This window comes from Camelus bactrianus, chromosome 21 (assembly GCF_048773025.1).
Source record: "Camelus bactrianus isolate YW-2024 breed Bactrian camel chromosome 21, ASM4877302v1, whole genome shotgun sequence".
Classification (NCBI taxonomy): Eukaryota; Metazoa; Chordata; class Mammalia; order Artiodactyla; family Camelidae; genus Camelus; species Camelus bactrianus.
In genome coordinates this window covers 18,740,911-18,812,999 of record NC_133559.1, presented here as the reverse complement: position 1 = coordinate 18,812,999, position 72,089 = coordinate 18,740,911, and the positions used below count along the sequence as shown (strand labels likewise).

Genomic DNA, 72,089 nt, shown 5'->3' with positions numbered 1-72,089 from the left:
TGGAATGTACCAGATGTTTGAAATGTATCACATCCACACCTTGCTCCACAGAGTCTCAGAGAACAATAAAAGCACACGCGTATTTATCTTCTGCTCTATGCTGTTTTAGTGCTCTGAGTACAAGGTGCTTTTCGAATGCTAAGAGAGATCATTTATCTTTTGACATGTGACTAGTGCTAAGGTGAATATCCTTTAATCATCCTTGTTTCAGGCTGATGAGAACTATTTCTTTATTTACACCAGAAATATTGCTCTTTGTTTTATAGGGGAATACATGGCCTTAGTCCTTAAAAACCATGGAGTTAGGTTTGGAAAACTTTGGGAATTTGTCCTCCATTCTGCTGGGTGTGGGTAGATGGGTATGGAGGGAAGGTGTGGAGCAGAGAACAGATGGACAGCTCTTCTCACAGACTCCATGATGGACATAAAGGCCTTTCCAAATCCTGAGTCCTCCATTAAACACAACAGAATGTTTTCCAGTGTAACCAACCATGCTGAAGACCTGCGTTGGCTATGATAACAGTTCCCCGGGAAATCAAATGGTATTTCGTATTTCCAATCGCCCCACCTAGAAATGGTTTGTTCAGGTCACAGAGAGGAGTCTACAGCTGATTTCCATCTTGGAGGAAGGAACTGTTCCCGTCCGCCTGCCTGCCTCCCTCCCGCCCGTATGCCTGCCTGGGGTTGCAGCTGAGCCATATTTAGCCTCTAAAGCTAGATGTTTTAGTGCCTGGCTCTTTTTAACTGGCATATGTTAAGAGCTTTGAATTAACAGGTGCATAAAAACTGTCAAAAAACACTTAAATCTCAAGACAGACTGTCAGTTGTATTAAAAAATATGGTGTTACATAACCATGCACTCTCAACACGTCCAGCGTGTAACAGCTTGGAAAGTCCTTTCTCCCTCTGAGCAACCCAGCAATCTTAATCCATCCCATGAAACAAAAGGCCATGGTCCTTTAACCTCTGGATGGAAGATGGGTGTGTGTGTGTGTGTGTGTGTGTGTGTGTGTGCAGCGCGCGCGCACGCACACACTCCCATGTGCGCATACTGGGGGAAGTGCAGAATCATGAAAGGGAAAATTTTCCCTTCTGCAACTGCATCTTCTTTCAGTTTCCATCATCCCCATTTATAAACTAAGCTAATTGAAGGGAAAAGAGAACTCCCAGGGCTCTGGAAGGCGCACTTGAAGTTGTTCCTTTTAAGGAGAATAAACAATTTATCATGTAATATGCTGAAATTTAAAATTAGCACAGGATGGCAGAGAGAGAGAGACTGCATAGCTTAAAGCTGTGTGAATTATGTCTAAGAGACACTACTTGGTTAAAATAGAATCAAGTAAGATCCATTTAAAGCAGGGGTTACTGTTTGCTTCCATGGGATTGAGTTGCTTTATTACATTTTTAAAGACGATTGTTGTGTATCACTAACTCTAAAATTGGGATGAAAGAGCCTAGCATTCCTAAGTTAAGTATTTCTTGCACCTAATATGTAAAATAAAAGCATTTTAATTAATCAAATTAAAGTTAAATATGATGTTGGCTCTGTGTTTCATAGTGATGTCTTAGATTCAACACAAGGTCCTGATCTACCAAATAGCTGGGGTGATTTTTTCAAAGCCTCATTTATTTTTTAAATTATAATATGAAGATGGATGGAAATAAGATGAGAGAGATAGACTCCTTAACATTCACTTGGGTTCTAAAGAGAGTAAAATCCTCTGATTTATGAAATTCCTCCTGGAACAAGAACATTACTTCTACATACCCCTTCACGAACACTAAGGCCACTGTATTGACATGATGAGGTGGGGTTTTATTTGTTTGTTTATCTTTTTGTTTTTTCCTGTGTCCTGGCATTTAAATGGCTTTTGGTTTTGTTTTTTTCACTTTAATGTGCATTCCAGAAGGCTGTCATAGGTCAGACTCTGGGATGGAGATGTGTGTGGAAAAGTTTATTGGAGAATATGTTTGAGGACAAGAACTGCACGTGGTCCAGGAAGCAGGACTGGGCAGACCGAGGGGTTAGGTTGTGATCCAAACACAACAGAGGCCTCGGTCAACCCTGTAGGGAGTTGAGGGCCAGTTTTTTGTCCCCCACAACTCTTGGTCTTTGGTTGTAGGCTGCCTCCCAGGAAGGGGGTACAACCTTTGGCAAAGCCACTCCCTTTAGCCTCGGGCAACTCCTGGAGAGAGAATCTCCAGTAAGCCATTAGCAGCCGTCACTTTCCACAGCTGGAGGAAGGGGTTCCTCAGTCCTGACCGGTCATCCGGGCAGTGCACCACAGCGTCCATTACAGAGACATATCTAGGGTTTGTTCTCATGGTTCTTATTATAGTTTCTCTCTTACCTGAGACAAGATGCTTAATTTTTGTGCTTCTTAATCCATACTTTGCTCATTTCCAAATTGTGGATAATAACAGAACCGGACAAAGTTATCACAAAGACTAAAGGAAAGAAAATTTGAAAGCATCTTGCTGAGTCCCTGACACATAATGGGTTCTCTTTAAAAGTGGGGTCCACCTTCCTCTCTTATCAAATGATAATCCTTCTTCATCTCTAAGGATAGTTCCTTCTAAGAAGGAAGATGTAACAAATATCAGCTCATTCTGGAGGTGGGGCCACAGGTGAAAATGTCCCGCTGTAAACTGACTTGTTCCATGAGAAGTGCTGACATTTGGGATCAGGGTTTTGCTTTCTGTCCCTGGAGGATGTCACTCTTGTCAGAAAACAACGTAATCCAATGACATGACCTCCCTACCCCTCATGGCCTCATCCCATCTCAACACCACCCCTGGTATTAGCGTTACTCAGCCCTAACTCTAGATGCATTAGGTGTTGAGCTAGAACGTATCTTCCAGAAGGGCTACTTTTGCCCTGCTTATACATTAACTTGAGAGGCTATCACTTGGTATCCTGCCACATTCCTCTGATATCAGTTTATTTTGCTCCGTAGGGTTTGGCTAGGGTGGAAGGGAAGTAGACAGAAGCATTTAGTTATCTTGCCAGATCCCTCTTTAGATACGAAACCAAGCCAGACCCAGATTGTATGCACATTCCCAACGCTGTTTTCCCACTGGAAGGTGTTAACATCATTGTCACTGTTACTGTTTCATCCTTACTGATTGGCAACAGCAAATTCATCTCTGTGATGGACACGGAGGGGAAATGGTTTTTGCCAAAAAGATCTACACTCTAAGAAAGATCAAAGTGTGGGCGTTTCATCTGATACACGTCTCCTCTCTGTTTGCATACTGAGTCTTGTGGCCTGTTTTGAAATTCCGGGATGCATGGCAAACAGTCATGGCTTGTTCCACTTTCTTGCTCACTCCCTCCTTCCCTCCTTCTTACCCACAGAAGTTTCCTTCTGGCTCCCCCCCACCCCCTCACCATCAGCCGGTCTGATGTAACAGATCCCAGCAGGCCAAAGGAAAGGATGCGATGTCACAAAACCAAACCCTGTTGGTAAATATTTTCATTTCAGAAAAGCTGAAAAACAACTGTTATTTTGGATGTTGAAGGGCCAAGTCCAGGAAGGAAATTCTTGAAAAGGGACCTGGCCCTGGCACCGACGATCTCCTTAGCTGGGAGGTATTTTTATCTTCGAATATGGAACAGGAAGATGATTTTTCCCTAAACATTAGAATGAAACCAAATCTTTACCAGGCTGCCAGCAACTTATAATAGAAAAGAAGAAAATTACTTGAGCCCCAACCATGGAGAAGTTAAAACCATAACAATACAACAAACTAAAAAGACCCAAGCAAACGAAAAAGCACTTTTCATTCCACCGGGTGAGCTAAGCAATCCCGTCTCTCAGGGCGAATTGGTTTTTACTTTAGTTTATTTACATTTGGGCATCCATTTTACTTCTCTTTAGAGGCGGCTGCAGTGTCTTCAGGATAAAAATTTGTTTTTCTAGGTTATTAGTATCCGCAGTTTTCGTTGTGCCATCTTGATTATAGAAGATGTCAGGTACCTTTTTTTTTTCCATCTTTCAAGACAGTATGTAACAAGTCCCTGAGAGATATTATTCAGTTAAAACTCTTCATATTAGCCCTTCAGTTCTGCTGAAAAGAGATGATCAGTGGCCTCATAATTGCTTTATACCTGACACCTTGTCAAAAGTTAATGGACCGTGTTTATATGGCACTAACCTCAAAGCAAAACAAGTCTTGTGCTGAATTATGGAATTCGAGGTGGGGGTGGGGTGAATGCGCACAAGACTGTGGAGAAAGCGGGTAACCTGACTCATTCTAAGCAAATCTCTAGGTTACCTCGGAGCCTCCCAGCCTCTGGATCCTCACCCCGCCCCCTCCTCCCGTGGCTCACCTGCTGCAGTGAGCCGTGAGTTGCTTTGTGATGCCAAGTTCTCCCCCTCAGCTGCCAGTCATGTGTCCACGTTTCTGCCTCGTCCCACCACTTTCAGACTTGGATAAAACAGGACACCACACCGCAGGCAGACTACACATCCCATGGCGGCACGTGACAGGCCAGCAGCCTCCGGAGGTGAAGCAAGCCAGGAAGGTGGGGAGCCCCATCCCACGGGGCAGACTTAAGCCAGCGAGAAAGGGCACTCGGTGGAAGCTGGCCAGATCAACTTCCTCTTCTTCCTCACACCCTTGGACTGCTCCGGAGCTTTATTTCTTAATATGGTCTGTCTGCGGACGTGCCTGCCGGAACACCTGCAGGGCGACCGGCTGTGTCTCTTCACCACTGCGGCAAAGCACTGGCCAGTGCGTTATTGCTTCCTACCCCTTTCCTCCCTCCCTCCCTTCTTCCTCACTCGATCTGACTTCTCAAGCAAAGCATCATCAGTGCACCCTTGCCTCAGGATCTGTTTTCTAGGAGTCCTGAGTGAAGAGTGGAGGGCAGGAGGAAGTCTTCTGAGACCACTAGTCTTTTCAACAACCGCCATGGACTTCTGTCCGAATCTTAGGGGGAAAAAAGGTGTATGAGTAAGAAATCCCTCTGAGCAGTTGGGGATGCTAGACAGCTCCTCTTTCAGATCCTGGTAGCAGACGGAGGCACAAATATCCATCTATGAGGGCAGGGGGAGGAGAGGTCTCCACATACTCAGATGGGCAGTCCTGCTGGACAGTGTGGGTACGGGGTGGTCCCTCAGCAGCAGGAAGCAGCCAGCCTGAGTGGTTGTGAGGAAGCACCTTTGCAGGGAAGTCACTAAAGATAAATAGAGGAGGAGCGTGTATGGTGGGTGGAACATGGGGGCTGGAGAGACCTTGTTCAGAAGACTTTGTGAGGCTTCTCTTCAAAGCTTTAGAACTATTTGGAAATTTGGGAAAGGGGAGGACTGAGGGAAGGGATAAATGTTCTGGAATACAAGTTGGACCGAAGCCAACTTTTATAACACAGTCGTTGAGTTAGAACGACTAATTGCATTATACACGAGCTCGCCACAGTGTGTTTGCTATTTGCTGTGCATGCCGGCCATGTGCATGCCGTGCACTGGAGGGCACAGTGTGACAGCTGTGAGGCCCGTTTGCTAATGGGAGGTACTGTCAGCTCTGCTCTACTTTATCATTTATTTTCCTATATCCTAAGCCCAGTAATCAATCCATGAGATATTCCATTTCCCTTAGAAATGATCATATGGGGGGAAGGTATAGCTCAGTGGTAGGGTGTGTGCTTAGCATGCACGAAGTCCTGGGTTCAATCCCCAGTGCCTCTGTAAATAAATAAATAAATACATACATACATACATACATACATACCTGGTTACCTTCCCACCCCCCAAAAAGACAATGTGAAATAAATAAATACTAAAAAATAAATAAAACATGATAAACAAATGATGAAAAACTATGTAAGAAATCCCCCCCCCCTCAAAAAAAGGAAAGGAAGTGACCATAAAACAGCATGACATCAAGCTTTCTTAACTAGGCCTTTGAAGCTCAAACCTAAATGTTTCTCAGATGACAGCTCTGGATAAAATGAGATCGAGAACTTGACACACGAAAAGATGTTCTAAGGGTAGAGCTCCTTATTATAAGCCCTCTACTTAGTGAAAGGCAGCTTCCAGATACTCTTCAAGTTATGCTTGAGAAATTATTAGTGATTATTAAGCTTGAGAAGAAAGTGACTATAGGAAAGAGCAAACAACGTAACAGCTAAGTAAGACTGAGGGCAGAACCACTGACTGCTTCCTTGAAGCTTGAATTACCTGCGTCATAATTTCTAGGTCCTGGAACACCTGAAGGGCCTGCCCAGGTGATTGGTGTGAGTGTCTGTACACCAAAGAGACTGATACAGTCCAACTGCAGTCATACACATGGTCCTCACAACTTAGCCACAAGAGTGCAAAAGTCCACCCCAGCTCTGCTTGTCAACTTTGTTTTATCATAAAAATTCCTATCATAATCTTATGATTTTCTTTTCTTCCTAGTCCTTGCTTTGAGTAGTTAGAAGAATGATGATTATTTTAAGATAAAAATAATGAATAATAGCAATAAAATCTCAGAATTCACACAGGACACAAGATTCGAGGTTCAACATGTATCTTATTGTCAGTATGTCTATTACTACTGCTTTATTCTAGTTCATAGACACAAATTTGAACATACTTTCTTACGGATACACAAAAGTAAAAAATGGACATTATACACTGCTGTTCATTTATTTCCCCTTCTCTCACCCACCCTCCTTCCCACCTATCAATATACCTTTTTTCAATCAACCCAAGGATCGATTTTTGTTGATTTTCATTGATGTATCTCCAGCATCAAAGCATCTGACATATGGTAGATATTCAAGAAATGTATGTTCAATGAAATTCATCAAAGGAGATCAGTCTGGTGGATTAAATCCCTTGAAACCATCTCTTATTCTGAGAAATCTAAACAGCTTTACTCTTAGGCTCACACTAAGGTAGGTGAAGTGCATAATTTCAAGACCTAATATTTATTCATTTATGTTCATTTACCCTAAAGAGTATATCTGTTAATCAGGTGGGGGAGGAAAAAAAAAGGAGGCCATATGTATAATTATAAGGTGGGAGCAATGATATCTTTTCATAGAAAAACCATGCACAGCTTCAATGTGTGTGTAATAGGGCATGAGTGTGATTATTTCCATCTCCATCATCCACTGTGGGCTCACAAGCACTACAGGGAGAAGGAGGGGAGGAGGCAAAGGTGATGCCCCGAAGGAAGCCTCAGGATGCAGTAAGATGTACAAAAAAAAAAGCCCTGGAGCAGGAATCAGGAGCCTGGGGTCTTCGATAAATCACATGCCCTCTTGAGCCTCCATTTCCTCAGCTATAAAATAGAAGTCACAAAAAAACTTTGTCAGTCTTAACTGATTGTCAGGAATATCCAAGGAAATCAGTACCTAAGAGCTCTGAGGTTCAGTTTGGCTAGAAGGTGCTATAATTATTCATGTAACAATCTATTTAGGAGATAGCAGGGCATTAGGAGCAGACAGACACGAGTTTAAACCTGGTTCCTTTACACTAGAGCTATTGGATCTTGGATGCGTCACTTAATTTTTCTGAACCTCATTTCATTTTTATATGTGACTAATCGCACCTGTTAGCGTGGACGTAACAATGAACGTCTGCCATGTTGCTGACACAGTACTTGAGTGCCTTGTTCATGTAAACTTGATTCTAAAATGTGATCATTTTGAACAAACAGACATTTGTGAAGGATTACAGCTCAAGAGTTTGACAAATTGGACCTTGTCATTTATTTAATAAATGAATGGAACCTTTGATGCACTATATAAAACATGTAATGCAGACAATTAATTTCCTGAAGATGAAGTCATGACCTGTTTTTGTTTTGTTTTGTCTTGTTTTTTTACTAATGATGAGATTCAGGAAAACCCAAGAAATTTCAGTCAATTAACAGAACCTTGGTCGAATGCTGCTCACAAACAGAATACTTGTTTTCCATCGGATCTCAGAACTCAGTAACCAGAGCAGTAGTGGATATGGAATATGAAAACAGTGCCAGCCAACTGGAAAGGTGAGCTACCTGTGATGAGCGATAACAAAGAAAAGTAAGAAGGTTTTACTCATAAAAACGTTTACGAATAGCAGACAACGTGTAAGAGGAGATAATTTAAACCAAATTTTAAAAATAGATAAAAGACTGGAAATAGTGGCACATACAGCTTTTCCCCAAGACCACTGGATTTGGTGAGCAAAAAGTTTCAAACCTACTTGACCAGTTCACCATGTTTGAAAAAGGGCAAAATAACCCTGGTGTCTTGTTTCAGTGTTACCATTCTGTTTCTGATGGGACCTGAAGAAGAAAGTCATTTGCTAATGGAAATAAAGCCATGATTCAAAAGTGAGACCATTTCTGATGTTATAGCAATAAAGACTAAAACAATCATGAGAAAATACGCTATGCTTCACAGTACGAAGACAACTATGAAGATTTTCTATGGATAAACCAGAATACCCTGAAAAGATGGGCAGCTAGAATCTCCTGGACCAGAAGATTATAGGACAAAGAGTAGCAGAAGGAGAAAGGTGAAGCACACGTGTGCAGCCATCGAGGTCCCCCAGCAACAGACCTGTGGACCGTCGGCTCCCAGGTGACAGCTGATACCAGCTCTTGGACATTGTGCTGACATCTAGGACTCCCCTTCCCTGCTGTCTGATGAAAAGCTCTCCTGGATCCACTATCAGATTCTGCCTGTTCCTGACCTCCTTGCTAAGACACGTGCAGTTGCCTGGGTCCTGCGCTCTGGACTTAGTCATTCTAAACTCTTTTGGGGCTGAGTGCAGCTTTTTTTTTTTTTTTTTTTTTTTAATCCTCATTTCTTTCTGCTTTTCTGCTTGGAAAAAAAATAGAAAAAAAAAGAAACCTGGAAAAAATAGAAGAGAAAGAAGAATGAGTGGATAACAGGGAAGGGCGTTTAGACCTGCTTGTAATCACACGTGACTTGTTAGGGCTGATTTATGTTTGTCCAACTTAGAAAATGTTTCCACCAAAACAATCTAGTTCTAATTCATAGAGCTATGTAGTCTTTCACCCTCAATCTGACTTAAACGACTAACATGATTTAAACTCCGAAATGCACACGTTGCCCAAGGCAAGGATTTAAAGTGTGAGGCAAGTTTGCAGAGTCTTTTACAAAGTATACTTTCTCACCCCCTGCCACTTCTCCAGTTACCAGATCTTTTCCAACCTGTCTGGACCTTCTGAGGCTCGGGCATAAATCAGGAGAAATGTGGTTGGAAATGGCTTCCTTTTCTTCAAAGCAACATGTACCCACCTCAATGGCACATTAGAAATCCATAATGGTGCATGTGGTTTCCATTATGCCAAGGGAAAGCCTGGTCAATCTGCTCTAAACTGTCTCTCCAGGGTGTGACATCACAGCCCAAGTTGATTTTTAAAATTGTGGAGCAGTCCTTGAGTTAAAATCAAGAAGGGGTCTTCGAGGATCTCAGATCTAGTTTCTTATCCTGAGAGACGCAGAGAGAATGTCTCTGATGTATGTATGGCGGCTTGGCATGGTCTCTGAAGAAGACTGTGCTATGAGATTTCTGGGCTCTAAATACCACTATCCTTTTGGGACTTTAGAACTCCTCTGAGGCTGTTCCCAGCCTGAGCCAGAATGATCACACGAGGCCTGGGAACAAACATAAGACATGCAGCCTTGAGGCAATAGCGATATATGTTCACAACATTTTTTCCCTTCTTTTTTTCCTCTTTTTCCCTCTTTCTGTGTCTTCCCTCCTCCCTCCCTTTCTCCCTCCTTCCCTCCTTCTCTTCCTCCTTCCTCCTTCAATACTTTAATTATTGATTGTTTGAGTTTTATTTTTGAGTTTTATGGTATATTTCTCAGAATGCTGGGCAGGTAGAAAAGGTTAATAAGTGTTACTTATTTGTCAGAAACCTTCTTCTGGCTCCCTTGGTTTTTCTAAGGTGATGATTATTTTTACTCTCTTACTGCTTCCATCAGTGGGGAGTAGCATCAAAGTCCGTAGACAAATGGGTTGACTGCCATGGTGAATGGATGGGCCACTGAGAGTCATCTAGTAAATAGGGAGACCAAGGATGCATAAGAAAACACTCTCCAAAGCTCCTTACAGCAAGTATACCAAGAGGTATGTGCTTAAGCCTTGTCCTCCTAAAATTACAGGCTAGTGGAGAAGAAAAACTAGACAAGAACCAATGTTTACTGCACACTGAATATTGATTAATTTACATAATACACATTAATCGAGCACCTACTCTGTGCTAAGGACTCTTCTAGATGCCAAGGTAAAACAGGGAACAGAAGAAACAAAGTTTTGACTTACTTGATACTATAAGAGACGAGGTACTCTGTATGTATGACTTTCTTTGATGTTCCTAAGAACTTTGTAAGCTAGATATTATTATTTCCAGTTTATGAATGAGAAAATGAAACTTAAGAGAGTTTCAGTCACCACAGTTTATTAGGGAGAGAGCCTGGATCTCCAACTAAGTCTATTTGATTCCAAAGCCTATACACGTTCTCTTAGCCCACGTGGCCTTCAGAGTCTAATGGAATCATACGAGATATTCCAGGGCAAGGTAAGCTAAGTGCTAACTGAGAGGGCTGCAGACAAGAGAGACCCGGCAAAGGCTGGAGCAGCCCGGGAGAGTTTCATGGAGGCATCTCATCTGAAGGATGGAAAGACAGAGATTAGACGAGAGAAAAGAGGGCAAACAGAGCACACGAGGGTACTGAGGCACGTGTGTGAATGGCCCAGCTAGAGACAAGTAAAAACAGCTTAAATGAAAAGAAAGAGTCTCACAGGAAAGAATTTGGAGACAGAGCCAAAGGCGCAGAACCACAGTGTCTGTCCTCCGGCTCTATTATTGCTAAAAGATGTTTTACCTTTTCAAAGTTATCATTTCCTTGTCAGAGAGGTAGAGAATAATCACAGACATGATTTTAGATGCCTTCAAGAATGACCAGCTAATAGGAACACTGGTTAATTCCTGGACAAAGGGCTAGCCCATGATTAGATTTCCACCCTGGCTATATTTTTTGATATCCACTCAGATTCTTCTTTGGGCAGCCTTGGTGTTCATATAACTGGATACATGAGTATTTAGCCAATAAAACTGGTTGAAGAATGTGAGAAATTTATCTACTACATGAAGTCATTGTTTCATATTTGTCTGAAGCTCCCAGCGGACTCTGAACACCAGATTTTCGTTCCCCTCTGCTTTCCACATTGCTCTTTCCCATGAGGAGACTCTTTTGATATCAGCATGGGGTATATGGAATTCTTCAGGGGTGAAAGGTGTTCTTTCTATTATAGTAACTTTTTTTTTAACCAGTTCACTTCCATGTGAAAGCTGCTATGGATGCAATAAAATTAGAAGGGGCATACCAGATTTGTTTTTTAATTTTCCTCTGGTGGGACAGAGTTGCTGAGCAAATTTGTTGAGCAGCAGCTGGAATGGTTAAGGTCACACTAACTTTGAAAAAAGAAGGTCCTGACATCAACATACCCAAAGATCTGAATAATTCTGGGCTGCCTCCAATTCCGAAATCCATTTCTCCAGGCTGTTCGTTTCTTCCTTTCTTTCTCCCACACTGGTTTCTGGCTTCTTCCCTTTGTCTAATGAACCCAGTAGTACGTGGATGTTTTAATTTTTGCCTGCTCTAATGCAAACAGTTCCTATGGTATAACCTTTAGGTCAATTCTATCAAGTATTATTTGCTCAGTCTGTTCAGGAAAAAAAAAAAAAATCACTTTCTTCTGCCCAGATCTTGTGTAATTGCATGAGTTCTCTGATTTAGTTGGCTCTGCAAATCTATCCCAAGGTGCACTGACTGCAGAAAAGGAAGGGAATTCATTATACATTCCCTGCTGAAATGGTGACCTGCAAATAATGATGGGGAAATCAACCTTGATCGCTGTGCTTTTCCTTTAGTCTAATTTCTTCTGAACTTTAGACTGTAACTTGTTTTCTGGCTGGATAGCCCCAGGACATACTGGAGTCTGACCAAGGGGGTGCCGAGACCTGGATTTTCACACCATGAAGCTGGTAACAGTTTTGACTTCAATGCCTTGAAAAGTAGGTGATTTCAATTGCCCTGTTTCCTTTCAGGGGAAAATGCTTTCTTTGCACCTAAACAATCTTCCGGTGCTTTTGACTGACAAGCATATTGTTATGATTATGACTGGACTCCTTGACTCCTACAGGGATAGCGTTTAAAACTGCCTGAGACTGGCACAAATCAAAATATTCATCAACTTAAACTATGTCAGCTAAAATGGAAAAGCCAAAATTGTAGTGTTTTATATCATGTCAGGAGTCCATGAACACGGTGCAAAATTGCTTAACTCTTTCCCTGCCTAAAGAAAATTGTAGCATATAAGAGAAGGTATCTAGATGTTTTTTTCAAAATGATACCTATTATGTAAATGCCTTTTATTTCTCCCCTTATAGTATCCATTGATTTGGAGGTGGTTTATCGGTTCACTTAACCCTTCTTCATTCCCATTCATCGATTAATTTGATCCTTCAGTGGATACTTTGGATGCCAGTACCATGCAGGAGGGCAATGTGTTTGCCTTTGTCGGGAGGAGAAAGTAAGTTCTTGCCCACAGTTGCTGGTCCCATTAGAAGAGTCATGTCCATAAAGAGCTATGAAATAAGCAGTCTGGTAAGTACTACATGATAGGAACAGATGAGCTGTCAAGACAGTTTCGTGAAGGTGGAATCATTTCCACCCAGGGAACAGTGAACTAGCCATCCAAGGGCTTATCCGTCCAACTGCTTCTTTTTCAAGAACGTTCCTTTCTTCTGTTGGTGGTGAGCTGGCAGTCTTCTTGTAAAATAGGGTTCTGTCCTTCCCCACAAGCACTCCAACTATATTTGCTTGATCATTAACTGTGCTGATGGATCAGTTCCCTTAGAATTCAGATATCAGAGCAAGATTTCCGTCCCAGCATGGTAGCAGTGGTGCAGGGAAAACAGATGTGGGGCATGAGAAGCACCGTGTCCCAGGCTTCGGTTGAGCCCGTGGGACGTGCCCCACCAAGTGTGGGTCCTTGGCTGCAAGTAGGAAAGAATTCAAGAGAGAGCCATAGTTGAGTAAAGGTGTATTTATTTAGAGATACATCAAAAGGCAAGAGAAAGGCCACGATGTGTGGAGGTTGGGTGGTCAGATTAGAGTAACAGTAGGTACACACTCCATAGACAGCGTGGGCATCTCTGAAGGAGGGGAGAGAGAGAGAGAGAGGGCGGCCACAAGGCACCAAGGCACCGTGTTGCCAGTTTTTATGGGCTCAGTGGCTTCGTAAGCTAGTAAGTCGAAGGACCAGTCTAACTAGCCTGGGGAAGGGGCTGGGATTCCCAGGAAGTTGGCCATTTCCCACTCTTTGACCTTTTGTGGCTAGCCTTGGGACTGTCATGGTGCCTGTGGGCATGTTACTCACCATGTTAATATATTACAATAAGCATATAATGAAGCTCAAGTTCTGCTAGGAGTCGAATCTCCCACCATCTTGAGGCTCAAGGCCTATTAGGGGTTGAATCTTTCCCATTCTGATGGTAATTGTTGTGTTGTTCCTTGAATGGCTGTGCCCTGCCCCCTTCCTGTCTTAGCAGGAGGAGTTCGAATGCGGACCCCATCTACAGAAACCCTATTTCCAGGTAAAGCATGGAGTAAATGGAGCCAGTGTGAAAACAGAGAACGCTTGCTTCTGACTGAAATTCAGGTCTTTGATGCCTTCATGAAGCGTGATTACATTTCTATCTCAGTCTCCAGTCCTTCCCACTCCTTCTCCCAGCACCTGCATTTCATTTTCAGGGAGCAAGTGGACAAGAATAAGTTGATTTCTAATACTTACATCCCAAACAACCCTCTCTAATGCAGAAGGCCTTGTAAGAAAGGAGGAAGGCGGGTTCATCATGTAATAAAGAATGAGAAAGAGAAGAGAGATCCTGGTGTAGCAGGATAATATTTTTATGTATGAACAAATGTGTTTTTCCCCGTGATTTCCTGTTACCCTTGACCCTCCCCCATCCAGGCAGCTAGACCATGAGTCATTCTTTGCCTCAAGGGAGGGCTGTCACAGCAGAACCAGAGAACAAAAGAGACAAATTCTTGGCTTTTGAGTTTAAAAAGCTGAGCTTCAGGCTTCAGACAAAAAAGATTTGGAAGAATATTTGATCAACTTGAGCCAATTTTTTTTTTCCTGCCCACGTAAAATAAAAATTCCCCTGGCTGGGAGACAAGAAACTATTCTCAAAGCAAAGCAAGAGGGTTTGATGCTGGTGAGTCTCAGAAAGGGTCTCTGGCACTCTGTTCTCGCCCCCTCTACAGGCTGACCCCTGGCTCGAACGTGGATTTTTCAGGTTCTAAGAACAAGGAGAGCTGTGCCTTATTTCCAGGTTGGAAGCTAAAAGATGGCAGACTTTCAAAAGGTCCCCTCTACCCCGTGTTGTGCCAGAGAAACCGCCTGGCACCTCTAGAGCAAGAGTATAGGGAGACTCAGAGAGTTTTCCATGAGTCCTAGCATGGCAAAGGAGGTGAGCCTTGTATTTGCTTTGGTCCTGAGAGAGGTATGGAAGTGGCCAAAAGAGAGCCAGATGTGGAAGAAAACCCACAGCCTGATCCAGGGAATGCTGAAAATGTAGTCCACATGAATTGAATATGAGGGACAAGTGGTACCATATACAACTGAGAGGGTGCCAGCCTGGACAGATAACAATCAAGAACCAGACCCTGAGACACGTAAGGGCAATTCTGAGAAAGTACCTCAGCCTCCCTTCAACTGACCCACAATTCTCTGTGCTCTGCACTGAATACTTCCCCAGATGAAGGCTCTGATCAGGTGGCTTAGGCATCACTTAGATATGGCATACACCTCTGTAGATGGGGCAGAGTTTCTGCTAATCACCCTGAGAGAGGCTGACTTCCCTCATGGCCAACTTGTATTTCGTCCCCTCATAGAACAAGCAAGAGCTCCTGATTCAGTCTCCTGTACCATATCAATTATGTATTGCTGCATAAAAAACCATCCCCCAAACTTAATCCCTTTAAAACAACATTCATTCTATTTGCTTCTGATTCTGTGGTTAGAACAGAAGACGTGCCCCCTCTGATCCTCGTTCAAACTGCTGACGGACAGAATGGTGAGAAAATTAAAACTGTTTTTTTAAGTCACTATTTCTCCTCAAAGTCTCGTTTGTTGAGACATGTTTATATAGAGTGAAATTCAGCCTTTTTAGGGGTATAGCTTGATGTAAGCCATACCTGATTTAGATGATATTTAGATGAGACTGGACTTCAGACTTCAGATGCTGGAATGAGTTAAAGAGTTTTGAAACTGTTGGGATGGAATTTATTAGAGCAGCATCCCACTTCTTGCTACCAAAATGTGTATTAGTTGGCTTGGGCTGCCGTAAAAATACCACAGGATAGATGGCTCAGACAATAGAAATGCCTTCCTCACAGTTCTGGAGGCTGGAAAAGCAAGATCAAGGTTCCAGCTGACTTGGCTTCTGGTGAGGGCACTCTCCTTCTGGCTTGCAGATGGCCATCTTCTTGCTGTGTTCTCATATGGAGGACATAGAGAGAGAGAAAGGGAGGGAGAGAGAATATGAGAGTCTTTTGTTGTCTCTTCTGAAGGCACTAACCCTATCAGATCAAGGTCCCACCCTTATGACCTCATTTATCCTTAGTTACCTCCTTATAAGCCCTATCTCCAAGTATTGGAGGTTAGGGTTTCAATATACGTATTTTGGGAGGACACAATTCAATCCACAACAGACGCATTGGGTCACAGCTCCCAGACATTATACAAAGTCAAAAGAGGTTTTCGTTTTTTAAAAATTGTAAATATGACTTTGAAGTTATGAGTGAACACCACTCAAAGAAAACCTACAAAGTTCTAAGAGAATTGAACTGACAAAATCACCACCCGTTTGAACTAAAAGAGACTGAGACTTCCCAAAATGAAAAGAGGCCTCTGGACCTTCAAGTTTCTATGTGTCAGGAAGCAGACTGAGAAAGCTACTCATTTGCAAACATGAGTCATTTCTTATGGAAAAGGGAAGCTATCTTGGGGCGTGGAGCTGAGAATTACGGAGAATGGTGAAGAAGGAAGCCGCTCCCAGCGAGCAGAACAGAGCCCTCGTTACACTCCCTGGCTCCAGAGGAGCGAGACCCAGGCTAGATTTCCGGAGGCCTTCTCTTTGCCGCAGGTTCCTCTTCTCTTTAAAAGGGAACGATTACTGAAGCTACGCTGTCTTGTCTCACCACTGTACGTTGACATGTGGTCAGGACAGGTAACTTTTCATTTCAGTTCATAGGTCTTTAGATTGAGAGGAGCCACACTGGCGGGGCTACACCTGAGGAGCCTCATTGTGTGGCTGAACCACACTGAGTTCATTTTGTCAGCTCCAACTTAGGCCTGCAGTCCGACCCCCTCCCCTTTCTGCATGACTGAGCCCTAGCCTACTCACAAGGAAAGCGCCCAAGCCAGATCTGTTCCCTATCAACTTGTACCCTTGCCTTCCTCTGCTATGAAAACTGGAAGGATGCCTTTTGCTGACACGGATGGTATTAAGACCACTGAGAGGACCCCCACCCCAGGGTAGGGAGAGAAGAAAACCCTCGGTTCGCATCAGTGCAGACATGCTTCTGCCTGGTAGTCAGATTCTATTTTTAGCTTTGGCCCCTTTAAATTCCCCTGTACCCTTTTTGGTGGTGCTCAGGGCAGCTGTGAATGCTTCTGCATTGTCACCTGCCTGACCCTGACTGTATGTAAATTACCCAAATAAACTTCATAATTGCACTTTATGAAGTTGCTTGCTTCCGTTCTTCATCTCAGTTTCTTCTCAGTTTGGAGGATATCGTTCAAAATCTCAGGCTTATCTGCACTTGATCAGATGATGAGATTCTGGACTCCACGCCTGAAATCAGAATGGGAAGAGACTTTTGGGGGAGGAGATGAGTGCATTTTGCATCACCAGTTGTTAGAATGTGAGTGGGGCTTTCTTAGGTCACCGAGCCCCAGGAAAGCCACCAAATTACTATAGCCACGTTTGAGTGTTCCCAAGCAATAGCAGTGAACTTTTCTGCACAGCCTCGCCCAAATTATTGACCCACAGAATCATGAGAAAATAAAAGTGGTTATTGTTTTAAGACTCTAAATTTGGGGATGGTTTACTACACAGCCATAAAAAACTGATGTATGTGACCTGAACGGCAGACTTGGTTTCCACTTCTTGAGCAGCATGTTGCACTAGCAAGAGGAAGCTGGGGGGAGGGCAGGTTGGGGTGATTTTCCTCAGATGAGGATGATCACAGCATGGGCAATAAAAGCTTCAGGGACTCGCTTCTCAGCTCACACAGTAGGGTGTGATTTCAGGGTTTCCTCAAGTCCTCTCCAGGCAGCAGCCCTGTTCTTCCAATTCTCACACCTGCTCTCTGATGCTTGAAATTCCTTTAGCTAGGGGTTAAGATTTCCACTACACAAATTAAGATACATTACTTTAAAATATTCCATTCCTTTTAAATGCAGACACCCTTGGGAAAAGTAACCGACTGACTTAAAGTTTCCCCAAGATGTAAATAACTGTTGTCTTAGTCTGTTTGAGCTGCTATAACAGAACCTTGCAGGACATTTGGTCTTATCCAACATGCCTATAATACATTTGGTCCATGCCAAAAAGTCCTTGATATTTGGTCCCATCCAAAACCATTTGACATGGACCAAATATGGTCATAGAAGTTTTGGACAGGACCAAATGTCTGCCAACCTAACAGAACAGTATAAACTAGGTGGGACTTATGAACAATAGAGATTTATTTCTCACAATTCTGGAGGCAAAGATCAAATCATGGTGTTGGCAGATTCAGTGTCTGTTGAGAACTGGCTTCTTGGGTCATAGACAACTGTCTTCTTGCTGTGTCCACCCATGGTGGAAGGAGGGGGAAACTTTCTGGGGTCTCTTATAAGGTCACAAATGCCATTCATGGGGGCTCCACCCTCATGACATAATTATGTCCCAAAGGCCCCATCTCCCAATATCATCTCACTGGGGGTTAGGTTTCAACATATGAATTTTGGAGAGATTCAAGTATTCGGTTTATAGCAACTGTCTTTAGATCTTTTCATAACAACAGATTTTGAGAGAAAGAGAGAGCACTGATCACCAGAAAGAAGGACTGTGCTGTTTAAGATAAATCATTGCTTGCCCAGAATCTTGTCCAGGGTACAGTCTGGGACAAAATTCACTGGTGCAGGTAGACATTAAGGGCTACAAAAAAATCTTGTTCTCTGAGTCTGGTTCAGAAGATTTTAAACTATCTTCTGAAGTGATTAAGAATCACAGAAACATGGAGAGAATTTGGTAATGAGATACCTACCTCGGTCTGCAAGGCTTATCAGGGCATCTGTCCCAGGATGGAGATTGCTTTCCCCACCTTATGGCTACTGAGTATGGCACTTCTCATGCTGTAGAAGGCTGGCCTCCACTGTACGGGGTGGGGGGGTTCATTTGGGCACTAGCTCTAGAATTCTCTCTCTTCCATCAGCAGCACAGCAGTGAGGAAGGGAAAGCTGAGGCTAGAAAGCTAGCCATGTTTCTGGGTCTATGTGACACTTGGGACCACGCCTGCTGGTAGTTTCTGTGGGAAATGCATAATGAGAAAAATGAGCCAAAATATTAGAAATAACTTGGTGTGGTTGCTTCAGCTATTTTCAGTGATAGAAACCAGGTCTAAACAACTGTAATTGCAGTCCCATAGATACAGCTATGGACTTTCAAGTCTTTTTGTGTCTTAATTGCTTGGTTTTCGCTTGGCTAAGATGAGAAATTGACAACTCTGCAAGGTTTTAAATTAAGTGAAGGGTTTGGTGTACATACAGAGCTTCAGGATGCTGGGGACAGCAAACGGCCACGTGGACTGTGCACACGGCAGTATCACCCGACAACTGTAATAACAGCTCATGAAATGACTCTTCCAACTCCCATTATTCACTTCCTTCTCCCTCTCCGTCTAAGAGTGCGGTACTATACATTGCAAGGTTATTATTTCACTCCTCATATGAACCTTTGGCCTAGTGACTTATCCCTTGAGGCATGCTATAATCACTGAGAAATGTGCTCCCTGTCACGTCTTATTGCTTAATTATGGCTCTATTTTAGGTGCCTAGAGCCATTTGGCTTGAAAACACCTCTCTTATGTGTGATCTGCGAGTCTGCATCCACGCTGTTATCCCTGAGTTCACACCAGTCCGTTCCATTTCCATCTTGCTCTGGCTTGGGCAATAATTATTGCCCCTTGGTTCAGCAGCACCTTGAATTATTGTAGTAAGCTATTATATTTATGCTCATCTCCACATAAGATACTATCAACCCTTTGTCAGAAAGACATGTGCTTAGAGTTCATTTTTCCAATACTAGATTTTTTTTTTTCTTTTTTGCGATGATAAATCCCAGTGGGCCTCCTGTTTTAAATCAGTGACATGCAAAAAACCTCCCCTTGTTCCAATTCACTCTTGCTCTAGTGACTACAGTTTTTTAACTCAAAATCTGGACATGTTGTCTAACAGAAGTTTTTTGTTGTTACTTTTTTGTTTGGTTGGTTTTTTTTTTTTTTTTTTTTTTTAGTTGTGTATGTGTTGCTTCTCAGTGCTAAAGACAGACTGAGATATGGCAGGTCTTAAATACACAGAGTTTGCAGAACAACTACACAGAATATTTAAAATTAGGAGTATTCTAAAAATTTGGACTTCTGGAGGATGCAACACTGGCCAGTGTTCCAACCACTAATTTTGCTTTCCATTTAATAAGACATTATGTTCTGTTATCAGTCTTTGTTTTATGATGTAAATCTTGGTCCTTCAAGTAAAATATAAGCTTTTTAAGGACAAAAGGCACAGATTATATATAATCTGCATATATATATACATACACACCTATGCATATACATATACATACATATATATGATCTCTTACATAGTTCTGCATATATGTAGTTATATAGTTGTTTGATCAATTGCATGAAGAGATGATGCTGCATTTTCAAGACAACTGTTAGGAATTAAGAGCTTGCAAAAGTAGCCTGACATTAAGGTAAAGGCAGACTGCAGAACAGTGTCCTGCTTCCTCCCTCCAGAGCAGTTCAGGCCCAGGCCTGGGGTAAATCTCTGTTGAGAAGCAGTGTAATTACCCTGGTCCAGAGTGGTCCCAGCTCTTGTCTGGCAGACTGAGTTATATCTATCAGGGCCTTTTAAAATGCTGACTTAGCTCTTTAGAAATACAAAACCCCAAACATCATTTGTAAAGGTCACTGGGAATGGCCTGGGTCAGAATAACTTGAGTTTGTTTTTTGCCAATGCCTCAGAAGAGGAAGTTGCTGAATAGTTAGATAAAGCTCCCTGAGAGTACTATGTTGCTAAATCCAAACAAAGAACCAGAGAAGTTTATAGCTAAGTTTTTACTCTATAATTCAAATGCCAATCCAGCAATGAACTATGTTCTAGGAATTCCAATCAGAGATTTTTATCATCTGACTTGGAAACCAGCTGTGCTCTCAGCGAGTGCAAAGATTTACCACCTGCAGTTGCTATAATTCAGTAGAATTACGCAGAGGTGAAAAACTTGAGAAGAACTATTTTAAATGCAGTGAGAACCATGCTTTAGGAAATTTAGCTTCTCTGAAACCTATAAAAATGGCTCTAATTTAAAGAAGGTAGTCGGGATTCAAGGTCTAAGAACGCTTAAGTCCAGGAATTCAAGTTTACCCTTCAAAGCATGCTTTTTTAAAGATAATTCGTGAAAATTACTACAATTTGGCCAACACCACCTTTTAAGTAGCACAAGTGAGATAAGACAGAGCAGTTAACTCCTCCCCACATATCACATCATCAAGAGCTCTGAGAACCTTATGTTCTAACTTTGAGAAGTGGAAGCAGGAGTCGTCGTCCACCAGAGAGGTTCTACAAAGTGCCCCGATAAACTCAAGGCAGTAATGTTGAACCAATAATTTCTTTCACAGAAACTAACAATTACTGTGGATTTGTGAACCCATATATCAAGTCTTTCGAATGTATTTTAAGATTTTAAAAGATATCAGGGCTATCCTGGAAAAGCCCATGCATATGGTCCTCATACCAATGAGCCCCCATTCCCATTCATTTGCTCTGTTCCCCTCACACATGGGAGGCAGCTGCCTTGTACAGAACCGATGCAGTATAACTTTGTCACTTATATCATCACCTGAGCACTCGGATACCACCCTGGGAAAGAAAGCCAAGCAAGGTAAGCTTTTCAAAATAATGGTTTCAGGGGAGATTTTATAGACATATTTGAAAGCATTTCACACATACAAACACAATCTCGGAATGGGTTATAAAGCAAAATTTTCAACTGGAGGGACGCAGTGAATGTCATGGCTTGATACATGTGAGAGATATATTAAGAGTTTAGAACTGCAACTTGACTAGCACTTTTAAGTTTAAAATGAGCCAGTTGGCCAACATGCCACGGTGAAGTATCTGGCTTTCAAATTCCTCAGCTGTAAAGTAAGACCATTAAATCAAATCATCTCTGAGGTCCCATCTAATTCATTTATTTTATGATTCTCATTTCTCCATGTACCTGATAAGCACTTAAAAGAACAGACCAAGAATTAGAGTGTATCTACCTGCATTTAGTCAATATTATAGAACCTCATATTTATTGATGGATTTTCCCTAACAGACGCTCATACAAAGGAGATATTAAGAATATACACTAAGCTGTTTGAAACATCTTTTAAAAGGTAAAGGAAAGTCCACATAATAAATGCATTAGACTCGTTTATTCCTTAGAAAAATAAGAGCATATTGGACAATGAAATTTCAACTCAAAGTTCGTAATAGAAAAATACGAAGCTCATCCGCATTACTAGAAGATAACACCCTCAAACAAACTCACTTAAGAATACGATGTCCCCAACTTTTTCAGAAATTATTATGGATACAATGTTACATTTGTCCTTCTCTTCTTTTATAATAGTTCTTTAAGACTTAAAATGTAGTGTTTGTACTTTTGGAACTTCTGATAAGCAGATCGTAATTTAATGTGATATTCATAGATTTTGTGATGAAACTACAGTATTTATTTACACATTCACTTATAGCACAATGTAGTGTGGTCAAGCGTTAGTGATGGAAATGAACGAACTACTGAAGTAATAAGAAAACCACCAGTTTAACCATTTAAATGTTTTATGACAGGATAATTTATATCCAACATAAAACACATTTACAGGTGACTTTAGAAAGAAAATATGTCATTTTTTTAAAATAACCGAAAGTAGCAATAAGATTCTCTATATTCTTTTCAGTCTCACTGTAGAAATGTTTTCATTGTCTAAACTGAATCAACATGCTGATTAAAGACAATATATTAACACTGAAATGACATATGTATGTGTGTTTGTGTCTGTGTGCATGTGTGTATCAACCAACCAAAACTCAGCTTGTGAACTAAAGCTATTTCAAAGGAAAATTGAAAACAAAAATGACGCTGGCTTAAGTGGTCTGGTTCTTTCCGTAAATTACAATTTCCCAGTTGTTTTACAACTGTAGTAAAATCCGGATGGATAATGTAACCCACCACCTTTGTTAGTTGTTTCTCACTCTCTCTGTTTCACATGTTAGTTTTTGTATCTCTTTACTGATTACATAAAACAGGACTTTCACTCTCAACTTTTCTTTCAGGAGAAGTTAAGAGTTCAATTAGGTATTGAGAATCACTTTTCACTTTACTTTTCTGTATTTACCTGGCCTAAAAACACTCTTAACCATGTAGTCTTCCTTCCATCCCTTTAAATCACTTGTTTTCACCCAGTAATAAGAGTACAATGAAGGAACTGGACCCAAATCAAGGTGAACTATGCCCCTATATTAAAAAACTACCATAATCTGAGATTTTAGAATAGTCAAACATGTTATCCTAACTAATCATGGCTTCAAAAATTAATATAGTTTTAAAGAGGCATTTATCTATCAGAGGTCATGGAATAGTTAACAGAAAGGTTACCGAGTGCCACGGCAGTCATGAAGAACAAACACTGGCACATCACGTGGTCAGAGAAGCTGAAATGTCTTTCACAGTCGTTTCAACGTCTTGATTTGGCTGTGCTGGATTTTGAAGGGGAGTGCTATTGGTGTTTTCACACTGTTCATCACCCTTTTGGGAAGCAGCTTGCTCTTGATGTTTTTTGTTCTCTTCAGCAAACCCTAATGTCACACGCTCCCCACAAGGCTGAGATGGTCTCTCCGAGAGAACCACCTGTTTCCCTGCCTCTGCTTCCTGTTCACGCAGAAATCTCTCCACCTCCACCTCGAGCTCCGGGGACTCGTCATCAGCCTGCACGTCCAGCTGCTGCATCAGCTCCTCCAGCTTCCTGGCCTTGCGGAGCTCGTTCTGCTGTATGATGGTACAGAGGTGCTCGGTGAGCTGCTCTTTGAGCTCGGTCTTGCGCTGCAGATCCAGCTTTGCCGTAACATACTCTGCCTCAGCCCTGTCAAACCGCTTCCTGCAGGGACAGGTACAAAGAGCGGTCCGTTAGTTTTCCATTAAAAAAGAGATTCAAAGGAGGGCCTGGAAACAACAATTAAACTCCAAAATCAGAAAAAATGATTGATGAAATATGATGAAAATACGGCTTTACAAACATTTGTCTACTTATCAGACAAAACAGGCTCCTGCTGCTGAAACTTGCACAGCACGCACATTTGGGCTCTCCTAATATAACAATTCTTCTGCACTCATTTCTTCTTCCCCAGGCTGTGTGTGAATGAAAGCAGGCTGAGAGGGTTAATTCAGGCGTGCTAGCTCCACTGGGGGAGAGTCCTAATTTGTAGCTGTTTGTTAATTTCTGCAGTAAAAATATTATCACCAAGGCCAATTTCAAACTATCAGTGTGGCACTGAATGCAGAATTGGGGAGATGTACACAATCTCTCTCTCATGATCCAGTGCAAGCCGGCTCCAGCGCACAACTGGTTACACTCATGAGAGGTAAAACAGTAAGAGATGGAGAAAGTAGAAAATCTGTTTCTTTCGATGAATGTACTAGAAAAGGGAGAGAAATTTGGGTGAAGGACATGGACAGTGATTGGGAGGTGAATATAAACGGGACAGAGCACACCCAGGGGAATGATACTTGGGGGAAGCAAAGAGTAAACATTAATGAAAATAGAAAACTTTAGGGTAAGTTTAAGGAGGATTTCTCCACCTTGGCACTACTGACAACTTGGGCCATGATTCTTGTTGTGGGGCACGTGTGTAGCAGCAAGCTGGCCTTCTCTCATTAGCTGTCAGTAGCACCTGCTGGTTGTGATAACGAAAAATGTCTCCAGACATTACTAAATGTCTCCTGAAGGGTTAAGTTCTTCTCAACTTCTCCACTCTGCAACAACGGACCACTGTTATACTTTATTAAGAGAAGTCTATTATAGTTACATATATAGAAACTGCATAGATAGATAGGTAATGACAGTCTTATTTGAAGCAGGGTAATTCTATTGGGGAAGTCACCCTGTGATCTTCTTTCTTTTCTTTTTTGCCTTTTCCATATAATGTATTGTTTTTCTTTTTGCCCACAAAAGAAGTTGAACCCACTTACCAACCATTCTATTTAGTTACCACTAACATTTGTGAAGGCCATGCTGTCTCACCTGTTATGATTGCCTATATCAACTCAATGCAACACATAATTTCTAGTACTAGAATTATAGCAAAAAGGACACAGGTATGTCTCCTTATGTGAGATTCTCTGACTTGGAAGGAAATATAGTGAAAAATAAAAGGCTTTGCTTTTAGAGAACCCAGCATTCAAAACCTGCCTTTGCCATTTACGATGTGCGTACCTGTTTTGGGGAAGGCTTTTTCTGGATGTTATGAACAGATATTCAGTCATACTAGCTCAGGTGAAAAGTGTGTTTTATTCTAGGATACAAGAGGCAATCTCACAGGCATGTCATCAGAATCAAAGGCGATTCTCTTCAATGCTCAGAAACCACAGTTTTTCTCATTTAGACTTTCTTATCATATTCACAGCCCAATATGGCCACCAGCTGTGGCTCATCACATTCATTCCACTCAATCTCTCAGTGCTCCGATCCCAAAATTCCAGAGGGAGGGCCTGGGTTGGCTTCACTTGACTCGTATAAGTTTAAAAAGAACTCTTAGTGCCAGGCCGTGCCACGTACCCCCTTTAGCCTGTGGGTTAAATGTTCTGGAGTTCCCATCTCTGTTCTAATCAGGAGTGCCGCAGGGTCACCATCATGGATACAAAACACAACCAGGTTCCTGTGGAAGAGGCTGGAGAAAAGGCATGCGGAGACTGAAAATTCCAGTATGGTGACCAGGGATAACATATCCTGTCCATGAATGTTCTTTCATCAAGCTTAAGAGCTCTGACAACATTCTCTACAGGTATATATATATCCTGCCCCTCCCTTCTCTGAAAGTCTGTGGTCTCTCTCAGCCAGATGAAGGCAGTTAGTAAAGATTTACTGACTGGGCTCATGAATGCTGAATTGAAATTAAAATTTGCAAATAGGTCCCTAGGTTTCCATTGATCTTTCACCCTGGATAAATCACTGAAGATTTTGCATTTTGTTTATTTATTTAAAGTCCTTCTGGCCAGAAACATGCATATATACTCTTGTACAGAGTGATTTATGTTCAAAATATTGATTCGTTTCACAAACTGCACTATGAGTCTGAGGGTCAGGTGGATAATACCAAATGAGAGTATGAAGACATACTTTGGAACAGAATAATAAGAGCATTATACTTAACACAGTAAGACATATTGAACTGGAAATGTAATTACAGAATTGTCTTGTTATTTTAAAGGAATACTGAATGATTTAATGAATGTTATTTAAAGAATTCTAGAAACTGTCTCTTGGTTTCAGTATCCATGATATTAAAAAAATAAATAAAAAAACTCAACCATTAACCCTTGGCACACCATCAGGTTCCACTGAAACACTTTTAATTTTTTAGTCTCTTTTCTGAGCAGTTCGAACTATTTATAAGGATCAACATATCTTGATATTTATCCTTTCTTAGGAGTTTTCCTGAGAAGAGAAAATTTACTTACATTTTTGAAAAAATAGTCTAAAACTAATTATATTCTGCAATTACTGTCTGGGTCCACTGGGTCCTTTTATAAATCTAAGATACATTATGGGGTTGTTAAAATACAATTTTTCCTTTATCTTGAAATATTCTGCCATTTCATCACCCTAGGAATTTCCTCATTACTCATTAATTATTCCCATTTATGCTAAAAAATTAAAATAATCTGAAAACAAAAAATGATGGAATGACCTAAAAGGATGGTAGTACAACGAAATAAATCACCACCACTTAGCTTCCTTACTATGTTGTCCAAAGTGTTATACCACCGTTTAATAAAAAGGTGTAAAAGAAGAATGGCGACACCATTCACAGGTTCTTGGGAATACTACCCTAAATGACAAAAGATGTGACAAAATTAAAGATTTTTGAGGGGAGTTTATTCTCGATTATCCAGCTGAGTCCTAAATGCAATCACATGTATCCTCTTAAGAAAGAGGCAGAGGAAGTTTTGAGAGGAAATAGGAGGAAGCAGTGGGACCATGTGGCCACAAGCCAAGGAATGTCGACAGCCACTAGAAGCTGGAAGAGGCAAGGAATGCATTCTTCCCTAGAGTCCCTGAAGGAAGAGCAACCCTGCCGACACCTTGACTTCAGACTTGTGGCTTCCAAAAATGTAAGACAATACATTTCTGTTGTTTTCAGTAATTTGCTATGGCAGCCCCAGGAAACCAATACAATGCAGAGACAGGCTAGACATTAGACAGTGAAACTGACCATACAAGGAAAATCTGAGTATGAGTCGTCAGAAAAACAGTCCTAGATGAATTTTCTCAAACTCAAGAATCAATGAGTGAAAAAGATATTTCTGAGGATAAAAAGGAAATATGTTATTTTCATAGAGTTAATAATTTCAACAAGAAGAACTTTATCATACAATATTTTACAAGTAACCAGACTGTCCTGTGATGCTGAAAGGACATAACCACATTCTTTTAGCTTTTTACAATATTTGGAGTCAAACGTTACTTGACGAAAAGAGGCGTGCTATGCTTACAGTCTTATTAAATCTTTAAAGTTGTTTCCCACAATCCTTTTTATTCTCACTTCTTTATGTGTATGTGCGCAGGTATGTGCATGGTGTATGGGAGTGTCTATTACACATAGATGGTGAACAGTGATGACTGTTTTCCTGGCATACTGAGGGTTAAAGAAATGCTCCACATGCAGCCACTCAGTTTTACAAGCTGGTCTGCGCAGCACATGGCAGCGTTATAATCACAGCTGTGAATGGCAGCAGCAGCGACAACTCTCTCAGACCACCTCGCCCAAAGTGCTGTCTCCTCAGGTGTCCACCTTGACACTGTTCTACAGAAACCAATTTTAAGGTGAATTCTGGCCTATTCGATATCCAAGAACCTTCTGTGGACATAGCACTGTAGCAGGCACTACAGAACTACCATATTATTATTAAAAAAAAAAAAAAAAAAAAAAAAAAAACTAGGAAATCTCCCACAGAACCACAGAAACTGAAGGCCCTAGGGATTGCCTTCCAGTAGAAAGCTAGACCATAATATTATATCACCAATCTATCACTGCTTAGTAACTACAGATGTAAATTTAGAAAATGTTGTTTTAATCTTATGCATGAACAAGACACAACCCTGGTTCTAGCTGTAATTGTCTACGGCTTCTCTTTGACTTCATTCAAGAGTTTATGTTTTAAAAATTAACCTTACATGTACAACAAGGATATATTCACATACAACTAGGTCAATATCATTAACATGAGAAACTGTCATCTTTAGCTTAAGAGATATAAAAATTTACCAGGTAAAATCTTTTTACTATGTAAAAATGTACTAAAATTTCACTTAAAATATTCATATACTACTATGGGATGTCTTCTTCTTTAAGCAGTAATCCTCCCTTCCATGTGGTTCTCTGAAGGCTAAAACTATGACATTTCTTATCTGCTGTTCAATGTAGAAAGGCTTCCTTCTCCAGCCACCTCCAGGATAGAATTAAAACATACGCAAATGATTTTTCTGTTGAGATATCCAGAATAATGTGAATTATTCATATAAAGGGCTACAAAGGCATAAAAATGTTCCTCTAGCAAACTTAAGTTACAGAGGATAAAATGTGTAAAAATCTAGGCTTAATTTAATCTTAATAAAATCTTGGTTACCTCCTTAATGACCTCATTAATAGAAATGGAACTGCTGGTTATCAGCTACTGATGGCATTAATTTATGCAGTCAATTAATAAAAGCAACCCATTAAGTCTAATAGCATATGGTCAAACAACAATGACAAAAATCACAAGGACACCACAAACCTCTTTCTTAAACAATAAACAGTGAATTAAAAACCACAATCAAGCATTTCCGCTTTTAAATTGTTATATAAACATTCTGATGCTGTGGTTTACCCTGGACTAATGAGGCATTCTGATGGATTTCTAGTGTTACAGAGAAAGACGCAAACTGAATCATTGACACAGCATTTCCTTGTGAAAAAGGACAAACCAGGATGATTAAAGCAATGCTGAAAGGACAGAAAACCCTGAAATTGGACTTAATTTTTTGCTCTTTTATCTGTTTGCAAAGTTCGTGTAATTCTTTACATGTGTTAGTTTGTTTTGAGAATACTCCATGATGATTTTTCTCTTTAAAAAAATGCCAATCATTGAAATCAAGGAAACTTGTGACAGCAAACCATTTTATACAGAGTATAACTGAAAGAGGAAAAACAAGAGAAAACAGTTCGAGCTTTTAAGACAGAGTGGTATTTAAAATACTCAAAGGTTTCTAAAAAAATTAAGTAGGCCTTTCTTTGATGAAAACTGAAATGAGAATGAGGCTAATCCCTAGACAACCTAAGACAATCAACATTTCTCAAAGAAAGAGCACAGAATTGGTGTTAGAATAATACACAGAATCTGGGGACAAGTCATTCACATTAAATAGCTGATGGCTTAGCAGGAAAGACTGAAATATAAATAAATAATGCAAGAAGTGCTCTAACAGGGACATGAAGAAGGTTAACAGGTAGGGCAGGGTTAAGGAAGACCTGGAGGAGGTAACATGACCAAGTATAAAACAGGAATAAGTATAGTGCCTAATAGGGTTGTTAAGAGGGTTAACAGTGACATACATAAATGCCCCAGCCCAGCTGAATAATAAATGTTAATCAAATCAAACTCTATTCAGAGTTCAAGTTCCCCAACTTACTGAGCATATGAATAGTCAAGGCTGGCCTGATCAATCCGGTTCCTGAGGATTCCAATGTCTGCTGACACCATGTCATCTAAAGCCTGTAACTCCTTCTGGATCCTCTTTAGTTTCATGGTCTCTGCCTGAGTTCGTTTAGATCTAGAAAATAAGGAACATGAGTGAAAAAACAAAAACATTTTAAAATCATATATCCATACACAACATAAGTAAAAAAAAAAAAAAGCAAGCTACTGTGTGTCCAGTAATGATTATAATGCATAATTTTTTAAAAATTAGGAAAAAAACCCAGAAAAATGGAAATAAATGCTAGGAACACCCTGGTGTATCTCTATGCCTGCATTTGCACTTTTCCCCTTATTATTCCAAAGTTTCTATCAGTACATATTGTTTTCATATACAAGGGAGAAAGTAACACTAAAAGAAACAGCAATAGAGTTCACTGATCATCTACATTCCGTAAGGAAGAGCATAAGCACTAAAAGGACCTGTCTGTATTCTCTTTACGTTAGAACATCAAACACAGCTTTCCAAACTTCTAGCCTTAAATTCTTCTTGCTAAGCTCATTTTCATTTGTCTGATACTTACTGGACACCAAGAACAGACGCCTACATTGAACACCATTTCTTTATACGTCTGAAAACATCTATTTGATTTTAATTTTCTTAGGACTCATTTCCCCAAACTTTTATTGCTTTGATTCCTTCTTTAGGTAAAAGTACAGGTCCTCAAAATTCTCTTGAGGGGGCTCAAAACCACTCTTTTTTCCCCCTTGTTTCCCCACCTCATCATCTCTCAGTCCTCTCACCAAGCCCAACTAAATCATCGACGTAAGAAACAGAATAAACAAATACAAAAGCCAACCTTTAATCATGATTTCACTCATTTTGAAATTTCATTTCACATTCTCACAGGAAAAAAGAACTCCCAACAAAAGCACTATACGGCAACTTACATTCTCCTGATTTCTACTCCATTATGCGTTTCCCCTTGTTTTCTGCCTACAAAAGTTAACTGTACGGTTTTTTACTTCAAGTACCTCTCTGTCCATTTATTAATAATCTAATCATGTTATATTTCCTTACATTTCTATCCATATCAGTGCTTTCTGTCTTAAATCAAAAGCATGTACAGAAGAAGTGCTGAGCCTGTAAATCTTTTTGTAAAATCCCCAGTAAACAGCCTTCCCAACCTCTTCCAAAGTGAGGATGACTAAAATGCTTTTCAATCATCATTTTTAAATAATCATAGTTTTTCTTTTTGAAACATAAGTTCAGTAAGTTGACTATTTCCTGGAAGATCAAGGTGTACCAGTAAGAGGAGAAAAATCATTACTTTCAAAATCCTGAATTACTGTTTTAAAATTTTTTTTTATTTTAACCTTTTTTTTCCATTGAAGTATATAGTTAATTTATAATGCTGTGTTAGTTTCAGTTGTATAGCAAAGTGATTCAGTTATATATATATTTATATATACTTTTTCAGATTCTTTTCCATTATAGGTTATTACAAGATATTAATATAGTTCTCTGTGCTATATAGTAGGACCTTGCTGGTTATCTATTTCATATATAGTAGTGTGTATATGTTAATTCCAAACTGCTAATTTATCCCTCTCCTCCCTGCCCCCCTCAACCCTTTGGGAACCATAAGTTTGTTTTCTATGTCTGTGAGTTTTCTGTTTTGAATATAGACTCATTTGTATTATTTTGTAGTCTCCACATATAATTGATATATCATATGATATTTGTCTTTCTCTGACTTACTTCACTTAATATGATAATCTCTAGGTCCATCCATTATGTTGCAAATGGCATTATTTCATTCTTTTTTATGGCTGAGTAGTAGTCCATTATATAAATATACCACAACTTGCATGTATGTTTCAGAATTAAGAGTTTTCTCCAGATACATACCCAAGAGTGCAACTGCAAGATCATATGGCAATTCTATTCTTAGTTTTTTAAGGTACCTCCATACTGTTCTCCACAGTGGCCGCACCAATTTACATTCCCATCAACAATGTAGGAGGGTTCCTTTCTCTCCACACCCTCTCCAGCACTCACTACTTGTAGACTTTTAAATGACTGAGTTACTATCCTCACCTGCCTTTCTCTCTATCCCTGTTCCTTCCCCTCCCCGACACATAAACCAGCTTCAATCAGTAATAGCTTTGCGAGACTTTTCTGGAGATCTAAAAAGAAAATGACACTGAATATTTGCCCGCATTTAGTTCTCACTATTCTCAATTATTGCTTTACTGACTAGGCTTGGAAACTACAAACTAAAAGAGAAGAGTGGGTGAGGGATGGGAAAAGTGGCTCAAACAGGAATGTTGCTGTTCGAGGCCAATATGAGAGAGTAAAGGAAAAGAAGGGTGAGAAAAAAACTGTACATAACATGGGACAATGCTCATAATGACGATCCAGAGTCACCGATAAAAAGTTGGACTACATCATGTATCTTCTATCCGTGGGGGCAGGACACATTAAGAAAAATGACCATAGGAAATACAATAAAGACTTAAATCACTTATGTGGAATAGTTTTGTTCCTCTACACGTTGGATGATTAAGGTCTATGTCAAAATTAAAACCTGCATTCATTGCTAATTTACTTACACTGATAGCTGTTTACCGCTCCCTTATGAATGTGTAGACAGTTAAAACTGAAAACACTGATGATGATCCCTAAATTTTAATCGCACTTGTATTCATAAGTTTATTATGATCTATGCTTAAAAATGTCTCCTTAATAAACCAGGACTGGAATTTCAGTATAATTTGCAAGACATAATTTGTTTACTTGGCCTTAAAAGTGATAGTTGTAAAGAAAATGTCATTTATTAGAACAGACACTGGAAAAGAAATACAAAACACGACAGAACTGATTACAGGTTACAAACAGCCTCTCCTGGTGCAGGTGCCTCACCTTTCCGCAATAGCTTTAGCCAAAAGAGCTTTCTTACGTTTATTTTTCTCTTCCATCAGCCGCTGTTCTTGCTGGAGGACTTCCCAACGAGATTTTTCTTGCCTAGGGAGCAAAAGTATAAAAATGAGTTTCTGAAGCCCCATTCCACACCTTACCAGTTTCAGTTCCTAAGTATAAAATTTAATCAACCGGATTATGTATATTTTCTTTCAAAAGCCCTCTTAAAGGGAACCCATCTGCAGCTCATTATTTTGTTCTAATAGGAACAAAGACTATGATTGGAAGTAAAGAAGGCCTACATAAATTGGCCCTTTGAAATCCATTATATGTATATAATCTAGGAACCCACAAACTGGAAGCCAGAGTACTCTGGTATTTTTTAGGAGTACAAAGAAACTTGTTTAAACTAATTATGTATTATAGGTAAAATGGAAAGCAAAATAAATTGGCCTATAAGTAACGTCATGTTGTATCTTAGTTCTCTATAACCATGTAATACTCTTAGCACAACAACCAATATTTATTTCATATATTTTCTTTCAATTTACTCACTTCTTTCTAGCTCTTAAACATTTTTAAATGGAGTGAAACACTATGAGTTAAGACTGGAAAGCTGGGCTAAAGAAAAACTCCAAAGATCTGAAAACAGGAATTGTCTTCCAATTTACCCAACTCTGAATGAAGTATGTTAAAATTTCCTGTAAATTCATAAATGTAATGTCAACTCAAATTAAACAAGGTAATGATGAAGCTACTGATTCCTATTAATGTCACTTCTCACAACTATTATATCAAAAATCTCTATTCTCAGACCTAGAGAAACTGTAAAATTATCGTTTTCTCTCCATTCCTACAGCCTCCACCTTGGTGCTAGCATTTCTCATTTTTACTACTGTGGGCATCTCCTCACCAGATAGCTTAGTTTCAGCTCACCCAGCACCCTAACCCAAACGGTCTGCAACACTGACACCTGGATTTTCTCTGACCATTACTTTCATCGGGGCATCTCTCCTTCGGGGGTCTTGGTGGTGTACACTATCAAGGAACTCACTAGGCAGGGATCTTCTGCTTTCAAGTCCTTCTTCCCCTCCTTCATTCTCTACTATTCTCTGGCCTGTCCTTTGCCTCTGTCAGAGAAGTGAGATGTCAGATATAGCTTTCCTTTCCCCCTCTTACAGCCTCTTTTTCAACAACAGTTCCAGAGATTTTACGTCCTCTTTGAAAATCTTTCCAAGTACCAAAAAAATAATAATTTTCCTAATGACATTCAATCTAAATTTTCCAGCTCAATTTAACCCTTCCACCTGTACACCCACTCTCAATTGTCTTGGGACTTTGCTGGTAAACTACACTTAAAAGACACTAAATGTATGCACTTGTCTAATTTTGGTCTCATAAGTCATGTGGCTTTATATCTCTTGTCAAAATGATTTCTTGGCTGTAAATCCCTGGTGGGCTGGAAACACTTTAAACTCAGTACAGAATCTGGATCAGCAGAGATTGGAAAAATATCTGAGATTAGGAAATGTAGGACATTTTGAAATAGAAAGACTCAGAAAATGGAAAACAGAAACAAATACCATTCTTTCTTTCCCATGAGTGATAAATCAGGAGGAAACGAATAAAGAGTAGTTATTCAAACATAAACTATATAATAAAAAAAAATTCTGATTATAAGAATTCACGGGTTATAAGATAGCAATTTCCACAAGAATGTGGCTAAATTAAATTCTGGAGATAGTTTCTAATACAAACACATTACATAAAGAATAAAAAGGAATCTAATGATGCAGCTGAATTATTTAATTAGTCCCCTCAATCTCCTATACTTTTCCTTTGACCACCCCTTCATGTTTCTTTACAAGTATCCTTTTCTGGGCCAGTGGAGATGCAATCTGGAAGCTGAAGACGGGGTTCAACTTGGGGAGGAGCACTACACATATAAGAACTGGTTCTGGTGAGCGTAAAGGGCATACACTTTGGATCCAGAGAGACTTGTATGTGGACACAACTCTGCTAATTATTAGCTGTGTATTCACTTTGGGGAATGCAGCATCTTTTCTGGGTCCAAAATATCTCATCTGGGAAGTAAAAATAATGAACATGCATTGTACAACTTATGAAGACTAAATAACATAAAACATAAAAATGCTAACACTGACAACTTATATTTAGATGGTAGCCGTTTTTCAATAGTTTATTCATTACATTTCTAAGTTAAAATACAAAACAGACAAAATGTTGAAACTGTATTTCTTCAAAGCCCAATGGGGGGAAAAAGGTAAAATGGAAAAAAGTCTCATGGATATATAGACTTACTAACAATTCCACTTTCTTTTTTTCCAACTTGCAATCTGATTTTGGAGGCAGAACCTCAGCATTTTTGTGACCATCATGGGAATTCTCAAGTCCCAGTTCCCCTGGTTGACTTTCAGTACCCTGTGGTTTTCCATCACCAACAGGAGAGGAGAGTGTAAGGGGAGCAGGGGGCGAAGAATGTGGTTTTTGAGTGTTAAAGCTTTGTTTTGGTGCGGAAAGCAGCTGCCCTGGAGGTAATGAGGTTGACCCATCTTGAAGTCCAAGTTTTTGGCTTTGCTCTTGAAGGGCTTTTTCTCGCTGAAGTTGTTGTCGACTTTTCTTCACAGGCAGACGCCGCTGTGGTTCAAAAGGATCTATATATAGAACAGAATGGAGGAAAATTCCTTTGTGTGAGCAGCAAATAATTATAATTTCCCTAAAAAAATAAAGCATTAACATTAAACTTTGATAATTATTCTACAGGTCCCCCTCTCCCCTTCCATATCTTAAAAGCCCAGGGAAAAAACTGCCAGCTTCCTGCAGAGTTTTGACAGTTCTCCAATCGTACTGTTAATATTTAACAAAAACTATCCCAGCTCTCAATTTATCTTCAAGGAAGTCCATCTGTTTGTAAGGCCTTAGAATATAATGCAAGGTTTCAACCTGATGTGCTGTCAAAAGAATCAACTAACATGACCGAAGTAGGTAGAGAAATGAACTCTCTGATATGTCTTAAATTTCATTTATGGTTCTGTTTGCTCTTCTGAAATAAAACAGTAATTGAGTTTTCAAATGGGCTTCAATTTCTCAAATTTTAACAGATCTTAGGGTCATCCAATACATAGGTAGACATTACACACAGAGTATAACTGAAGGAAGCCTCTTAATTTTAGGAATGCTAGTTAACTCTAAATTGTTTTCTTTCATCTTCCAGATAGTCTAAGGTTGTGTCCCCAAAGTCTAGTTAGCCTTTAATCAATGTATGTGAGCTCATTTTAACAGCAGCCTGAGCAAAGCAATAGAGGAAGATAAAACAACTGGGAGAAATTTTTTTTAAAAGCATTATGAACTAAATGATGATACTTCAATTGTACTTTTTGGATTGTCCATACCAGTGTTAATCTTGTAGGACAGATAACTGCAGAATTTGATTGACATTCACGCTACATTTAATACAATCTGTAAGTGGTATTATTCGCAAAATACCGCGGAAGGAAACTGATAAGTCCTTGTAAATGAACTCAAACAGGGCCTATAAATCCTGCATATTGACCTTTGAAATAACACAAGCTTACTATTTAAATTTCCCAAAGGAGAGTTAAAAGCTCTCAAGCCACAGTTCTGGTGTTGCTTTTGTTCCGCTCAGTAACCTTAGGCAAGTCAATTAATTATTCTATACCTCAGTTTCTTCATCTGTCAGACTGGTTGAAAATTTACCTACTCTATTTAACTTACAGAGTTGGTGTAAGAATTAAAAGAGATATGTAAATAAAATATTTTTAAAAGACAGACATATAGTGAAAAGTAAAATATTATTACTGTTGACATCAGCCAGAAACACAAAGTACTGTTCTTTATCTTGCATCAGGAACTTATTCTTGGCTGATCTTAATTTACACCATAGAAAAATGTCATTGAGCCTCCTACCTCCCAGTTACTCATTAACTAAATTACTAATATACCTCTGAAAGTCAGTAATACAGCTTCCATTTTATTTTGCATTTTCATAGAAACTAAAATGCTAATTTTTACCCCCAAACAACAAATCAGGCCACTTAAAAATTGAACATATGACAAAAAACTTCTGGAACTAATAAATCATTATAGCAAAGTTGCAGAATACAAGATTAATATAGAAAAGTCAATCACTTTCCAATGTACCAGCAATGAACAAGTGGAATTTGATATAAAAACACAATAACATTATTACATTTATATTAGTATTCAAAAAAAAAAAAAAAGAAAGAAATACTTAGGTATAAACCTAAGCAAATTCGTACAAGATCTATGAGGGAAACTAACTGATGAATGAAATCAAGGAACTAAACGAATGGAGAGATATTCCATGTTCATGGATAAGAAGACTCAGTATTGTCCAGACGTCTGTTCATTCTAACCTGATCTACAGATTTACTGCAATCCCAATCAAAATCCCAGCAGGTTATTTTGCAGATACTGACAAACTGATTCTCAAGTTTATACAAAGAGGCAAAAGACCCAAAATAGCCAACACAATATTCAAGAACAAAGGTGGACTGGCACTACTTGACTTCAATACTTACTATGAAACTATAGTAATCAAGACAGTGGGTATAAGCAAAAGAATGGACAGACTGGTCAATGGAATAGAGCAGAGAGCCAAGAAATAGGCCCACATTAATACAGTTAACTGATCTTTGACAAGGGAGCAAGGGTAATATAATGGAACAAAAATGTAATATTCTTTTCAACAAATGGTGCTGAAACTGGACATCCTCATGCAAAAAAAATGAATGCTGACACAGACCTTACACCTTTCACAAAAATTAACTCAAAATGGATCACAGCCCTAAATGCAAAACCCCAAATTACAAAACTCCTAGAAGATCACTCCTAAAAGATAACAAAACTGCCAGATGACAGCTGGCATAGCAATGACTTTCCCCATACAACACCAAAAGGGACTATCCATAATAAAGAGATAACTGGTAAACTGAACTTCATTAAAATTAAAAACTTCTATTCTGTAGAAGACAACATCTAGGGGAGAAGACACAGACTGGGGGAAAACATCTGCAACAGACTCGGCTAATAAAGGACTATTATCTAAAATACACAAAGAACTCTTAAAACTCAACAGTAAGAAAACAACCTGATTAAAAACTGGGTCAAAGACCTTGACAGGTGTCTAGCCACCAAAGACTATGTACAGATAGCAAATATTCATATGAAAAGATTCTCAATAATATGCTATCAGGGAAGTCCAAATTAAAACAAGATACCACTACACAACTATTAAAATGGCCAAAAATCTGTAATGCTGAAAACACAAAACGCTGGTTAGGATGTGGAGCAACAAGAATTCCCATTCATTTCTGGAAGTGCAAAATGGTACAGCTACTTTGGAAGACAGTTTGGTGGTTTCTCACAAAACTAAACATATACTTACCATACAATCCAGCAGTCATGATCCTTAGTATCAAGTCAAAGGAGATGAAAACTAATGTCCACACAAAAACCTGAACATGGATGTTTATAGAAGCTTTATTCATAACTGTCAAAACCTGGAAGCAACCAAGATGTCCTTCAGTAGGTAAACTGATAAACTGTAGTACATACCGACAATGAAGTATTATTCAGTGCTAAAAATAAATGAGCTATCACGTCATGTAGAGGATAGACGAACCTTAACTGCATATTACTAAGTGGGGAAAGATATCTGGTAAGGCTACATACTGTATGATTCAAACTATATGACATTCTGGAAAAGGCAAAACTATGGAGATAGTGAAAAAAAAAAATCCGTGGTTACTAAAGGTTGGGGAGAGAGGAGGGATGAATGGTCAGAGAAAAGAGCATGTTTAGGGCAGTGAAAATACTCTGTATACTATGATGATGGATACATGACATTAAGCATTTGTCCAAACCCACAGAATGTAGGACACCAAGAATGAACCCTAATGTAAACTATGGGGTTGGGTGATCAAGACGGCTCAATGCAGGTTCTTCAGTTACAACAAATGTGCCACTCTGGTGGGAGATGTTGATAATGGGGGTGGCTATGTATGTGTAGGGGGTCAGGGAGTATATGGGAAATCTCTGTATCTTCCTCTCAATTTTGCCGTGAACCTAAAACTGCTCTAAAAGCATTGGGGGAAAAAATGGAACATACTGTTTTACACACTTACAATAGTGGTTGCAAGTATCAACGAAGACTATGGTAAACCTGGAGCACAAGTCTAGTTTAAAGGAGGCAGTCCATAGCCACCTCCAGCGATTAAAAAACAGCAGCTATCATTAAAAAATTTAGGTCAGTGTTATCAGACATTTTGATATTTCACCATAAAAATTCAGATTTTTATATAAAATATAGGGAACTATATCAATCAAGTAAATCTAGGTTATGCTGTAGGGGCAAAGAAAGCTGGAATCTTTGCAGTTTTAAACAACAAAGGTTTATTTCCCATTAATGCCATGTGCCAAATGAAGGCCAGCAGGGAGTTTCTGCTGATCAGTCTCTGGGCTTCAGGCTGACTATACAGCCGTTCAGTGCTGCTAGCCCCCACGGCAGGGGAGAAGAGGGCTCAGGAGGGTCTTGGTTCACGAATTAATTGCTCTGACTCAGCAGTGACATAACACTTCTGTTCACAATTCAATGCTGAACTAGCACTTGGTCTGACCCAGAAACAAGGGCTACAGGAACATATGGGTAAGAGAAGTGAACTAGAAGTATCTGGTAAACAGCATTAATGATTATCACCACTATTAATTTAAAAAGAACTTTAAAGAACAGATAATCAAAAAAAAAAAAAAAAAAAAAAAACAAGACAACACACTTTTGGGTTAAATTACGCAAACAGGCTCTGAGTGTGATCTTTGCTCTGTATCCTTTAGTTAAGCCCTGCTTTCTCCACCCAAGACAACCAGCATTTGGATCATGCGTTGATCATTCCCTTCCTTTACTTTTTATGTCATACTGCCTCTACAAATATTTGTTTAAAATTTTATATCTAGTTGATTTAACTTTATATGAATATAGATCTATTCCTCACACCATATAAAAACAAACAAAACACTCTCCAAATGGATTAAGGACTTAAACGTCATATTAACACTTTAAAACTCATTAGAAACATATTTCTTTATGCAATGTTTTGAATCTGTTATAGCTTATAATAAAAATGATTTTTAAAAACTCAATTGAAAATAGGGATTAATATCTTTTAGAGCTCATGGTAGGGCACTAATTTCTTAAGACAAAGAGAATGTTGACTACACAAGAAGGACTGACAAATTTGCCCATATTAAAATTAAATACTTTCATCAAAAGATAAATGTTAAAAGATAAGTTACACACTGTAAGAAGATACTCATAATATAACTAGCAAAGAGCTAGTATCAAGAATAAAGAACTCATTTTTTCATTAATTAGAAATTGACAGCATTGTAGCTGCACTAATTTTCTTATTTCCAATTTTTTCACTATGAAATAAATCATACATTAAATAAGATGTATCTGTCATATATACATGTCCAACCTGTATGAATTATAAAAAATAACACTGTTTAACAAATAAAACATTATAGTAGACACACCTGCTGTTCAAGGATAGAACATTCTATCAGTAATTCCTTTTTTGGAACACACAAGATAATTTTATTTCCTGTCCTCCAAGTCACATGACTTGCTTTTGCTAAATGAAATACAAGTAGGAGTGTCACATGTCATTTACCGGTGAAAGCATTTAATTGCCGATGCTCGATTCTCAATCTTCTCCCCCTCCTGCCATAGTGAACTCCTACATGCCAGCACTAACTCATGGTGTGGGTGGAGTGACTATGTGGAGCAGAGTGTCCTATCAACCCAGGTTAGACATGAAACTAGAGTGAAAAACCAATCTTCATCATTTTAAACAAGTGATATTTTAGGACTATGTGTTACTGCAGCTTAATTTGACTTAACCTGAATTCATAATTACCAATACCTCTGAAAGTCCCTATATATTTGCCCCTTCCTGATCATATTCCCTTGCCTTCCTACCACCTTGAATTTTGTATTTCATTTTTCTGATTTTCTTTATATATTTCCTATAATACTGAAAGAATATATCAGCTTTGTATGATTTTGGCCTTCTATAAATGGTATCAGACTGTATACATTATTCTACAATTTGCTCTTTTTATATATTAAGTTTATGAAATATATACATGCTAATACATGTGACTACAGTTCATATATTCCCACTAGCTGTATAGTAGCCCACTGGATGATTATACCACAATTTATTTATCTACTCCCTTGTTAATGAACACTTGGGTTGTTTCCAGCTTTTTAATATTATAAACAATATAAAAAGAGTATTAAGAACATTTCTGACCTTCCCTAACACTTATACGGATTTCTCCAGAGTACTGTTGTCCTTATTTTTGCTGGCAACTAACTCCATCTTCATAAATTATTTAACTATATTTTTTAAGGTTGGAGAACAGCTGGAAGGAGTCTTAAAAATTAAAGATCCAGCTCTTTTAGTTTTACAAATGAGAAACCCAAGGCAAAAAGATTTAGAGGCAGAACTGGGAGATCTACAATATACCGATCACTGTGTTTGGTTCTGAGTATACAAAGATACTGAGAAGTTCTCTCTGTCCTCAAGGTGGTCAACGACTAGTCAGTTGGTGTCTATGCTCTCAACACCTCACTGAAATGATAGGTCTGGAAGTTAAAGTCCTTCCACTCCCTGTCTACCCAAAATTGCAGAGGTAACTTCGACATTAAGTCCCCCCCACCAGTCCCCCCACCCCGTAAACTCATCTCTGCTAATACATCATCTGCATGAAATCTTGCCAAGCTCCATCCAACCCCCAGCACAGCAAGGCTCCTGCTAACTGTGTAGCAAACTCTTGTACAACATCTACTATTACGTTATATTATAGTTTGTCTCCTCATTAGACTACAAGCTCTCTGAGGACAGGGATGATGCCCTGTTCATATTAGCATCCCTAATGCAGAAGCTGATACCTGTAAGTTCCGGTCAGACCAGAAACAAGGGTACTAATAACACTCTATACATCTGAATATATAACTATCAGTTAATTATGCAGTGTAGTATAACTTTTATGATACGGTTTTTAAAGGCCTTTGGACTGGTCAAAATTTCTTCAATCTATATAAGCTACACTGACCTTATGTTACAAATTTACTTCCTTTTGCACTTGTCAGCCCTGGGTTATTTTCAGAACCACGCTAAAAACGCACAAGCTTACCTGAGTAACACCCCAATTTTCTCACAAACTCTAATAAAAAGGCATGGCAAGGCTTAGTTAATTTTCTTCCGGAGTGTGTAAGTTATGGTAGGTACCAAGAGTGGTGTAAGCCCACAGAAGTGGTGTGCACTACCAAGATCACCATACAGAACTTTATGAAATTTCAACCCAAAAAAGCACACCTCATATTACCCCGAGTTTCTCATTAAATATCAGCAAACTTAATTCCGTCACTAAAAGATAACAAAAGAGTACAAGTCCACTCAATGATTATGCTACACAGCTGGAGAAGGAAGCACAAAATTTTAGCTTACACCTAAGTCAGCAGATAGATAGCTATTTCACATCTAACCTCTCAAAGGCCCTTTTGGTTTGTTGCCTCTCAAGAGCTGGAAAGAACCGTATCATCTGGCAACCAGAAGTGAATGCAAGGCTCCAGATGACCGACCTTTTGCATTTATTCAGACCCCTGTGCTCCCTTTCTCCCAATCACAGTCTGCTTCTAATATAAATTCATCACAATTCTAATACGGTGCGGGACCCTCCTCCTTCCTATCCTGGCCTCAACCCTCCAACACTGATCTGTGCAGCAATTCTCCTACAGGTTCCCTTCCTCTCCCAAGTCCCATTTCTTTCACAGGAAAAGGTCAAATCCCTGAAACAGATACCCTAACTCTGGAATTGTTCCCCCAGCCCCCACCCCCATCGTGGCTCCAGAACATCCACCGCTGGAGCCCCCTCAATCCAGTCCTCTCACTTAGCGCTCCTTCCTCTGACACGCAGAACCCTCGTCCCCGCCCCCTTCCCCCCTGAAAAACTGCAGTCCCGCCCCTTTCCCTTAAGAGACCCGAGAATGAACAGCCGTGTCCTCAGCACACACGTCCCTTTACCTTTCGTCTGCTTCAGTCGCCTCAGCTCCTCCTCAGAGAAGCCGGCCCAACCGTGCGCCATCCGTCCCGGCTGCCTGCACGCCGAGAACACCCAAACCCTCGGAGCCCCGACTGCCAACACGGCGGCCAGGCACATCCGGGTTCTCCCCGGCCGCGGCTGAGCAGCCAATCAGCGCGTCGAGCCCTGGCCACCAGGCCCCTTCTCCCCCGCCGCAGGACCCGGCTCCCCTCGAGGCTGTCTCCAGCAGTGCCGGACAAGCTTCCTGGGGAAGGCTCGGCCGCGCAGACACTCATCTCCCCTCACCTGGCTCTACTCTCTCTCCCTGTCTCCTATGCTCGTTGGGTTATCGCTTCACGGGATAAAGGGAGAAACAGCGCTGGGAATAAAGGGTGGGGATAAACAGGCAGTGAGGAAGTGGCTACGAGTAGGTGGTGGAGAAGGGAGGATGTAACTGCCTCTTGAGACTGTGGATTTACTGGGGCGGAACCTTCTACCTGGTGGCCCTGGAGGGGTTAAACCCTGCTGCGTGGCTAGTAGGGGTTTCTTCCAAAACTGCACTAAAATCAACCTGCAGATTGACTCATGAATGTTCAGATTTAGGCTTTTAGTTATTAAAAAAAAAAAAAAAAAATTCAGAGGACTGGGGAATACTAGTGGAAAGGGAACAGACACGTTTAACAGTGTAGGTAAATTCCCAAAGGCCTCAATGCCTCCCAGACTTCTGTAGGTTGTGGGATGTTTTCTTGATGTTTTGTGCCTGATTTTCGCTAATCTGTAACCTAAGGGATGTCTCAGTCCCTCTTTGAAAATGATCTCTCATCTGCTTTTATGTTCAAAGAGGATCATCAAACGTGGGCACTGGGGAAATGGAAAAACTTTTCCTAGACTTCTGCCTGTAGAACTGATGTCAATGTCCTGGTACTACTTAGAACAATTTTTTGGACTTCCGTTTTCTCAATTTAAGCAAAATTTCGGAGGTTAAAAGATGCAAACATTGTCAAAGTACATATAAATCAGGGTGATTTAAAAGAGAACAGTTATTTAATTTTTCTTGTTTCTTGTCTCACTAGGTTGCGTTTTAAAAACAAATTATTTTGGCTTACGTGTAAAAATCCCAGGTGTGGCTTTTGGCTGTAGTATATCAGTGTTTTTAAACAAATTGAAATAAAGGAGTAGACTAAAAACACTACGCCAAGGAAAGAGTTGGAATGAGTATTTCAGGCTTCAATAGGTGATTAGAAGGTGAAGGATATTTGGAATTCTTGTGATTTTTAAGCTTATAAACTTAAAAGCGATTTCTGAAATATAGGTGTGCACAAATGCTTCGTTTTAAATGTGGACTCATTTTTTCCTAACATTTAAAAATTAAAATGCTATTGAAAAGGATCGGAGGAGACAGATTAATCCAGTTTTTAAACACAGGCTAAATACATTGAAGATACAGATTATCTGCCTCCAAAATAGTAGTTGGGGATTTGTACCAGTCTGGTAGTTAATTCAGTTTCTTAGTTACAGGCACTAGCCATCTAGTTCTATCTAAAATAAATGAACCACCTTGTATGCTCCATGTTAAGTTTCATACATAAACTTTTTTTTTAGCTCACACCGGGTGAATTTCAAGAATAATCAATAATCATAATAGACATGGAGATTACGTATTTTAAAAGGTTTTGCATTAACCCTGAATGAGAACCAAAGTGTGAGCGAGATTATGGTAAAAGATAACATCTGAGTAAAATTATAATTTCCAAGTTGTAAGCTTCTAAATCTGCTCTTTGTTGTTTCCATTGGCTCCCCCTCATAGAGACTGATTTCTTCAAATGATGCATATTTGATCTTCTTCAAAGTTCTTTGTTCTGAGAGAGTCCTCTCTACCTTAGATTGAGAGACTGTATCTACAGATTGGTTTTGCTGGTCCCTAGAAATTTCATTTACTTTAAACCAGATATAAGGTGATTTTTTCCAACTTGTAATATACATTTGGATCTCACCCCCAATATATGTTTTAGGCCTCAGGTATCTGTAGGGGCCCTTTAGAAGAATGAATGAACGAATAAATAAATAATAGATTTGTGTAAATGTGTGTATGTGTATAAAACTCACAGATAGCAGGCTTTCTTGCTGCCTTTCCAGAGCTGTAGGCTGAGTTTTTTTTATAATCCTCTGTTATGTGGACCATGTTTTCCACCCTCTGAACTTCATTTTGGCGATCCTATCTTCAAATGTGTATAGGAATCCTAACCCCCAGCACTTATTTAAGGTAGAGTCCTTCTTGGATTTGCTCTCTGCGTCTCTTTTTGCTTTCTTTTAAGTTATGTGATGTATTTTTTTCTTTTAGATAAAAACATGCTATGTGTTGTTCAGCATTTTTATGTGTTTGTGGCAAAAGGGGACCATCTGTGACAGCTTAGACTATTAGATTGCCTCCAGTTGATTCTCCACCAGAGCAGCCAGAGGAATCTTTTCAAAAAGACAAATCTAGTATCTGTAGCCTGATTAAAACTGTAAAACAGCTTCCTGTTGTACTGAATAAAATCCCAGTTCTTATACGAGTGTGCGCCATCTTATACCTCTTATGTGACAATTAAGCGGTCTTTCCCTTTACTTCACATTTCCTACACTCCAGCCAGATTGGCTTTCTTTAGGGTTTTAGAACATGCCAGTCTCTCCCCCGTTCCCCACTGCCCTAGCCAAGGCTCTCCAAATGCTGTTCCATTTGGCTATAATGATCTTTCTCGAATCTGGCTGGCTCTTTCTGCTTCAGGTTTTGACCTGAATGTCTACTAAGACTTTCAGTGACCGCCCTACCCTATCCAAATAGCATCCGTGTTTTTCCCCCATTTCTGTGTTCTTTATTACTTTCATGGCACTAATTATAAGTCCTAAATTATTTACATTTGTTTATTTCGTATTTCCCTCTGTTAGGTAATAGGTCCACAGGATCAGAGGATTCTTAATTTACTGAGTGTAAAACAGTGTTTGATGCCTACTGAGCACTTGTATAAATATTAAAAGAAGAAAGCTTTCAAAGTTAAATATTGAGTTGAAACATTTCCGCATTTTATATACTCTGAGATTCCTTTCTTGTATGAATTTCTATGAACTCCATTTGTTAACTTTTTGCTAGTTGCAGCCATGGACTCTTGGGTTAGTAAATTTTAAAATGTTAACAATAGGTTGACAGGAATCAAGACACCATTTTATATTTTATAAGACCTTAAAATAGCATCTCAGCAATATGCCATAATTTTCAATATATAGGTCTTGCACATCTTGTCAGATTTATCCCTAAGTAGTTAATAACATGGTGCTATTATAAATAGCATTTTTTACTCAATTTTCAATTTTTTGTGTCCAGTATATAGAAATAAAATTGATATATCTTTGTTGATCAACCATGATAGATACACTTAATAGTTACAGCAGCATTTTAAATGTCGATTCCATTGGATGTTCTGCATGGATGGTCATGTTGTCTGCGAAAGATAGTTTTACTTCTTTCTTTCTAATCTGCATACATTTTATTTCTTTTCATGCCTTATCGCACTGGCTAGACCCACCAGTATCATGCTGAATAGAAGAATGAGATTGGGTACCCTGTCTTGTTTCTGATCTTAAAGGAAAAGCATAAAGTCTTTCACCATTAAAAATCTTAGTGAGACAGGAGGGAAGAGGGCAGGCCACAGCCACTCAAGGAATGATAGCAACCAAAGTGGTGGAAGAGTCACCCCCTAGTTGGCCTTGACGATTAGGAGGTTTAACTTCTACTGGAACTTGAGCTTCATTATGTGCTTGCTCATTGTAACAGCGTGATCAAATAACATGCCCGCAGGCACCATGACAACCCCAAGGCTAACTGCAAAAGACCAAAGAATGGGCGGTGGCCCAATTCCTGGTAATCCCAGCCCCTTCCCCAGGGCAGTTGGATTGATCCCACCTGTAGGTGTGTGAAGCTACTGAGACCATAACAAGTGACAACACCACGCCTAGTGGCCCTTTGCCCTCTCTCTCCGCTTTGGAGATGGCATTCTGTCTATGGAGTGTGTACCTACTTTTACTTTAACCTGAGCACCCAATTCCCACACCTCTTTCCTTGCTTTTCTCTTGCCTTATACTCTATGCAGTGTGTATCTCTCTAAATAAATCTACCTTAACTCAACGGTGGCTCGCACTTGAATTCTTTCCTGCGCGAAGCCAAGGACCCACACTTGGCAGGGCACATCCCAGGGGCTCAACCGAAGCCTGGGACTCAGCCCTCCTCATGCCCCACATCCATTTTCCTGCATTATTAGCTTTAGGTTTTTTGTTTTTTGGTTTTTTTGTAGATGCCATTTATCAGGTTGGTGAAGTTCCTTTCCAGTCATCGTTTTCTGAGAGCTTTTATTGGAAGTGGATAACAGATTTTCTTGCATGCTTTTTCTGGGTCTATTTATGTCATAATATGACTTTTTTTTTTTTTTTTAGATTGTTGATATGGTGAATTGTATTGATCAGTTGGCCAGTGTTACATTAGTCTTGCATCCTGGGATAAACTCTACTTACACATGATCTATTATGCTTTTCATATATTGTTGGATTTGATTGGCTAGTACTGTGTTAAAATTTTTACGTATGTTCCTGAGAGATACTGGCCTATAGTTTTGTTTTGTGTAATGATTCATTTGGGGATCAGGGTGATACTGGTTTCACCAAATGAGAGATATTTTCGTCTCTTCAGTTTACTAGAAGACTTGTGTAGCATTGGTATTCATTCTTCCTTATATACTTGGCAGAATTTACCAGTAAAGCCTTCTGGAGTTTCACTGTAGGAAACTTTTTAACCACAAATTTAATTTCTTTGATAGATATAGTGCTATTTAGGCTATTTCTTCTTGATTGATTTTGCTAGTTTTTCTTCCAAGATATTTGTTTCATCTGAGTTGTTGAATATATTGGCATAAAGTGGTTCATAATATTCTTACTGTTCAGTAAAGGGTTAACTCAGAGGGTTTGTGATGCTCAAACCCTGCACCTTCCAAAGAAAGAACTGGCCCTCAGCTGGCCTCTGGGGGAATAAAACCTCTAAGCTCTTGGAATATCCTTCATGATAAGATTGTCTTTATATACCTAGGGCCTTTTTTGCTTATCAGATAGTTTATGCTAACAATGTGATTTATTTTTGTTTACCTGGATTTCCGGGCCACGCTTTATCAGTTTGAACTCTGGAGGGGCTGGAGACTGGATAGATAAAGTTGGTGATGTTGGTGTTCTATGCCTCTAGGTCTGATTTCCAATAAGAACCCTAGATAACAAGGTTTAGATGAGCTTCCCTGGTTGGCAATACATCATATGTGTTGTCATGCATTATTGCTGGAAGAATTAAGAGCTGTCCATACAATTACGCTGATACCTGATTCTTTCTGCACTTCTTTCTACGTGTACTCTGCCTTTGCTGATTTTAATATGTATTCACTGTAGTAAACTGTGGTTGTGACTGTAGGAGCTTTTCTGAGTTCTTTGAGTCTTTCTAATGCTAATCGTCAAAACGGAGGGTAATGTGGGGGCCTGCAACAATTATTATCCTTTTAATATCTGTAGATTTTGTAGGGATATCCTTCTCTAATTAATGATATTGGTAATTTGTATCTTTTCTCTTTCATTCTGATCATTCTCCTTGGAGATTTATCATTCTATTTTTCTCAAACAATGAGCTTTTGGTTTTATTGAATTTCTCTGTTGTTTATTAGTTTTCTACTTGGTTGATTTCCGTTCTAATCTTTATAATTTATCATTTATTTCTTCTGCTTACTTTGGGTTTCTTTTGCTGTTCTTTTCCTAATTTCTTAAGGTAGGAATTGAGGTAATTGATTTAAAACTTTTGCTTTTCTAAATAAGTGTTTGGTGCTGTAAATTGTCCCTTAAGAACTGCTTTAGCAGAACCCCACAAATTCTGATATGTTGTGTTTTTTTTTAAATTCAGTTCCTCCATTTACAAAGAACTGTGTGGCAAACATTTCATTTAATTCTGATATAGCTCATATGAACAGAATGTGAATAACTAGAGTCCTTGACCCCATGCTATTTGCATTTTCAAGAATACGCTTATTCACCCAGAAGGATCTTTGCTACATGAAACAGCATGTATTCTGACAATGAGAAATGTTTGTGAAGTGTAGCAGAAGCTTATTTTAGTTATTAACTCTCCCAGTTTCACCCTACTGTGGAATTTTCTGATTCAGTTTCCCTTAGTTGGGCTTGAGTTTTGCCAGCTGCTCTTACTCCACTCCTTGGACTGTTACAGATGGCCTAAAACATTCCCCCTTTTCTCCCCTTTGTATCCATGGCACCAGCAACTAGGAAAGATGGTGGTTGTCTGTATGCAAGAGGCTTGTATGCTATAAGGGATTTAACGGCTTGCATTTTCCTTTGGGAAGCATTAGAGCTCTTTCCATCCGCTTTCGGATTCTAATGTATTACTTTATATATTAGAACTTTTGTCCGTCTCCAAGTGTATAACCATTAAGCAGCTAGGAGAGGTATGTTGGAAAATATTTTTGTTTATGGCTACATTACAAATAACTAGAACAGTGCTTGATATGGTGGCTTAAGATTGTTGAATGAATGGATGGGTGGGTGAATCAGAGTATGCTGGTGGCCAATTGGAGGATCCAAAGGGACTGGAAACAAAAAAAATATGCTACAGCATATTCTCTATGAAGTGAATACTTATCACAGAGGCAATTGCATCTTGACTGCATGATGTTCTGGCTTTGGGATGTCTTCTATTTACATTTGAAAGCAATAATGCTTTGATTTCAGAATTCCTCATACTTAGAATAAGAAATCATACTGACAAAGAAGATGCTGGAGACCTGAGTTTCTCTTTCCTTTTCCATATGCTACCTTCACTGCAGTATTTTAAATATGTTTCTCAATGGAGAGGCAAGTCCCTTTAATTATAATAGCATTTCAGGTATTTTTAAGAAATGAAAATGCATTAAAAGCATTAACTAGAACTTTTGGACAAAATTGTTCTCTTGTTTAGCTCTCAGTTTAACTACCATGTTATTCTGCCAACTTTCTCAAGAAATAATTGACTGAATGAAGTAATTTCATTGGATATTTATGAATACTAGACTTGTAAAGTGGTGTCTGTCAAGTCGCCTTTGGCTTGGAAATGACCAGAGGCTGACCTGGCAGCGCACAGCTGTTATTTTGGGCTTAGCATATTTCTATAGTTCCAACCAACTCATGAAGATGATGCGAAGGAAATGGAGGGAGGTAGAATGTTTGGCCTTTATGCTCAGTCCTAGTTTTGGAATTTTGGCTGTAAGTTTACTTGAAAAATGGGAGAGCAAAACACTGATTTGGTGTAAGACGCAGTGTGGTTGATGTGATTTTTGGGTGTGTGTGTGGTTGTTAGAATCTCTTGTTAAATTACGAATGATCTGGAAGAAATTTGCAAAGCTTTGAGTACTAATAGTCAAAGTTTAAACATTGGCTTATCAGTCATGGTGAAGATTAATTACCAAAGTCAGTCTGTTAATGTTACTGATTTAATATTCTGTAATAAAGTGTGTTTATTTTGGTTTAAATAATAAGATTTGATTTTGAAGGTATAATGTCAAACTAGAGAGCAGACAAGAGGAAGATTAGACTGGAAATTGTTTTATCTGAGACAGCCTACAGGAAATTCCAAAAGACAAGATTAATATAAATGGAACTTTTAAAGAATTGAAATGGAGTGCCAAATTGCATAGATTCAAGTTTAAAGATGTCAGTCCCTACTCATGGAAAAAAAAGTGATGCAGGAACTTCAGATGGTCCTCAGAAGGAATTCCAACTGTGGTAATGTTTACAGTGTGAGATTTCAAAGTGGCTATCCATCGTCTTAAAAATATTGAGAGATGGGTAGAGTGGGAGACTACTGGGTAAGGTACTTATTTAAAAAACCCAACAGGATAATAGATGTGATAAATGTCTTAAGAGGAATTCTAAGAACTGAGGTAGTTGAAGCTAGTGTAATTATGAAGCATATGGAAATAATGAATCTACCTTTTGTTCTTATTTGGATCTACATTTTAGCTACACAGGAGGATGAATAGTGTCTCCCAAAGGTGACCCAAGGGTAATCTAAAGTGAATCTTAGTCTGTTGTATCATGAATAGTTTAAGTTCAACTATCTCCATCACAGCTTATAAACTTGGGTGTAAAAACCTATTGAGCCATTTTCATCTTATACGGTAACAGCAGGTTTTGCAGGACATGGAAGTTAAACAGTTTTTAAATTTTTAAAAAATTTTTTGTCAGTAGAGGTACTGGTGATTGAACCCAGGACCTCATGCATGCTAAGCATGTGCTTTACCACTGAGCTATACCTTCCCTGCTGTGTGGGGCCTCCTTAAGAAAAAAGAATATAGCATTGTACATGCACTCTTAACTCACAGGGACTTAGAAGCCTCAAGCAAGTGGAACCTTCAGACTTGAGCTTTGTAGCCTTAGGCCTGTCTGCTTCTCATAAATTTCATTCCATTTCTATAGGGTAAAAAGATTCATGTTACTGAAGAGTAATGGAAGATCAGCGTGGTGGAAAAGGAATGGATTGGGATGCAAGACTTGTATTCTAGCCTAGGCTGATTCATACATTTCGTTGTTCGTTTACTGAGTGCAGCATTGTCAATGGCAGGGTGGAAGTGGCCATGAATACAGAGAATCTGTACTTAAGGAATAAAGCATTCCATGCGGAATTTGAGTTTGGGGAATAGTGCACATACCATCCCCGTGAGTGAGACACAGTAGACTGTGTCTCATATGAATGGCTCTGAGAGGTGTTACTGTTAACAAACAAACAAACATATCACACACATGCACAAGGTTTAACTTCATTTATCCCACTTTTTAGCTCTCTTCTTTTTAGTATGCGTAACACATAGTAGCATCACCTGGAAGACATTTTGGGAAATGCAGCTCCCAGGAATGATCACTTTCAGCCGCCTTAACTGTTACAAGTGCTCCTAGGTTTTTCTCTTTGGCCATGTGGAAACTGTCATTCTTCAAGGAATCAACATTCCCGGCAGTGTATTTTAGGCAAACTTGCACGCTGGGACTCAGTCAGCAGCTCTTATTAAATGGTACCACCCATCAAGCAGAGATTGGCGATGGGCTGTGAGTAGGTGCTTGACGAGGATGGAGGGACAGGCCCTTCATAGCCCAGGCTTGTGTTTCATGATTCCCAAGACTTTTCCTTTAAGTATCTTTTCAGCTGTCTTCAGTGAGCTCTCTGCTTTGGTAGTGTTTCCTTCTGTGCTTGTCTGTAGAGGTCACTACACGTGAGTGGCAATACCACCCAAGCAGCCTGTGCAGTGGTTGGAGGGCCAGCCACGAGGGAGAGTCTGCCCCCTCTTCAGAGCATGCTGAGGGTGGAGACCTGAAAGGAGGTCTCTTTGCCAAGCATGGTTTGGGATTCAAGCTTAATGCCAGAGCCACCACACCTTATTTAGGGCAATTACCACTTAACCAAACATTTCTGAGTTCCTTATAAATTGGTCCCCTCAGTCACTTAATCATTTTAGTGGCTCCTCTCTGAACTTGGTCCAAGTTTTCGATGATTTTGGTTACAAGGTGCTCTGTAGGAAATGTGGCACCTAGGTGTAGTAACCTTGCCAGGGCATTTGGTGTGGTAGGGGTGAGCAAGAGAAAGATGACAGCCACGCAATATCCCTTAGGCTCCCATAAATGTGTGGCAGCTTTCCAACAAACGGAGTTGAGCTCACAGTAAATGCTTAGGGGAGCAGACTGAAAATTGCCCTTGCCTCGATTCGAGTGGAAGAAAAGCCTGTGGCCTGTTAGCTAGTGGGGTGCATGTGAAGTTGAAGAAATCCTTCACCTGAAATAAAGTTCTAGCCATACTTTCAATAAGAAATCATTCTAAAGCAGAGGCTGAGAAGTTCTTAACAGGGCTCTTTTGAGGAAGGGCAGTGGCCGAACCAAAAAGTTGTCACTATTCTATCTTTTTTCAGTATTTATACTTTATTTGTATAAGTAAGATCATTAAAATATTGTTTGTTATTTTTGCTTTCTCATTTTTTGATGTATCTGAAAGGAAATCTGATGAAATCTACAAATCACTTGAAGCTGAGTGATTTCCTCAGGGTCAGGCAAATGAGCACATGGAAGAGACAGAACGATATCCCAAATGTGTGTGGCCTCCAGCCTTGTACTTTCCACTTAACTCCAAACAAAAACACTCCGACTCCCATATCCTATTTCCAACACTGGTTTGGGAATAAAGACTTATTGGCAAGCCTTTTGGCCTTTTAATTTAGTTACTGTATCTTTTATGTCCATCTTTCTTTCTTTTTTTTTCAATCCTAGTCATTAGTTCATTTTTGTTTTTAGATAACTCTCTTTTATACCAAAAATGAAATTCCAAAGACATCAGCGTCTGTAAGTTATGTTGAAGTTCATGGGGGTTCTGGGAGCTCCTAACAAGGATTGTTAAGTTTTGAGTACAAAAATCAGTAATAAATTCCTGAAAAGTATAGGGTACTCATTTCTTGATAATTGGGACATTTAAACAAGTATTTAACAATCTGATTCTAGGGCTAATTAAACATACATATAATGGACCACCCTAAGAAATACATTAATAAGTTATTCATGCATGAAACTACATATCTCTGTAGCAACTAATGTTTGAACCGTATTTAAAATGCAAAAGTATTGCTATAAAACAAAACTAGGCAAGGAGAACTCTACCAGAGGAGTATAATATTTAATGACAAATGTGCATATTATTGTAGCATTTAAAAATACTTCTCATAACCATGAGAGCATCAGATTTCAACTGAAACATTATTTCCCCCAACCCTGGAAGAGTGCTTGCTATTAAGACTCTCAGTTCACCATTGCTGACATGAGGTCACATGCTATCAATATTGGAATTAGCTTTTGGTCCAAGCTCCTTAACACTACTGCAGATTTCTCCCTGATCATTACAGGATGATTGTTTCATTATGAAACCTATAATCAAGTGAGCATTTGGAGAGCTTGGGCCACTAATATTGCACCCAGAATTATTCTCCCCTTCTCTGGTCTAATAACCCTTTGTATCAGCTCTATCCATCTCTGGAGGCTGGGTTCTAGAGATCTTTGAACACAGCTGGACTCTCAGGTAGTTTGGTCTTTGGGGACTGATATACCTAAAATAACTTTGAATAGTTAAATCTGACCACGTGTGAAATGGCAGTTGCCTTTTAATTTTAATGGAATATTTTAGAGCATTTTTATGGAAAAGCTCTTAAAGTGCTTTCTTTCGCTGCCTTAATGAAAGGGGAAAATGTGTTGCTGTTGCTGTTATTTTTTATAATAAATTCAAAGCAGTTCCTGCAAATCTTAACAAGTAGAATCAAATATTTAATGCTTTTGGCAAAACACTTTTATAAAATTTCCAGAACAAAATAAAACATTCTGCATTTAAACTTCTTTGAGTGAAACAGACTGAATTTCTAAGAGGACTTACATTATGTATCAGTATTTCCAAATTAATTTAGTATGTGGAATCATCAAACCGCATTACCACAGTCATTACTGTTTCATCTAAAAAGATTTACACTCAAAATTTTAAACCAGAAGAGAAAGCTAGATTCACAAATAGGAATATTACAGATAGAAAGACTTTTTTTTGCACTGTATTTCTTTTGCATATTCAAATCAGGATGTCTTCTGACACCTGCTTTTGAAATAAGCTGCACTGTAAAAGATAATGTGGACACTTTAACTCTGGGATTTCACAAAGGCTGATTCTTTTGAACTAGAGGCTGTGATTTGCTAGTAATGTTTAACAAAAGGCTCTTCAGAAAGAAACAGAAAAAGCCAACAACCACCTTGGCTTGTTGATTCCCACGGTGTAAATAGGAAACAGAGTTAAGAAGGAACGCATACTATCACCTCTTACCAGTGGACTCTAGCCTGCTCCAGCAGACCACTGAAGCAGGCTTCTTTTGTATTTGCTAAATACGCAATTTATTGCGTCAGTTACAAAGGCCTCAGTCTATTGGGAAAAATCGATTTAACTGGGTGAGATGGGCTCATGCTGTTACTTTGGGCATATACCACTTGGGAAAGTTGTGACAGAGTTTAGTCACCTTATGAGATGGAGCATTTTGAGCAAATGTCTAGTTGTCAGCTTCAGTAGCTATTGAATAAATGGCTTGACTAAATGAATGGAAATAGAAAAATCTGAAGTGGTCACTTCTTATTTATGTTACTCCTTATTACTTTGTTCTGCTTTGAATGAACTTTGAGCTGGATCCCTCAAAACAGCCATCATTTGTATGATAGAATGCTGAACTGTTTCTGGGAAAGACGTCTTGCAGGAAAATATTTTATTAAAATAATTGTAGTTAACATTTATCTTGGCATTGTCTGTTCTAAGAGTTTTTCATGATTATCTTCTTGAAGCCCCGCAACAGCTGTATTATTACTCCCATTTTGCAGATGAGGAAACTGAGGAACAAAGGGCTTCAGTATCTTGTCCAAGTTGCCACACTCGGTAATTAGGATTAACCCAGGCAGGCTGACTCAAGAATTTGTGCTCTGAATGCATTCTTTTGCTTCAAGTATTGCTTTTGTTTGTTTTTGTTTTTATTTTTGTTTTAAGATTACTGTAGTTACCCAGTCCCTTTGAATATTAAAAACGTTAAAAACTTTCTTTGGTGGGGGGTAATTGAATTTACATAAGATTCAGTGGTATGTAGGTAAGAGATACAGTGGAACTGTCATTGATATTCAGAAGGATAGACAGTTTATAAGTCATTTTAAGGTTAAGACATTTCTGGGCCAGATAATCTGGATTACATTAATAAAATGGAGATTAGATAGTAATGTGGCTAAACTATATACTCTTGCTTCTAGTTCATGGAAATTATATATCAAGAAATGATAAATTTGGACTCTTTGTATCACTGCCGAGGCCAGAAAGGGTTGAAGGTGATACATTTGTGTACACACACACAAGTATACATTGAACGTGTACATATATACACACATTTGCCAATGTGTTTTACTTTAAAGGAAATTAGGACAACCAAGTTAAGGGAAAATAAAGCTAGAAAAAAATAAAATGGCACCAGGAATAAGGGTAGTTTACAACAACCATGTTTCAAGATCTCATATACTTTCTAGAGCTACATCACAATTTTGGCTTTGAACCTTTTTAGGACCAGTGCAGAGGGGAGAAATAATATGCGGTGTCCACGTTATGCTAATTAAAAAATAAATACTTTAACTTATACATTGATAATAATGTACTGATGCAAACTTTTCTATCAACATCAAGAATTTATCAGAATCTGAATCTCCTCTTATCTCCCAGAGCAGAAAAATCCTTTAGCATTCTTTCCCTTTAATAATGCACCACACCATCGATTTACATTTGATGATTTTTTTGGAATCCTTTTGGTTGATTTTGGGTATTTTTGCATCCCCTTCGATCATTGTGTTTCTGATTGCCAATGAATAATCTTTTGGCAATTGAATTAACGTTAAAATCAATCATCAGTTGCTATTTGAACTTAACCTCAGGCTTTAACTTTCAATTGCTCACAGTGTTTTCTTATGTTAGCCTCATTGTTAAATTCTGTTTTTAGTTATAGTACATTATTTTGTATTTTTTCAGAAAAATTATTGGTGTTCTACTGTTAGGCTTTTCATATTATCATTTTCCCTGGTTTTTAAATGATAGGTTAGTTTTGTATGTAAATTCCAGTTATCACTTATTAAAGTATTGTTCAATTAACTTCTGGCATACTCTGCTGCAGATAAGAGATCTGATGCTGTTTTAATTCTCCTTTCTTTTTAGTTGTACTCTGTCTCTTTCATAGTTTATGACTTATTGTTGGAGTTCATATATCTTAATAAAATGTGTCTAATAAAATGTAGATGCTATTCTTTCACTGCTATCAATGGGTTCTTTCACCATGAAGAGACTTTATGGAAAATTTTGTTCTTGCTGTTCTTCATTGTTTTTTATTATTTATTTGAGTTTTCCCTTCCATTTTTTAATTTTCTCTTTCTTGAATTCCTACTAAATGGATGGCAGAACTTTTAGATATATTCTACGCATTTCAACTTTTCTCTCATCTTTTTAATTTCTTTGTCCTTTTCCCTGAATTCTGATGGAATCTTTCAGTTTACCCTTCCAGCTCACTGATTTAATCTTGTCTCATTCATTCTGCAATTCAGCTCATGTTTCATTAATCATGATAATCTATGAAAACTCTGCTTCTTTTTCATAGCATCCTATTTTGGTTTTCATTGATACCTTTCATCTTTTGGAATTTATTTGTTTATGCTTTCTCTGATTTTTAGGAGGTGAAACAGGTGAACAATTATGCTTAGCTTGCCTTCTTACGCCAGGAGTCTTATCTCCTTTATATTGGTGTAAATAATGATTTAGAGGGTATAGCAGTCCTTAAACTTGCAGAGCCCCTTGAAAGAACAGCCAGAATTTTTGCAGGCTCCTAGAGTCTGCTGATTTAGCCTGGGAAACACTGATGTATCTAAAATCTTCATTGAATTTCTTCTACTTCTTATCTTCTGCTTCTTTTTAAAACAAAGGCATTTGCAAATAGGGCACTGATCACCTGACAGTTCTTTGCTTTGACCTAGCACCCTCTCCAGAATTTTAGTGATCTGTGTAATTATCATCACATTCTTTGTTAAGATGCCTATTCTGTATCAGACATTGATTACTGTGCTTTGTTTGGTTGCTGATTGAAAAGTTTTGCTCCTTAAAATTATTTAAATTTCAGCTTAGAATTAACATAATGGAAATTCTTCTTAGTTTTAGTACTTTTTAAATAATAGAGAAGAATTTTGAGAGAAAGAAGATAGAGAATTGGAAAAAAAAAAAAAAACTGTTCTGCCTCCCCCCGTTTTAAGCATAAAATTCAAAATCTAAAAATCTTAGTTCCATCTCAGGTTATAGGTAAACAAAAGGATATCAAAAGTTGGCTCCCCAAATATCACCAACACAGTCTGTGAGTGAGATAGAGCTGAATTTATTGCTTAAGGTAACAAGTAATCTCCACAGAGTTCAGCAGTGTCTGGGAGCGGGGAGGGGGGAAGGTAAGGTCAGAATTTATTGAGGGTTGGAAGTTTCGTTTAAATCTACTCAGTTAATATGGGGACTAGGTCAGGATTGGGTAAAAAGTCTACGATTGGTAGAAAGTGCAAGGGAAAGATGTTGAGGCAAGGGATTCTGAAGAATCTAAGCCTTTGTCTGTTGATGCTTTCTTTCTGTTGAAGAGTTGATGCGTCTTTGGGGAAATTCCTGTAGTGAACAATCAAACCATTTGCTTGGGTAGGACAGTCCTGGAAGAGCTAAACAAACAAACAAGCAAACAAGTAATTTTTCATGCTAAGAAGATGGTGGAATAGCAAAATCATTTGAATCTAGGCAGTAAGATGTGAGTTCTTTACTCAGTGCCCAGGCTGAGTGGAGGGAGGTGGTTTTTCTTCTCAAGATTCTCCAGAGTTATCTAGGTTGCATAGACTTCCATTTGCTCCGCAGTCAGATCTCACTGAGATCCTCCAAGTTCTCCACTACTACTACTCACCAGAAAGTGGTAGAATAAAATCTGGCCTGAAGCAGGAATATTGCTGATGTAACTGGCACATCCGGAAGTCTTTGGAGCATGGTGTGATTATCTGAAGCTGGAATCGCGAGACCCAAGACTTGAGAGCCAGGTCCTCTACTCCCCAGCGTGGGAAGGGACACAGCATGTGGGCTACTTCCCTCAAGCCTTGCAACTTCATGAGCATCAAAGGAGCCTCAGCCCTGGAGAACAAGGGCCTAGAGGTGACGACATTGAAGCAATTTTCTTCCAGAGGGACTGGTGAGGTTGTCAGGACAGGGTTGGAAACAAAGAATCTTTAAAGGTGACTTTCAGTTGTCTTTTGGAGCTGGGCTTTTTAGAGGCTTCCAGCTGGGTCCTAAAACAGCTGTCACACTGTCACAATGCAAGGAGGATGAATAAATCTCTCCTGTGATGAATATGTGCCATCCACTCTTCTCCTGCCAATATATGGCACTCTCTTGTCTCCATAGGAAAGATCCAAATCTCAATTTTATTAACATTTTCACCAAGGCTTCCGTTAATATATCACTACCTATATTTAAGGTGCTTCAAAATGAACATGTTACCTAAAGTCCCAGAGCACATATCACGTTGTTCTGTGCGTATGTATTGAACTAGAAGGAAAAATTTTAATTAAAAAAAAAGAAAGAAAGAAAGAGGAGAAAGAGGATGAGTGAAAAACAAAGTAAACATTTCAAAATCTTATTTTGGTGATGCTCTAAGGATCTCTCTCACTCTGAAAGTTCAGAGCAAGACAGGGCCCTTTCTTTTTTGTAGCTTGGAGCAACTTTCCTGTCAACCACCCATCTAACCTCTGTCACAAGAAAGCTATGCGCTGGCAAACTGGCCTCAACAATTCAAGGTTGGAGAACCCTAGCCAACGCCCGAGGGTGGGACAGAACCCAGGCGCCAAGCAGGATCCTCGGGCTGCTAATTTGCTGGACACACAGAGCCCTGTTCTGCAACCTCCCCCTAGGTTGTGGGTGAGTGGAACCCATTAACATTTAAAAATATTTGCAGAAATCAGAGGGGGGAAAAGGTATTTCTGGAGGGCCAGTACTCAGTGCACTTTCATGCGTGCCAAAGTTTGCTGGCATGGCTCAGGCTTTGATAGAGAACATCTGGGCGGCGGGTGCTGCAGCATATAGATGGGGCGGAGGGCAGGGAACAAAGGGGGCTTGTGAGAGAGTGCTGGGGGGGGGAATGCTCTCTGGGAAGGAGGCCTTACTTAATGCCTATCCCGTGCTCAGCAGGGGGAGAGGACTGAGTACAGGAGTGGACGGTTTTGCCTTCATGTTTCCCCAGTAACGCATGCTGAAGACAGAGGCAGCACAGCACTGGCCAGTGGGGCTGCAAAGACATTTGTTTCCACCACTAGACAGACACGTGCCTACGTTCAAAGATGCAGCCAACAGCAAGTCACCACCGGTGGCATTCGCTCCTTTTCTTGGAGCCACTTGGCTGGGGGGCCAGGGAACAAGAGATGGATTGGAGATGAGGGAGGGTTGGTAGAACACTTCCAGTCGAGACAGATTTGTCATTGTTTCCCCCATTGCCAGTCCCATCCATATGGAAATAAGGTAGAAATGAGCTGCATATCATGAATGGGTATATTTCAAACACAAAAGTGCTTTTATTAAGTGAAGGTTAAGGTCAGACTGTGGAAAATCTGTCACTTATGAGAAGAATTTTGTATTGAATTCTGATTTATGCATGCTGCACCTTACCCAGCATGCATATATATGTAAGAAAAATCCGTGTTTAGGCATTTATTAAATCACAGAAGGCTTGACTTGCTGATATATGATAGGAACCACTATCGGTCTTTGTAAGAACAAATAAACTACTACCCCCTTTGGCAATCAGATACTGGCCATAGTATAAGCTGGTCTAGGTGTGCCAACAAATGTGATGTATATACTTCATTTACAGAGTCCTCCCTCCCCGCTCTTCCTTGTTCCCCGGGTCATTGCCACCTTCTGACTCAGCTCTGAAAAACCAGTCTGACATTTTTAATATTACTAAGAGCTCTCTTCCCAGTGGATTCATCTCAGAACCCAGACATTAACACTTAGGAGCGCTACGGGTTTTGTGATGGTAGGGGAGTTTCTGGCATCTTCAGACTCCATTCATCTAACACATATTTATCACGTGTCTCCTGGGTAACGGACTCCTGGCCTGTGATACGCATCAAGGTAGTCCCTTCCTTCCAAATCTGGGAGCCCCAAACTCTACACTTAATATTTCAAATAGTGGATTCTGGCTTGCTTGCAAATAGCTGGGCAACCTTTACTTTATTTCATTCCCTTTATTGTTCCTGTGACTCTTATTCTATATTGGCCCTTCCTATTTCAGACTGTTCACAATATTTCAAAATTAATATTGCTAAGATTGTCTGTTCTGCTGTTCAAAAAAATGCTGGTAAAATAAAGCTACTCCATGGCTTTTAATTTTAGTTGATACGGTATCCATGATCAATATCTGCCTCTCTAAATTATCCATTTATCTGTGTATATCCCTCTTTAGCCTAAAATAGGCCAATTAGCTTCATAAGAGATTTGGCTTTGGCAAAAAATTATTTTAAACCTACTGCTAGTCCTAAGTTTGTTTAAAATTTGAATTTACTTCCACTGTTTGTTTTTTTAATATATATTTTTGTTTTTATTTGTTTGTTTTTGTTTTGTGGGGAGGTAATTAGGCTTATTTATTTATTTTTTTGATGGAGGTACTGGGGATTGAACACAGGACCTCATGCATGCTAAGCACGTACCCTACCACTGACCTATACCCTCCCCCACCAATTGTTTGTTAAGAATTATATTTTGCTGCTTGTGTTTTCACATTTCTAATTGCTTTTAAAAATTTTTTAAGACTTTTTTTTTTTTTTTTACTTTTCATTGTTTCTAAGACTTCCACCTTTCCTTCTCCTCCCTTTCCAAAGCAATAAACCAGATTCATCTGAATGGCAGATTTATGGCCAGTTACACCAAGAAAAATGGTTTTTCAAGTTAAAATCACTAGAGCTTACTTCAGATCCTATCAGGTACTCTCTGTTTCTAAAGTATAATTATAATAAACTATCAGCTCCCTCATCTCAGAAATAATAGTCATCTGGTGCTATGTGGAAACAGAATCTACCACTCAAACTACAAGACAATGATATTGATCAATGTTTAGATGAAAGCTTTGTTTCCCATTTCCAGAAAATAAAAAGTGTATCAACACCAAATTTTGACTCCATCCTTTCACAACTATGTGTCTGTCAGTAAGAAACTGTACCACAGGTGACCAGCTCCACTTCCTTTTGAGATTAACTTACACTTTTATGCAATTACTGCCTCTTGGACAAAGAACATTTCTTATTTACCTGAGTATCAGTGTTTTGGGTATAGTAGATACTCAAATATTAAGTAAAACTTTCATTCTTGAAATTAAAGCACCATAAGGATTGAGGAAATGGAATACTGGTCTTCATTGTATCAGTGATCTAGAAGTTGATGTCAAAATCCTGAAAATACTCTCAAAATTTATCCAGCCCATATTGACTGAGAGCCAACCAATATGTAGAATGTTTATTTTCTCATCTCCAAATTGTTGGGTTCCTTTTATATTATGTGGATACTCAAATGCCAGAAATGATTTATTAGGTTCCAAAGAAAATCTGGAAATTATTGTTAAGCTCAAGACTGATTCTCTGAATTTACTATCCTGAAGCAGATAATTGAGTCTGGACTAAAGCCTTGGGAGAGTCTTCTTCTATTTTGTTTTCTCCACCAAGCTAACTATAGTGAGACCTATGAAATTACTTCTTCATTTAAGAGTAGTCCTACTGGTATAGGTCCATGTCATAACTTCTTCCTTAATATGTATCCAATCACCAGTGGCATCTTATATTTGATGTCTGTTTCCTTTCTTCATCAACTGGAAAATTGACTCATGTGAACCTGTCTTGGCTTGCAAGCCAATGAAATGACAAAAATATCCAGTGGTCAGTCTTGCAAACTCAATGGCTTATTCAAATTACCTACATGTAGACAATTTCAAAGAAGTCTTCTGAGTTTGGTGTCAAGGATGCACTGCCAATGAAGCATCGCAGGAGCTAAATTCACCTTATGCAATTGTTGCCTAGTCCCAAAGCTATCCATTAGGATAAACCATCTGCTTACAGCAAAAGAATTTGGAGTTGTCCACCTGGGAATGAGGGGAAGATTGACTCAGCTGCTACATATGATCCCAAAGCTCTGTTTTCCATGACTGATTTTATCACCTTATTTCAGCCCATCTCTCGATGAGCTCAATTGTCTTGTCCAGCACTTTGCATAGCAGCCCTGTGCTGCAGCTTCAACCAGTCCCAGTCTTGGCACATATACAATGAGGCTTTATCAATGGCAGTAAACGGTGTCTTTAAGTATCCTCATGCAGGGAGATGCAACATGTTTACTGAACTGCATAGGCATTTCTCCTGCACAACTCTAGAAACAACCTCTGCTGTGATCTGAGATTCTCAGCTCTTTGCTTACCAGCAGTTTGGTCTTGAGCCCACTCTTATTCTCACTGCATTATCAGCCAAGCGCTGAGCAAGACTCAAAGTGTCACAGCTCAACAATCACCCACAGCCTAGCCTTGACGCAATTCAGTTGTCTCTGGAATGTTTATTTCCTTCATAATGTAAACGCTGCAGAGTTTCCATCAATGTCGACTCAAGTGTCAGCTGATAATTTTGACAAAGTAACACGAATAACATAGCTTTTCCTGAAACATTCAGAAATAGAGCAACACATGAGATATCAAGAGGTTGCCATGTCTATAGTCCTTTAGTTCTATGTGAATCGTCTTGAATGGGTCATTATTGCCCAAAGAGGGATGATTTTTTTTTCTTTTGTGTAAAATATTGTTTTAACTAAAAAAATCTAATCTTAATAAGAAACCACACTTAAAAATACGGGGTTGAAAACACACTGAGCAGCAATCTCAACGATGCAAAGAAATAAAAATTGAGGGCGAGCAGACTGTTCATGTAAGCAAAAAGAAAAAATACTTAGCGCCTCTAGAAGATTTGTGTGTATCAGTGCAAGTCTCATTTAAACGAAAGGTCATTTTAAAAAGAGTAACATATAAAATGCATATAAAATTGACATTTATGAAAGTAATGTTTATTTTTCCACTTTCCTTTTTAAACGAGTGTAGGATTAGCAGTGTATAAAGAAACGAATCCTTATTCAGGGATCTTGTTCATCTGACTATTCCTAAGAGAACTGATAACAGCAAAGGTCTGACACAGCCACTGCAATAAAATCTTCGGTGGAACCGCCTGAGCTAGTATTCCAATGTTTATAATCTGATTTTGGGGGGCTCCACTCACCACAGAAGAGATTAAAGGCTTCAGTTCAGCTCCTTGCCGTAGCATGCCTCATGGGGAGAATATGTTGTCTCTAGCGATGTTTAAATAGTCCTCCAGCTGGTGGGGTTCCAAAGGTGTTTCTCAACTTTTTATAACCTCTGCCCCTCTTTGATAAAGAAAAATCTCATGTTTCTCTGCAAATTATGTTATGCCCCGCCTGCAAAAAGGAAAGACCAAGACGGGCGAGGCGAGGGGGAGGGATGTGTGCTCCGTTTGTTTTCTGTTTTCTGAGTTTCTTCACCAGCCAAGAAGATTATATCAAGCTTTTTTTCCCCCCTGTAACTTTAAAAAAAAAATCTTTTATTGTTTACTTGTTTTTAGATATTAAAAGTATAATATTGGACATGTTTTATTCAAACTTCCACTCTGGATGTGGAAATGACGGCTGCTTGCTCTGACAAATGAAAATAACTTTGTTTCTCAACTGTTAAAAATAAACTGAATTTTTGGAGTACAGCGTATATTTTTAGCCTCTTTAGGGATAAAAATATGGATTTGACTTATGTATATCTCAAAATTACAATGTAGTTTTTAAACTATGGAACAAATAGTTGTGGGTCAAGATGGGCAACAACTGACTTCGGAGGACAATGAAAACACTATTGTGTCATTTTCCACTTATGCAGCCAAATTAAAGAATTCTTAGGGGCGGAGTGTCTTGAAACTATTAATGATCACCAGCAAGTAAGACTCTGAAGACCACTGGGCATCCAGCCCGTTTCATCTTCTTTAGTTGGTAAACTTTTCTACTGTCTGATGATACATCTGGATATCCTGTACCCTCTGTAGTTCTTCAGATTATTTCTATTATTAATGACATCCTTTCATTCTAGTCCTGAATTTGTTTTAAATGGTTACTGATAATCAACCATTTCACTTCGACAATCAGAAGATTTAAATGGGGCTTTTGAGTTTGTCAGGCCCTCTTACTTCGGTGATAGGACGCTACGTCTGTTTAGTCCACATAAACTCTTGGTTGCATCTCTGATCCCCTGGAGTAGCCTTTTTTTTTTTTTTTTTTTTAATCTTTTGTTGTGTGCCAGGCATTGTGTTAAGCATTCACACTCAGGTGCCTACCTAATCCCATAGCAGCCCAGAGAGGCGGTCATAGTGTTACCTCTGCTTTCCGGAGGAAGAGACTCAGGTACAAAAAGATTAGCAGGTTTTGCAAGGTCAGTCAGCTAGTGAGTGGTGGAATTCAAACCCAGATCTCTGTGATTCCAAAGCTTGTGGTCTGCAGTGGGACCCCCATATGGCTTTCAGAAGTAATACTTGGCCCTTCTTACAGGATTCTGTGGGTCCTCACCAAACTACTTCTGGAGCCAAACAATTTACTTGATCTGTTTTGTCTGGACTTTTGGTAAGGAAATATCTCATACCACCTTGGACAATGTACAGGTCACATAGTGATGCTCTCAATCTTCTGGTTTCCTCCTATCACCCTGATCCAGAGACTATTGCTAAGTCAGTCACTATTGTTATAATTTGCTTAGGCCAAGCTACAGGGATGGCTTCTTTTATGCTATAGAGTCGTATTTTTTTTCCCTTGTGGAACTTCTGCAAGTGAAATAGGAGTAAGTTTTCCCTAAACTTAAAAATTCAGAAAGCTGAAAATGGTCATTGAAATATTACGCTGTCTGTTGTGAGTTAGCAACATCCACCCAAGACTACATTTTGACACACCAAAATGTGTGGGAACTTTCCATAGCATTGCTGTTACAAGATGTGAGGATGGTGAACATGTCTCTGGGACCAGTTTTCCATCTCTGCAAACTGAAAGATATTAGCTGACAAAAATTCAAGAATCCAAGAGGATCTTGATGGCAACAAAGGCTCTGTATGTTAAAATCCACTGTCTAGAATTTCTTCAGTGAGAGAAACAAACCTGGATGATCAACTTCATTTCTCTTCGGTATCTTATTTCCTTTGCAACAATACTATTTCACCTGGTACAATTTCATCCTAGAACTTTCTGATGAGGAAGAGAACTAACATTGCTGTCCTCTAGAGCTGAGAGGTAAAACCAAGTGTGGCAATTTGGACCATTTTTCCCCCCATCATAGGACTGGCGAAAAACTAGTTTAATTTCACAAAATAAACCTACTGAAATTCAGCCACTTCTGAAATGAGAAAGGGTGCCATTTTAAATTGCTAAATGATGAATGCGCTCTGGAGAAGATGCAAAAGAATAAATACTGGCGTGAGGCTTTTGATGTCCGAGTTAACAGCAAAGATATTTAAGAAAATACCAGGGACCAATAGTAACAATAAATTTTTTTAAACATTTTTTGAGTTAGTCATTTTATAATGTTGTGTCAATTTCCAGTGCAGAGCACAATTTTTCAGTCACACATGAACATACATATATTCATTGTTGCATTCCTTTCCACCATGAGCTACCACAAGATCTTGTATACATTTCCCTGTGCTACACGGTATAATCTTGTTTACCTATTCTATCTATGCTTGTCAGTATCTACAAATTTTGAACTCCCAGTCTGTCCCATCCCACCCCTCACCCCCTTGGCAACCACAAGTTTGTATTCTATGTCTATGAGTCTATTTCTGTTTTGTATTTATGTTCTTTTTTTTTTTTTAGATTCCACATATGAACAATCTCATATGGTATTTTTCTTTCTCTTTCTGGCTTACTTCACTTAGAATGACATTCTCCAGGGACATCCATGTTGCTGCAAATGGCATTATGCTGTCGGTTTTTATGGCTGAATAGTATTCCATTGTATAAATATACCACTTCTTCTTTATCCAGTCATCTGTCGATGGACATTGAGGCTGTTCCCATGTCTTGGCTATTGTAAATAGTGCTGCTATGAACATTGGGGTGCAAGTGTCTTTTTGAATTACGAATTCAAATATCTGGTATATGTTCTTCCACTTAAAACTGGGTAACAGATGAAATATTGTCAGGTTGTATCAACAGAGTGATTCTCTTTTTAGAAAATGCTAAGCTTAAGCTGAATTATCACTGGAGTGAAATATTTAATGAATGAGTTGGTTCATAAATGCTGATAGTATTTTTAAGTAAGCATCAATTGCACTGAATTAATCAACTATCTGAGTGGTCTTGTGTATATTTTTAGATTAAATTTATTTAGTTTGCTAATATAAGAAAGGTTATTTTCTGTAGGGTCTTCCCTACTGAAATAGGGAAATAAGAAAAATAAGTTGCCTAGAAACTAGAAATTATTTGTTGAGTTCTGAAGTTTGGAGGTGTCATAAATTGTTTTGGGTTTTTTGTTGTTGTTGTTCGTCGGTTTGTTTTTTTGTTTTGCAACCAGCTCTATTATTTTGAAAACATAATATAGCTTTCTTGGAAGTAGCCCTGCTAGATGGCTTCCCTCTTGTACAAAATTTCAGGTTATTTTGAATTTATTAAAATGAAAGTATTTCAGTTCATTTCATTGTTATTCACATAATGTCTGTACTATAACCCATGAAAGATACAAAGTTAATTCTCATCCCCTACTTCCAACAAGGTAGCATGTAGTAGGAATCCTTTATTTTTGAATAGTATTTGCCTTTTACCATGAATGGCCACATGCCAGATCTTCATTTTATTCTAATACTTGTGTAAAACAGGGCAGAGGAGAAAACTGGGCACAGAGAGCTTGCAGAACTGTTTAAATATACAATCGTTGTTGATATAGGAACAAGCACTGGAGCCAGTCTCCTGAGTGCTAAACCAGAGAACATCATAAGCCTGAACAATAACCTCTCGTCCTGTTGACCAACTGACTGTGCAGCTTTGGGTTAGTTATGGCTTCTGGGCCCTCAGTTTTCCCAGTTGTGTAATAATGGAGTTGAAGTAGGTGATCCCCAATAGTGCCTTTAGTTCAAAAGTTCCAAGATTATTTTCCCTGAATTAGGTAATGTGACAACGTGGAAGAAAGACCATGCTATTTAGAGGCATAGTTTCCTCATCTTTCTCTTCCTGGGTTAATATTTCTCTGCTTCTTGCAGAATCCAGACAGACCTGAGTTTTGATAAAGATGTCTCCTTCTCCTTTCTTCCCAATTCACTTCATTATAGGCCAGTGCTTTTGGCATCTTCTTTAACACCTCCCTCCTGTGGTTTCCATTTCCAGGGCCTCTTTTTCAGAAGTATACTTGGCTCCTTTGAACATGTTAAAGCTTTTTGCACTGGAAGACTCTCTGAATCCTCGTCCACAGCAGCCGCACTTGCTCTCTGAGGACTCATTGTAAGGAGTTAATGTCACTTCCACATCGTCTTCCATGACCTCATTAAGACTAGCCAGTTGTACAAACCATACAGTGTTGGGAATTTGAGGCATATCAAGTTCAAGACTAAGGAAACCAGGTCCACTCTCAAATTAGACTCCTTTCCACACGCTGTTCATATCACTTCCCACCATCACTTTTCAATATTTTTCTTAACCCGCTAGCAGAATCGTGTCAGAAATCCCTGACACATGCCACCCTCAGCCTCGGTATCACTGATGAGTTTTAAAATGGGTGTTACATCCAGTCCAACTTGGATACACAATTACTCCTTGCTTCATTGGATGCTGTATGGATTTGTGTGGGGTGAAGGAAACTTAAGATTTAATGTTTGTTGCCAAAGACTCGAAGTTTATTGAGTGAGCAGGGACAGTATTCTAGAGCAGCAATGCTTTCTTTGAAAGGTCATTATTCTCACAATACCTATTCACAGCTAAGCAATAATCACAAATCAACCACTTACTGAATATCTCAAATAACCTCCGATGTTCTGTTTGAATACCGTATTATCAGCAAGTTTGATTTGCTGTTAGCCCATTTGCATTGGATAGTTTACTGTGTGATGAGCAAGCTGGAGTTTTAACTTTAAATTCCCTGTTGACCTTCTTCTAAGCAAGAGAGTGAGGTGGTCTGTGTGGCTGCCTTAAAGCCAGACACATTCTTTTTCTTTTAACGTGCAGAAAACACACAGGAAGGTATCTGTTTCCATGAGAGACTGGTTCCATCCACATTAAAAGCAAATTGCAGAGGGCATTCACCAGTTTCTATTGTGAACTTGAGAAGTTCAGGAAATTTCTCTACCACTGCCTAGTCTGTATTTATTCCCTCTGCTAAATTTTGGTGTTAGACCATTGTTTGTAACATTCAAGTCGGTTAAATTGGCCATGTCTGGCACTTAAAATTCCTTCGGTTGTACTCCTATAATCACATAAACTGAGTGCCTTGTTTATTAACGCTCAGAGGCAGTAAGTGTAGTAGAAAGGGCACTGAGACAATCTGTCTGGGCATAACAATGGGATGTATATGATGGTGGTGGTTGTCGGTGGTGTATATGTGCATGTGCATGTGTGCACACGCATACACATATAGGTGGAAGGATTTAAGGGGCTACTTATGTTTGATACATGATACATGTTTGCTTGATGCAAATAAAACCTTATAAGAATCCCATTGAAGTTATCACATATTGGCTTGGGTGTTTTCCCGGCCTGGCTGGAACGTATTATGCCCCAATGAGAAAGTCTTCTGGCTGCGCTGCATTCTTGGGTTCCTTCTTCTGGGAGACTCTTTCTGATAAGTCAGGTCAATTCCATCTGATGGTTGACTTCACGATCCAGGTCAGAAGCCATTGCTTGGGTGAAGCCTTCCCTGACATTTCCAAACTCCAGGCCAAACTAACAGCTATCTTCTTTATGCTTAGTGCATTTTACATATTTGTGATTAACGTCATAGCGAGTGTTTACAAATCTGTCTCTCTAGCTATATTGTGACTTGTTTGAGGGTAGCAATTTTGTGTTACATTTTTTAATACAAGCAGTGTAACAAGTTGGGAAGAATCTGAGCTTCCAAGCCAGTCCTGGTTTCAAATCAATTTCACTACAATATCGTTGTGAGCAAAATACTCAAAGCTTAGCCTCAGTTACTTTATATGGAAAATGGGCTGAGTGATGTCTAATTCCATAAGGCTTTTTGAGAAGTGCAAAAAGGCCGTCATATATTTATTTCCTTAGATCTTACCTAAAGCCTACTGCCTACCAAAAACACAAGGTGCATTCAATATTCTCATGTCCTTTGACCTAGAATATCCTGTTTACCCAAAGTTCATCCCTCTTCTTCCAGAAGAAGTTGGTTCCTTCTCAGTCATGGCTGCCTGACAAGGGCATGGGACACCTTGGCTGTGGCCAGGCTTCATCACCAAGGATGTTCATAGAGACTGTGGCTAGGGAATCAAGTGTTCAGAAAGCTATGCAAAAGATGTCTTTCTATGTAGAAGGTTAATTCAGATGACCTTATTCATTCAACAGATAGTTTTTCAGTAATTACTCTATGCTTGCCAACTATGCCACATACTTTAAAGGTTATACTCCAGTGGATGGCAAAGATTTTAAAATTAAATAAATAAAAAAATTACAACGAAGTAGAGTGTGTGCAGTAAAGGCAAAACATAAAAGCTGAGATCCTGAGTTTCTTTCCAAATGTAAACTACATGATTCAATGTCTAAATTTCCAGTAAAGTAGAAAATTGATCTACAAATTACAGATGGAAATTTAAAGGCCCTTTGTAAATGTGTTCAACCCTATTTATTTAGTCTTGTGTTCTTTTTCTTCCCAAGTGGATCATCTCGTCAGGGTCTTTTCCTGATAACCCAGTCAACATCTCTGTGTCTATGGAGATGCAGCTCCCTCTACTTGGAACATTTTCCACCCCACTGCTTTAAATGCTATTAATCATCCTGCCCAGTTTCTGCAACTATAAGATAAGCTGGTGAGACTAAATGATCTTTAAGATTTCTGAGCTCTAAAATACTTTGATTCCTTTAATCCTGCTAATGAAGGAGGAGGGCAGAATGTGCCCCCTTCATTTTTACCTCTGAATTGTATTTTCTGTTCTTGGTTATCATGATGGACTATTTTTAGCTTTTCCTGGTATCAGAGCTCCAAACAGAAGAAGCTGGAATGAAGGGCATGCATTACATGAAAAGTGAAATGTTTTGAAAGGGCTTTGAAGTGTTGAATAGGAATATTGTATTAAGAACATTCCACCAAATGGAAGAAGCCTGGAAGCTGGACAAGCTGTGGATGTGCAGATGGTTATTACTAACCATCAGTCAAGTAGAGAACATAGCCTATGTGTACAGATCGATATGTCATGTGTCTTTATAAATTGGGATGTACCAAGAAGTTGTCAGCAGTTGTTATCTGTGCGTACTCCCTCCAAGGAGAACAGTCAAATTGCCCATGTAACGCAGCCTAGAAGTTTTAGTTTTGTCTGCACCAGAATGAAAGAATCCATTTAAGATGTCTCATAGGAGAGAGGACGCTTGCATAAATGCAGATTGATATAAAATGGTGAGTTTGTTTGTGGACAAGTTGGGGGGCAGGAGAGGCACAGAAAGGAAGATCTTTTATCTTTGTAGTTCTTTAAAAAAAAAATCTTCTTTATCCTAGTATCAGACACTGTACAAACTAATAATCCCACATCCACATCACCCCACAACATTTTACATTCAGAATGTGGGCAAATTGCTCCGGCTCGGTCAACACTACTGTTAAAGAACAGCAGACAGTCCTTTAGGTGGGTATGACCATGAGTCGGTCAGCCATTTGGAGTCTTACAGAGAGGTGTTATTTCTCAGAGATAAGGAACAAAGAGGTCTTAATATCCGGCTCAGTCAGGGCAGGAAATTGCCTACTTCCTGAGCCAGAGTGGTAGAGTCTGCGGGATGGGAGCCAGATATGGGAGGGAGGAAGCATGTGAGCACCGGAGAGCTCAGGACTTTATCGTCAGGCACATGGACTTTGTATCAGAATGTCAAGAACTCATTTTGTCTCTCGCACAGAAAGATGCTTGGCAAAGAATTAATGACACTAGAGCATTCTGATAAATGTCATGGCTGGACGTTAATTTTCACAGATGGATATTCATTCTCAGATGTTTATGCTTTTCATTCCTGTGAATCTCCCTAGACTGTGGTTTGTGACAACATTTTAATTTTAAAGGCGATCAATTATCTTGCTAATTCTAAATTCTACTATAAAAGTGTAAAGTACAGGCTGACCTTACATCCCTAGTCCTAATTACATACATGTGTTTTTACAGACCTTCCATCCAACCCCGACAACACCAACAAAGTAGTTTACAAAGCACTTAACCTCTCCAGCTTTTTTTGGTCGTCATTTGTAAAAAAAATCAAGAATGTTGAACGAGACAATCTCAAAAGCTTGGGTTGTAAAGAGAAGAAAAAGAAGTGGCAGAAATCCCTAAGTATAAGGTGACATGGTGGAAAAGGGAAATCTTTGGGATCCTGGATACATGAGTCCAAACCTTTGCACATCCAATGATTAGATGTGTGACACTGGGAACATTTTCTAATCACCTCAAGCTAGTCTCAGTATTTGTAACTGAAATAATGCCTGAGTTACATGGTTGTTCTACAATTAAGTGACACGAGGCATTGAAGTGTTGGCAGACTTGAGTTTAGCTGTTTCTTTTCCCTGCCTTTGCTTCTTCCAGGGTTATGTAGACTTCATTGATGTTACTATCTTTTATTAGGAAAAAAACCCCATATTTAGATAGCAATGTTGAAAGAAAAGAAGAGAAAGACTAATTTACAGGAGGATCTTATGATGGGTTGAATTTTGACAAGTTAAAATAGGATGAAATATATTCTACCCAGGGAAGAATGTAATCAAAATTACGG

The 72,089-nt window shown here is 39.2% G+C and overlaps 1 protein-coding gene across 6 annotated transcripts; it reads right to left on the bottom strand.

Moving 5' to 3' along the window:
* Positions 1–21,772: 21,772 nt before the first annotated feature.
* GORAB (golgin, RAB6 interacting) lies at positions 21,773–42,564 on the bottom strand. 6 transcript variants are annotated; one of them, XM_045515885.2, is made up of 7 exons: positions 41,498–42,200; positions 39,967–40,089; positions 37,683–37,797; positions 34,560–34,908; positions 32,237–32,338; positions 29,306–29,446; positions 21,773–23,512 (listed from the first exon to the last, which is right to left on the bottom strand). In XM_045515885.2, the coding sequence occupies exons 2-7, from the start codon at positions 39,976–39,978 to the stop codon at positions 23,053–23,055; spliced, it is 1,179 nt and encodes a 392-aa protein (XP_045371841.1). In that variant the 5' UTR covers positions 39,979–40,089; positions 41,498–42,200; the 3' UTR covers positions 21,773–23,052. The 6 variants fall into 6 exon arrangements, with proteins under 6 accessions (XP_045371841.1, XP_045371843.1, XP_045371842.1 ...); XM_045515887.2 differs by lacking the exon at positions 39,967–40,089 and adding an exon at positions 39,830–39,927 and having other exon boundaries at positions 41,498–42,195; XM_045515886.2 differs by lacking the exons at positions 39,967–40,089; positions 41,498–42,200 and adding an exon at positions 42,388–42,519.
* Between the last annotated feature and the right edge of the window lie 29,525 nt (positions 42,565–72,089).

Excerpts from the sequence above, each read along its gene's own strand:
- GORAB (XM_010953854.3), bottom strand. The coding sequence starts at position 42,523 with ATGTGCCTGGCCGCCGTGTTGGCAGTCGGGGCTCCGAGGGTTTGGGTG. Across the intron at positions 34,909-42,387 it reads GCGACTGAAGCAGACGAAAG|ATCCTTTTGAACCACAGCGG; the intron begins GTAAAGGGACGT and ends TTCTATATATAG. Across the intron at positions 32,339-34,559 it reads GAAAAAAAGAAAGTGGAATT|GCAAGAAAAATCTCGTTGGG; the intron begins GTTAGTAAGTCT and ends TTTGCTCCCTAG.